Here is a 69,297-nt window from a genome sequence, read left to right as displayed (position 1 = left end):
GAATTGCTAGATCAGTTTCCCAAAGCCGAATTATCATCTTATGTTAATTGTTTATTTCACCGTATTAATCATGAATTCTGTAGTTTATTTAGCCAATTTTATTGTTGCCTTTATTTTCAGTATGAGTAGCTAAATAGCTTGTGCTAGGATGTAGGGGAATTGTAGATTAGGCGGCGTAGAATAGTAGACTGAAATCGCGTGTCAGTCGATCGACTGCCATACCTGGTCGATCGACTGACCACGTGACGTATTACCTTCGTTTTAATTGATTTAAATTCTATATTTGACGAATCGAGTGCACACGACTAGTTGAATGTTTAGGATGTGACTGACCCATTAGATCGAGAGATAGGGACAGTTGTTAGATCACCAATTAAAATGACTAAACTATGCTGAGATCGAAAGATAGGTAAAGTTTAGATTGTTAGTCACTTCTCAGGACGAGAGTCAGTATTAGTGATATTAGGGACTTATAGCGAGATCGAAAGATGCTATCTGTTAAGAGTGGACCGAGAGAACCTCTTGTTTTCCCGCCTCATGTGTATGATTTAGTCCTACTTAGTATGCTGCTGCCGAAACTATAGTGAACCGACCGTCCTAGTGCCTCTTTTATATCTATTTTCATCCGTTTATTTAGTTTACTTTGTTTTATTGGCTTTAGCTATAGACCAATTCAAATCAACCCCCACGCACCGTTACCTTAGGATTAAATTTAGACAACTAATAATTGCTCACGCCTCTCTGTGGTTCGACCCTGTTACCACTAGCTTATGTTAGTTTTAATAGGTATTATAAATATTATTTTTGGTACTCACAAGTTGCCGGAGAGGCAATAGTTTAAAATTATTAGTTGTTTTATTTTTAGCCTTTTTTTTTGTAGTTTAAGGGACATCCGTTCCTTAAACTATTCTCATATTCTTCTTGTAGTTTCATCTTAGGCGCAGGTCACAGGGTGGTGAATTACTACCGATCAATCCTGAGATTGAAAAGACCTTGCGTGAGTTGAGGCGATCATCTAGGATATTGACGACAGAGGAAGAGCTGAGTACTCTGTCTAGTTACTACGAGAACGCTCTATTTGAGGAGGACCCGCCTTCATCTCCTGTTTCTAATTCATCAGCCGAGACCGTCATTTCTCCAGATTTCCTAGAGATGGCTGAAGAAGCGACTATTGCCAGTCACTCTGAACCGACAGCTGAGAATCTCTACAAGGGATTCGCGTTACCAGGGGAGGCAAGAAAATTTGAGCCAAAGCCTTCCTATATTAACTTGGTTGAGAGAAACCAATTCGGGGGAGCTGCAAATGAAGATGCAGCCAAGCACATGGAAATATTCATCGATTATTGCTGTTCCATGTCCCCGCCCGCCGTGACCCCGACTGTGTGAAGGAGACCATGTTTATATTCTCTCTTCGTGATGCTGCGAGGGAGTGGTATAGAGACCTGGATCGAGCTGCTCACGGGATCACCGACTGGAATTCTTTGGCCCTGGCATTTTACAAGAAATACTTCTCTGCCTCGAAGACTAATACCATTAGAGCTCAGATCACGAGCTTTAAACAAGGTCCGGATGAGAACTTTCATGAAGCATGGGTCCGTTTGAAGAAGTTGGTGCGAACCATTCCACACCATGGGTTCGAGAAGTGGAGTCTATGCAATCAGTTCTATAATGGGTCAGATGACGATCGAGGGCCATCTTGGATGCTGCAGCAAGTGGCCGATTTGCAGAGAATATGGGAGAGACTAAGGAGTGGAAGATCATTGATGACTTAGCCACCCATAAAGCTGAGTATGGGAATTCCAGAGGGAATCAAAGGAGGAGTGCTGAATCTCCTTCAGTGGCTGCATTAGAAGCTCTCACGGCGAGATTTGACAAGTACGAGTTGGGAGGAGCTTCAAAAGGAGGGACCTATCATGTAAATGCTGTGTCAGACGGTCCTTTCGTCTGCAAAAGATGTGGAGATGAGGGACATGTTTCAGAAAATTGTCCTAGTCCCTTTGAGTCTTGTGCTGCCTTTCAACATTATAGGCAGACAAACACCTACTATGAGCCAAATGTCCATCCAAACTTGAGGTGGAGTAGCCAAAATGTCTTGAATCCGACTCAACCTCCACAGCAGCAGCAGAGCTATGTGCCCCCTCATAAGCAACAACAATATCAAAAGCCTCCATATGTTCCTCAACAGCAACAACAATCCCAAAATTCTGACTTTGCTGAATTGAAGAATATGTTTCAAAAGGAGTCCCAAGCTAGAGAGGCCGGGATGAAACTGCTAGAGAGCCAAATTGCTCAACTGGCTAGCAAGACTACAACCCGAGCTCCGGGACACCTACCGACTCAGACGGACCAAAAAGAGACTCTTAATGCTATAACTTTGAGGAGTGGGTCTACCCTCGAGGGGCCCGCTATGGTCGAGGACGATGCTGAAAAAGATGGGGCAAAACCGAGTCAAAAGAAAGTGAACGAACAGTGGAAAGAAAAAGGCGTCTACCAGGTATATCGGTCGATCGATCGACATACCCACCGATCGATCGGCGAAGTGCGACAAACGGTAGCTTTCGGTATCGTCGAAGTCGATCGATCGATCGACGCCAACCTCGTCGATCGATCGAACCGAACTGCCGATAGTGAACCTTTTCGCCCTCCGATGCCTAAGAACTTGAGGGATCACTTGTTTCGGGTGCACGATCCAAAAATATTGGGGCAAGACCCGGATGCTAATGGGTCAGTCTCGGTTCCGAAGTATGACCCGATGTCGATCAATGGCTCATTTTTGAGACGGTCTGAAGAGGGGCCAAGCTTCAACAAAGAGAAGGTTGTGGACTTTCAGCCTAAGTCCACGGATGCCGGCATGCGAGATTTAGAGGAGAGGGCTAAGTTACTTCTTACAGCCCCTTATCCAGAGAGATTTGTGCCGAAGAAGGAACAGGTATCTTTTAATAAGTTTGAAAAAGTTATTCGTAGCTTAAATGTACAGGTTCCTTTCCTTGAGTTAGTTAATCAAGTGCCTGCTTACACTAAATTCATGAAACAACTTTTGTCCAAAAAGAAGTCACTTGAAACTGTGCATACTGTCGCACTCACTGAGGAGTCATGCTCTTATTTGACCCATACTGCACCACATAAATTAGCTGACCCAGGTAGCTTTTCCGTTCCTTGCAATATTGGTACCTTCTCAATTGAGAAGGCATTATGTGACCTAGGAGCTAGCATTAGCGTTATGCCTTTGAGTCTAGCTAGGAAGTTGAAATTGACTAGGTTTGCAGTCACCAATATGACAGTACAGATGGCTGATCGTTCTGCGGTCCAGCCAATAGAAGTCTTAGAGGACATTCCTGTCCAAATAGGGAAGTTTTTCTTCCCTGTTGACTTCGTTGTGCTTGATATGCCTGAAGATGCACACATACCTATTATACTAGGTAGACCATTTCTGCACACTGCTGGTGCAGTTATTGACGTTAGTTCTGGGACCTTGACCTTCAAGGTAGGAAAGCACTCTATTGTCTTTGCCCAGACTGCTAAGAAGAAAGACCCCATGTGGCCCGTGACTTGTAATACGGTTTCTGAAAAGAAATCATATTTTATACTTCCTGATATGCCTATTTCTGTTCCTACTCCTGTTGCAACACCTCCGCCCTAGACTGGGAGCAAAGTGGAGGAAGATTCGTCTGTTTTACATATTGCAGGAGCTGGTTTGGGGAAGGAAGAGCCGCATGTTGCTCCAGCTGTGAAGGAGCCAATCGTTTCAAGAGGCGGGTTAGGCTGTCTTAGCTATGGCACTGATGAGGAGCTTGAAGATGAGTCAGTCAAAGCGACGGAGTCCAACTTGGATTCTGACGAGATGGAGGAGGTCATTGAGTGGGGAGATGATGAGAGTGTTGATCCGTTGATCTCTACGGATGTTGAAAATAAGAAGGGTGCGGCTGAGAAGATGAGCAGCGTTGAGGCTACCTCTTGTAGCCAGAAGCCGACGAAGTGGGCCATTCCGTGGCCGTTCTTGATCAACTATTAGTTTATCACTTGCAAACCAAACATTTTATTGCTTTTTGAGACTATTTACCGTTTTTTGTGTGCGCGAAACTTCGCATTTAATTATTTTGCTTAGGATTTTTAAGCACTTTAGACTTTACTTTGGGTTTTGCACAATTTTGGGCGCGTATTATTGTGCACTTGCAGGTTTTTAGACCTCATTAGCTCAAGTTATTGAGCAAATACGAAGAAATCAGAAGTTACAAGATATTTTTTCGTCGATCGATCGTCTCAGTATAGTCGATCGATCGGCTGCACAGCCCAGGAGCTTCGTTCTGTTCACTCTGGTCGATCGACTGGGCTATGTGGTCAATCGACCGCCCTGCACTGCTGTACCTGTTCACGACCTCTCCCCTGCTGTGTTTGGTCGATTTGCGGAATTGAGGGAGTTTTCTACTCCACTTTATCTTCCGTCATATTAATTATTTCTTCTATTTTTCTCAATTATGCACATAATATCGCTTCCACGTTGCTTTCTCGATTTTATGCGTGGTTCTTTTGTCTTTTCAGGTATTTATTGGTAGCACTGTTGGCTACTGAAAACCTCCTAAGCTGACGCTGGTTTGGGGAGGTTTCCTTTTGCTGCGCTTAAAGTCTTGTGAGTTTCCATGTCTTTACTTCATGTCTCATTTATTTATTTTTCGCAAAATCCCATTTCCTTTGTCTATTTCATTACATGATTTTGCACAATGGGGACATTGTACGATTTGGTTTGGGGAAGGGTTTTGCGTTGCATTTGCTTGCATTTACGTTTAATTATTCTGTTGCATTGTTATTTAATTTCTCCATATATACAGAAAATCCAAAAAATGAAAAATTTCAAAAATTTCAAAAAATGCACGTTTATTTTAGCATATAGGTCGAGTCGGAACGGTAGTATTTCAATGATGACATTGCATTTGCATCTGTCTTTTGCCTAAGCCTTGCTAATTGACATGTTATTAGTAGAATCACATATGCATATCCACGAGTTTTCGTTAATTTATCTTGCTGAACTTGAGACTTGACTTAGATTTTTGGCAAGCTACATCATTTTCCTCGAGATTTAGAGCACAGAATCGGTGTCATTCATGACCAGTTTATCTAGGATTGTGAGTAGTTACTCCTTATGAGACATGTTACATAAATGTGCATAAGTATGAACTTAATCTGCTTAATACCTGTATGCATTCGGTTTGTGGTTTGTTGACACATGTGGAAGAGGTTTCCTTTATTCATTTTGCCCATAAACTCCACACTGCCAAAAATAGCCTTTTTGTCCCGTTAACCACATCCTACATTTAGCCTGCCTTTGTCAAGCTAGTAGTTTATGTTCTCGGGATTGTTACTACGTTTTTGGTGGCATATGCTCATTTTGAGATGATGATCGGGAAGATGAAAAGGAATGAAGAAGTTGAAAAAAAAAATGGAAGAGAAAAAAAAAAGAAGAAAAAATGATTCGAAAAAGAAAGAAAAAGAGAGTGTTGTACTGTTTGAACGGTCGATCGACTGGTATCAATGGTCGATCGACTGGAGTCCGAATGAAAGGAAAAGAATCAATTCGCATATTCAAAGTCTTTATTTTATGGCGATTTTTGCTCCCATGTTGCATTTATATCTAATGGGGAGTTGATTGATTTAATTTTATGGAGAATGCGAGATTAGTGCTTCCAATTAGCACCGGGTTTTATTGTTGATATTGAGCAAGGAGTTGGATGTTGCCATATGGTTCCGTTTTGGTACTAGCTTGATCACCTGTACCTCCACATTTCCATAAATGTTTTGCCTCTTCTTACCCATACCTCACATATCCATATTACCTCGGCATGTGTCATGGTCATTTGTTGGTTGGAATGCATATGTACGGTCATAGAGATTACTTTCATACTATATTGCAGGCATGTTCTTATAGGTCGTAGTTAGGTGAGTGTCACTAACAAAATGAATTCTTTCTATCTTACATATTTTCACCTTGTTCATATTTGAGTGATTTGAGCGACCGTGAGTCCGTGAGAGTTCGAATTGATAAGTCTCTGTAGTTGACGGTTCAGCAGTTCTTAACGACCTTATAACTCGTTTGCATGATTCATATTACTTATTGATTGTTAGTTGTTGCATTAAAATGGTATAGGCTTTACAGTTTGTAATTCGCTCTGAGTTTGAACTCGTTCCATTAGGTTTTAGGACCGAGTCTTGTTCTTGCTTGGGAACAAGCAAGGGTTTGGTTTGGGGAAGTTTGATGCGTATCATTTATATGATGTTTTACACCCCTTTTTACACGCATTTCAGAGCTCATTTACGTAGTTTATTCTACTATTTTCCCTATTTCCGTCTACTTTCGTGTTTTTGTACATTATTGCAGAAATGTGAAGAATCCGGCGGAAATCAAGCTAAATCCTTCCCCGCGTATCCTGCATTGCATTTGACGTGAAGTATTTATTCAAGGAACGAGCTTGGTGCGCATCCACGAAGTTTTAGAAACGGAATATCAGTTAAAGCAGTCGATCGACCACCTCCTTCAGTCGATCGACCAACCCACGACATCTAGAGACTACTGTTCAGCATAGGTCAGTTGATCGACCGATCACCATAGTCGATCGACCGCACCGCAAATCAGACGTGAATAAGAAGATCGAGGAACTTGAAGCCCATGATACCTTGTTTCTTTTAGGGGGGTAGGAGATGATCGCAAAGAGTTTTTGCATCTTTTTATGTTATTTTTGGTATAGTTAGTAGTGAGTTGTGTCGGGTTGAGTTTGGGTTGGTAGCATGTGTCGGAGTTTTGTGTTAAGTTTTGTTTTGGTTGTAGTGTCGGGAGTGGGGTAGTATGTTTTTATTTTGTTGTGGTTTGAACTTCGGGGATGAAGTTCTTTTTAAGGAGGGAAGACTGTAATACTACGGTTTTATGAGTCTCTGGGTACTCTATCGAGTGGGTCTTACTCTGTCGAGTAAGGGTGTTTTGGTTTTAGAAACAGTGTTCTGCCTGTAGGGTACTCGATCGAGTAGCCTAGGTACTCGATCGAGTAAGTGGCACTCGATCGAGTACGTTAGTTACTCGATCGAGTAGGTCGGTTAACGGGTATTATTTTGACGGGTTTTGTTAATAACACGGATTAGTATATAATTCATACCGTCATGTTTATTAAACACTTTTACAAACCTAATAATCTTAAAAAGGAGATTGTGACTACGTTATTCGCATCATACGTGTTATTGGCAAATCCCGGAGCTTGAGAGTCGGATTTCATCATTCTTTGTGTCCTTGTGATCCTTGCGTCGAGGGTAAGATCTACGTACCAATTTTATAGAATTTAATGAACTTTGTTTAAACCCTAATTTGGGGGATTGGGGGGTTTGATGGTTAATTGTGATTGTTAGTAATTATATGATTATGTGTTAGGAGGAGGATTCGTAGAGGAGAGGTTTTGATACAGCTGTTGATACCGTCTGCTTGTGTTGCACTCCAGGTAGGGTTTTCCCTACTCAGTATTAGTCACATAATGTGGTTGTTGTTGTTTGTGATTGTTGTAAAGTATCATATTCGTATTGTGACGGTTGTTGGATTTGGTTGTTGTTGATTGTTGTGATTGTATCTGTCTGTGTTCTTCGGGGTGCGTCCCTGGATGAGTGGAGTCACTTGCGGGAGTGGCTCCACGCCCATGATTCGCCTTCTGTGGAACCCGCCACAGAAGGGATGTGCACATTAATGGATTTGGGTTTATCGCTCGACGGAGATGAGCGGGGCTTAGGTGGGAACGACTGCGGTTCCCCACTGACGGCGAGGAGTGATGCGTATCATTTATATGATGTTTTACACCCCTATTTACACGCATTTCATTGCTCATTTACGTAGTTTATTCTACTAGTTTCCCTATTTCCGTCTACTTTCGTGTTTTTGTACATTATTGCAGAAATGTGAAGAATCCAGCGGAAATCAAGCTAAATCCGTCCCCGAGTATCCTGCATTGCATTTGACGTGAAGTATTTACTCAAGGAACGAGCTTGGTGCGCATCCACAAAGTTTTAGAAACGGACTATCAGTTAAACAGTCGATCGACCACCTCCTTCAGTCGATCGACCAACCCACGACATCCAGAGACTACTGTTCAGCATAGGTCAGTCGATCGACCGCACCGCAAATTAGACGTGAATAAGAAGATCGATGAACTTGAAGCCCATGATACATTAGGTTTTGGAATAAGAACTACGTTGTATTCTATATAACGTAAGCTAGGTTTTCAGAATAATCATCTGGTTTTTAATCAAGTTTCACATTCAGTTTTCAATTCGGTTTTCATTAGTTTTAGTTTATGAGGGTTCAAAGATTGTTTCGGAATTGAATACAATTCACTTTGACATTCGGCTTTGTTCTTTTCCTTCGCAATTCACACCGTACTCTCCTGTTTTTATTCAGTTATCTTGCTTTCATTCATAGTTATAGAATTGCTAGATCAGTTTCCCAAAGCCGAATTATCATCTTATGTTAATTGTTTATTTCACCGTATTAATCATGAATTCTGTAGTTTATTTAGCCAATTTTATTGTTGCCTTTATTTTCAGTATGAGTAGCTAAATAGCTTGTGCTAGGATGTAGGGGAATTGTAGATTAGGCGGCGTAGAATAGTAGACTGAAATCGCGTGTCAGTCGATCGACTGCCATACCTGGTCGATCGACCCGACCACGTGACGTATTACCTTCGTTTTAATTGATTTAAATTCTATATTTGACGAATCGAGTGCACACGACTAGTTGAATGTTTAGGATGTGACTGACCCATTAGATCGAGAGATAGGGACAGTTGTTAGATCACCAATTAAAATGACTAAACTATGCTGAGATCGAAAGATAGGTAAAGTTTAGATTGTTAGTCACTTCTCAGGACGAGAGTCAGTATTAGTGATATTAGGGACTTATAGCGAGATCGAAAGATGCTATCTGTTAAGAGTGGACCGAGAGAACCTCTTGTTTTCCCGCCTCATGTGTATGATTTAGACCTACTTAGTATGCTGCTGCCGAAACTATAGTGAACCGACCGTCCTAGTGCCTCTTTTATATCTATTTTCATCCGTTTATTTAGTTTACTTTGTTTTATTGGCTTTAGCTATAGACCAATTCAAATCAACCCCCACGCACCGTTACCTTAGGATTAAATTTAGACAACTAATAATTGCTCACGCCTCTCTGTGGTTCGACCCTGTTACCACTAGCTTATGTTAGTTTTAATAGGTATTATAAATATTATTTTTGGTACTCACAACGACGGGTATCAAGGAGTAACCTGTTGCGATGGGTACTCTGGCAGGGCTACACACTTTAGTGTGTAGTCAGTATTGAGGAGTTGGTGATGGAGTTCGGGCTGTTGTGTGTGACGATTGAGCTGTGTTGTTTTCTGTCTTATTGTGATTATATAATTGTATGATTAGTACTGACCCCGTCTTTGTTTTGAAAAACTGTGATGATCCATTCGGGGATGGTGAGCAGTTGTTGAGCAGGTATGATTAGAGGCATATGGGCTAGCTGGGAACTGATAAGGAAGCTTTGCTTAGATTGCAAGCTAACTTGCAAGATACTCGGCCGAGTATTTCACCATACTCGGCTGAGTGCTTCTTTGGCGGAGGGTCTTGTTTATTTTGAGCCATAGGCTATATGCTTATGTTTCCTTGCTTTTATCAGCTCAAAATGCTGCCAAAGAAGTCAGCAGCATACATCCAAGCCACTGAGATGACTGTGGATGAGGTCGCCCGTATGATTGAGCAACAAGATGCGCTCATGGAGGCTCTCAAGAACATGGGTAAGGAAAGTGAGAAACCGGTGGACGCATCCCATCTAAGCACCATCATTTCTCGCTTCAACCCCTCGACTTATGAGGGCACTGGTGAGCCAAAAATGCTCGATAAATGGCACCGCGAAATGGAGAGTCTTCTTGAGGTTGTGAAGTGTCCGACTGGGGTGTGGTGGCAGAATATGAAAGAGGATGCCAAAGCATACTACAAGGACTAGAGATACGATGCTATACCGTGGGCAGGTCTCACGAGCGCCACGAGGGAGCATTTTTTGTCGGAGCACATCCGTCACAAGCTGCGGGCTGAGTTTGATTCTTTCACCATGACGGATGATATGACTGTTATGGAGTACTATCACCAGTTCCTAGAGTTGTCACGTTATGCAGAGGATATGCAGCTGGGTCAGCGAGGTCTAGCTCTTCGTTTCGAAAAGGGGTTGTCATCTAAGATCATGGATATAATACCAGCTGGGGTACTTACCGATCTGAAAGAGGTATATGCACTAGCTGGGCATGCTGAGAGGTTGGTGGACTTGGCAAAGGAGGCTAAGAAAAGAAACACTGAAAAGAGAAAGGTAGAGAGTGAGAGTGACAACCAGTCGGGTCACAAGAAGAGCAACCATGGTCAGTCTAGGGCTTTTTCTGGAGGGTCTGGTTATGCAGGGGGATCTCGAGTGTGGGGAAGAGGTGGTGGTCATGGTACTAGTGATAACTCCAACCTTACCTGCTTCAATTGTGGCGGAGTGGGTCACAAGAGACATAATTGTACCAGTGCCAGAGTGGGAGAAGGCTTTCCGGGGACTTATCAGGGGAACGTTTCTCAGGCTCCGAGCCAGAGTTTTGCTAGCAATGGGCCATCTGGGTCATGGGGCAATCGTGGAGGGCAAAACAAAAACAATGGCTGATTCAACCACAATAATGGAGGGTTCTATCAGCGCCCGAATAACAGTGTGACTCGGTAAGATTCGGCGGGGGCCAATACTTCGACTACCTCGATCCATGGTGGAGGTCATAAAAGCAGTGGGAAGCTCTTCATGATGGGCAAGTAGGAGGCAGAGAATGATGCTCACGTAGTTACTGGTACCTTTCTTGTTCATAATGCACCGTCTTTTGTTTTGTTTGACTCAGGGGGAACCCATTCTTTTGTGTCTAGGGTTCATGCCTTAGCTATGGGTTGAGAGAGTATGAACTTGTAAAAGATAGTGTGTTTATACCTTCGGGGGAGTCGGTGTCTTGTTCTAAGTTGTATAGAGATGTGTCCATGTTGGTAAGGAAGGTAGACTTACCGGTCAACTTGTTAGAGTTTCCTATGGATGGGTTTGAGGTCATCGTTGGGATGGACTGGTTGGGCAGGTATGATGATAAGATTGATTGAAGACAAAAGAAAGTGTCTTTAAAGGGTCCCAAGGGTGTCAGGGTATCATATAAGGGGTTTGTAGTGAGACCGAAGTGTAAGTTTATCGCAGTGATGACTTTAAAGTCATGTCTAAGGAAGAAGTGTCCCTTGATTCTTTGCCAAGTGAGGGATATGCGTGTGGAGGAGCCATCGGCGTATGATATACTTGTGGTTGGGGAGTTTAGTGATGTTTTTCCAGATGAGCTACCGGGGTTACCACCTAAGAGAGATATCGACTTCAATGTTGAGCTCAAATCGGGGACATGTCCTATATCTAAAGCACCGTACCGTATGGAGTCTAAAGAGTTATAAGAGTTGAAGAAGCAGCTGGATGACCTGTTAGAAAAAGGGTATATCCGGCCTAGTATGTCACCGTGGGGAGCACCGGTGTTGTTTGTGAAAAATAAAGATGGGAGCATGAGGCTATGCATCGACTATAGGGAGCTGAATCATGTCAGGGTGAAGAACAGGTATGTAGTGATGCCTTTTGGGTCGGGCTACCATGAGTTGAGGATAGCAGATGAGGAAATTCCTAAGATAGCCTTTCGGTCACGTTATGGTCACTATGAGTACGTAGTGATGCCTTTTGGGTTGATAAAAGCATAAGCAGTTTTCAGGGATCTTATGAACCGGATTTTCAGCCCGTTCTTGGACAGGTTTATGGTCGTCTTCATTGATGACATCTTGGTCTACTCTAAGACCAAGGAGGAGCAGGAGGAACATCTGAGGTTAGTTTAGTAGACTTTGCGAGATAACCAGTTATGTGCCAAGTTATCTAAGTGCGAGTTTTGGTTAGAGAAGGTGGCTTTTTCGGGTCACGTGATATCTAAAAAGGGTGTGTCGGTGGATCCTAGCAAGATTGAGGCAGTGACCAAGTGGGAATCACCAAAGAATGTTGCTGAGATTCGGAGTTTCTTGGGTTTAGCTGGCTACTACAGGAGGTTCGTGAAAGACTTTTCGAAGACTGCAAGGCCTATGACAGCGTTGATAAGAAAAGAGACTAGATTTCGTTGGGATGAGAGTTGTGAGACGGCGTTCCAAACCTTAAAGGAGCGTTTGACCACAGCTTCTATCCTAGCTCTACCTGGGGGAAGTGAGAACTTTGAAGTATACACCGATGCCTCAAAGAATGGTTTGGGTTGTGTTTTGATGCAGAATGGGAAGGTTATAGCTTATGCGTCGAGTCATCTGAAGCCGTATGAGGAGAACTATCCTACTCACGATTTGGAGCTGGGTGTAGTTGTTTTTGCTCTTAAGATTTGGAGGCACTATCTTTATGGGGCAATCTTTAAGGTGTTTTCAGATAATAAGAGTCTGAAGTATATCTACACACAGAAAGAGCTGAAGATGCGACAAAGGCGATGGATGGAGTTGATTGGGGACTATGACATGGAGATCATCTATCACGAGGGTAAGGCCAATGTTGTGGCAGATGCTTTGAGTAGGAAGAGTGTTCATTCGTTATGCACAGCTATGTGCTTGCTGAAGCTGAGGTATGAGATGTCCAAGATGGGGATTCATATGATTCGGAAAAAGGATGCCATCGGGGACTTGATGATCGAACCAGGCTTGTATGATGATATAAAGAGGAAACAAGAGCTTGATCCAAAGATTTAAGAATGGAAGTCTAGGGTAGAGAGTGGCACGGTTTCGAGGTTTTCTATCCACACAGATGAGAGCGTTCGTTTTGATGGGAGATGGTGTGTTCCTGGTGATGCGGACTTGAAAAGGGTGATGATGACGGAGGCTCATTGCACTCCTTATTCAGTTCACCCAGGGGGTGACAAGCTTTATAAGGACCTAAAGAAAAGGTTTTGGTGGCCTAGTACGAAGAAGGATGTGGCCGAGTTCGTGGCTAAGTGTCTAACTTGCCAGAGAGTAAAGGGTGAGCAACAAAGACCACAAGGTAAGATACAGTCACTTGAGGTTCAGGAGTGAAAGTGGGAGTCGATCTCTATAAACTTCATCGTGGTGTTACCAAGGACTCAGCAAGGTAACAATATGATTTGGGCGATCGTCGATCGTTTAACAAAGTCAGCTCACTGCATTCCGATGAAGGATACTTGGACCAAGATACAGCTAGCTTTGGGTTATAGAAAACATGTGGTTCGGTTACATGGTGTGCCAAAAGATATAGTGTCGGATCGAGATGCGAGGTTCATATCACGGTTTTGGCAAGAGTTGCATGATTTGATGGGAACGACCTTAAAGATGAGTACAGCATTTCATCTTGCGATAGATGGTCAGACTGAGAGGACTATCAAGACTTTGGAGGATATGTTGAGGGCTTGTGCCATGGAGTTTGGTGGGAGTTGGGAAGATAGGTTGGACTTGATTGAGTTTTCATACAACAACAACTATCACACCAGCATTGGAATGGCATCGTTTGAGGCTTTGTATGGCAGGAAGTGCAGGAGTTCAGTTTGTTGGGACAACAGTGCAGAGATAGTGGTTTTAGGACCACAAATGGTGCAAGATATAATTGAGCAAGTTCGTCTAATTCGTCAAAAGATGAAAGCAGCTCAAGATCGCCAAAAGAGTGATGCAGATTTGCACCGTAGGGACATCGAGTTCGCAATAGGTGACAAGGTCCTTTTGAAAGTGTCGCCTGTGTGAGGGGTGATGAGGTTTGGTAAGAAAGAGAAGCTGAGTCAGAAGTTTATCGGCCCGTATGAGATCTTAGACCATATAGGTGAATTAGCCTACCGGCTAGCTTTACCACCATCGTTGGATCGCGTCCACAACGTATTTCATGTTTCGCAACTCCGGAAGTATGTGAGTGACCCATCACATGTGCTTGAGGTTGAGAACATAGTGCTTAATGAGTCTCTAACTTATGCGGAGGTTCCTAAGGAGATCATAGAACGAAAAGTGCGCAAGGCAAGGAACGGTGAGACCGTCTTACTAAAGGTACTTTGGTCTAATCACAATGTGGAAGAGGCCACATGGGAACCAGAGGAGTCAATGAGAGAGCGTTTTCCTCACCTGTTTGATCATGTATGTTTGGTTACAAGAACGTAACCGTTGTCTTATAAGGGGGGTAGAAGATGGTCGCATGCTTGTTTATGGGTTCGTTTGAGTTAGCATAGTTTGTTTTTTTGTCATCTTTTCAGTTTGAGTTGGGTGTTTTGTCTTATATAGTAGGAGTTGTTTGGTACTTAGAGTAGTTGTTGTGTTGTTGTTGAGGAGTTGTGTTGTGGTTGTTAGTTTTGTTTTGAGTATAGTGTGAACTTCGGGGACGAAGTTCTTTTTAAGGAGGGAAGACTGTAATACTACGGTTTTCTAAGTCTGTTACTCAGCCTAATATGGCTTACTCGATCGAGTAATGCGTCATGTATTTCTGGTCAGGCTACTATCCAGGAATACTCGGCCGAGTATGGGAATACTCGACCGAGTAGGGGTTTGGCCCATCCAGGGGGGGATGTCCCTGGATAAACAATCTGGTATTTTGGTTCCTCTTGTCACGGAAGGTATCCCTGATGAGTTAAACTTTTTGTTGCCTTTGCCCTAGGGGGTGAGGGTTTGGTAATGATAGAAAGTTTGCCTTTCTGGCTTGCTTTTTATTTATGGATTGTCTGATTTTGTTGTTTCTTAACCTGGCAAGTTTTACTTCAATCTGTTAACCTCTTGAAAATACTTTTGCGCATGTTAACCTGTCATATGTTTTATTAAATCTTTAATCATATGCAGTTTTTCTGTTATGATTAAAGTGGGTGGGATCCGGCTTGACTGAAGGGCTTATGTCCCCTGCCTGGTTGGAGGGCTTGGTATTCGGCCTGTCGGGAGGACATTTGGACGGTCATCAGGGTCTCTCACCTTCTTACACGTCACAGTGCATCGTCTAGCCGTTGTAGAGGTGTGCAGTAAATACCTGAGTTGGGCAGTTATTTCATGCCTGTATTTACCGTATCTGGTGTGGGTTACCAACCTTCGTTTGGGCACGACATGGTGCAGAAAATTTTGAAAGGTACTTCAAAAAGTACAGCTATAACAGGGTAGCCCTCAATCCTGAAGATTTTATTCATGCAACAACAATTCATGTATAATTTTTTCAGGATTCAAGTATTATATTAAAGTATGTATAAGCAAGGCTGAACATATAAATTTTTCATACAGGGTACACATAGAATTTCCATGTTGATCATATAAGGCAGGCAATTTCATCAGGCAAAGTGAGCAAAAATCAAATAGTTATAAGTTTAAATTTTAATTTTACCTTGTCAGGACAGGGTATAACTGTTTTCATTCCAAGAATCATATATGAAATAGTTTCAAATGAGTTACGTTCCAGGACCTTGGGATCATTTCTCCTTCTAAGGTTTGTAGCCTGTATGCTCCCTGTCTGACGATTGAGTCTATTAAATATGGACCTTCCCATGCAGGGGCTAACTTGCCTGCTGATTTTTCTTTTTTGTTTGGGAATACTTTTCGTAGAACAAGGTCTCATTCCCTGAAAACTCTGATTTTGACATTCTTGTTATAACTTTTAGCTACTGTTTATTGATATAAGGCCATCCTGATTTTAGCAGAGTCTCTAAGTTCTTCTGCCAGGTCTAAGTTGTCATGCATCAGGTCGGCATATGCCTCGATGTTGTTCAGGCTATATCTTGAGGTTGGCACGTGCACTTCTACAACGATGACTGCTTCACAACCATATACCAAGGAATAAGGTGTTTGGCCTGTTGATGTCTTTGGAGTTGTCCAGTCTGCCTAGAGTACTAGTGAAAGTTCTTCAGCCCATCTGCCTCGTTTACTCTTCAGCTTCTTTTTTAGGCAGTTGATCACTACCTTGTTGCTTGATTCAGCCTGACCGTTTACTTTTGGATAGCCAGGGGTTGAAGTCGCCAAGTTGATATTCCATTCGTCAAAGAAAGCCTTGGTTCTTTTCCCAACGAACTGAGTGCCATTATCGCAGACTATCTCTGAAGGGACTCCATACCTGCATATGATATTTGTCCTGATGAAGGATATTACTTCCTTCTCAGTAACCTGCCTGAAAGAATCCGCTTCAATCCATTTGGAGAAGTAGTCAGTCATGGCTAACATGAACATTTTTTGGCTTTGTGCTATCGGGAGTTTTCCTACTATATCCATGCCCCACTTCATAAATGGCCAGGGTACAGAAATTGAATGTAGTAGTTCTGATGGTTGATGAATAATTGGGGCGTGTATTTGACAGGCTTCGCATTTTGCACAATAGTCTAGACAGTCAGCCCTTAGGGTTGGCCAATAGTAGCCAGTCTTGAGTACCTTGCTTGCCAGGCTTCTTCCACCTTTATGGTTGCCGCAATATCCTTCATGAATTTCTTGAAGTACTTGCTTGGCTTTATGCGGTTCAAGACACCTTAGGTACGGTCCAACCTGAGACCTTTTAAACAAGGTGTTATTGATGATGGAATAAGAGGAGGCCTTAATTTTAAATGCTCTGACTTCGTGCTTGCCTTGAGGTAGTATGCCTCGCAGGAACCAGTCATAGTAGGGTTTAGTCCAGGAGTCACTGTCAGTGTTGACAGGATTAACTTGTTCAGGTTTGCTAATAGTAGGTTCAAGTATATGAACGATAGGTATCTTATCAAAAATAGCAGGGGTAAAATTCGAACCAAGGCTGGCCAAAACATCAGCCTAGGTATTCAAGTCTTTTGGTATTTGCTCAATGTCAAATGAAACGAATTTATCGCAAAGTTTTTTTAACATATTCTAAATATAAAATCATTTTTTTATCCTTTGCTGTATAAATTCTCTTTATTTGATTTTCAATTAGAAGTGAATCTGTTTTACTTTTAAGTTTTGAACACCGAGGTCTAGACATACCTTGAGTCTTGCTATGAGGGCTTCATATTCAGTCTCATTATTAGTAGCTTTGAGTTCACAACTCACAGCCTGGGCTATAGTGTTCCCTTGTGGAGATTTTAGCACTAATCCTAACCCTGTGCCCCTTAGGTTAGATGCCCCATCAGTGAACAGGGTCCACTGTTGGTTGGAGGTTTTATTTTCTAACTGGTTAACTTCCTTGGCCAGGTCTGATTCTAGGTTAGGGCTGAAATCAGACACAAAATCTGCTAAGGCCTGCGATTTGATTGCTGTCCTGGGTTCAAAGGTAATATCATAGGTGCTAAGCTGGACTGACCTTTTGACCATCCTGCCTGACAGTTCAGGCTTGCGTAGGACAGTTTTTATGGGTAGGTTAGTCTTAACTATTATGGGGTGAGACTCAAAATAAGGACGCAACTTGGCACATGACATGATCAAAGATAAAACATACTTTTCAAGTAAGCCATACCTCATTTCTGCATCTAGCAAGCTTTTACTTACATAATGGACAGGGTGTTGCTGGCCTTCTATTTCCATTACCAAGACTGCACTTATCGCGGTTTCAGTGACGGAGAGGTATACTGACAGAGGTTCTCCCTTTTCTGGCTTGGCCAGTAGAGGTGGAGATGAGAGATATAATTTTAAATCTTGGAAGGCTTATTCATGTTCAAGGCTCCATTGGAACTGCTTATTTTTTCTAAGTAGGTTGTAAAACGTTTTGCACCTTTCAGATGATCTGGATATGAATCTGTTCAGGGCTGCTACTCTTCCTGTCAATTTTTGAATGTCCTTGACAGACTTGGGTGACTGTAACTCTAGTATAGCCTTGATCTGTTTAGGGCTGGCTTCTATGCCTCTTTTGGTCACCATATAGCCCTAAGAACTTCCCTGCAGAAACTCCAAAGTGGCATTTTGCAGGATTGAGCTTCATATTGTACCTTTCTAGGATTTAGAATGCTTGTTCCAGGTGCTTCACATGATCTTGTGCGTTTTTGAACTTCACTACCATGTCGTCAATGTAGACTTCCATGGTGTCACCAATCTGCTCTTTGAACATCATGTTGACCAGGCGCTGGTATGTTGCCCCTGCATTCTTTAGACCGAATGGCATGGCAGTGTAACAATATAAGCCCCGGTCAGTGATGAATACAGTACTTTCTTGGTCAGCAGGGTGCATGTTTATCTGGTTGAATCCACTGGAAGCATCCATGAACGTGAGCATTTCGTGTCCTGTTGTTGCATCTACCATAGCATCAATATGGGGAAGAGGGAATGAATCTTTTGGGCAGGCTTTGTTTAAGTCAGAGTAATCTACACAGACTCTCCATTTGCCATTCTTTTTCTGCACGACCACTACGTTTGCTAGCCATTCAGGATACATTATTTCTTTGATCATACCCATGTCAAGGAGTTTGTCCACTTCTTTATTGATAATGGTGTTTCTTTCGGTGCAAACTTTCGTCTTTTCTGTTGTACAGGATTGAAAGATGTGTCAATATTAAGCTTATGAGTGATAATATCAGCACTAATTCCAGTCATATCAAAGTGAGACCAAGCAAAACAGGAAGATTTTTTTTAAGGAAACTTACTAATTCAGGCCTGACTGAATCAGGGGCATCATAGCCAACTAAAACATACCTGTCAGGGTACTCAGGGTTGAGGATTACCTAATCTGTTTCCATCTTGGGTGGCGCCACATAAGTGCTCCTGACAGGGTGCGATAATTGCTGTGCGATAGACTTACCTGTCTTGGAAGGCTTTAGGGGCTCGGTATAGCATTCTTGGGCTGACTTATGCTCACATTTGATAGTTGCCACTCCCCTATCTGTTGGTATCTTGATGCACTAATGATAGGTTGAGGGGACAGCCTTGACATTGTGAATCCAAGGTTTGCCTAGGATGACGTTGTAACACGGCAGGTAGTCCAGGACTCCAAACCTTTCGTAGGATGCGACGCCTTCAGTATAAGTAGGAAAATAGATCTGTCCCACGGTGTTCTTTGTCTCGCCACTGAACCCTACCAAGACACTGGACTTCATGGTGATTTGATCCTCTTTGATTTTCATGGCTTTGAGCACGTCTAGCATGATCAGGTTTACTGAGCTGCCTCCATCTACTAAGATCCTTCTTACATTGGCGGTTCCAATTTGCATGGCGATTACCAGGCCATCATGATGAATGTTAGGGACGCCCACCAAATCACAGTTACTGAATGTGATGGGTGGTATGTTGTCAGGTTTGCAGGGTGACTTAGTTTGAGGCGTCGTGGCTATTTTCTTTGCTGCTGAACTCGTCAGGCCACAAATCTCTGATCCACCATTTATAAACTTTACTTCGTAGAGTGGAGGTGGTGGAGGGAGATTGCATTCCTGCTTCTGCTCTTGAATGTTTATGCTGGGGTCTTCAATTCTGCCACTGGCTTTGATCAGGTCTTTGAGTTATCCAGCTTTCAATAGGTAGGCTACTTCCTTTCTGAGGGTAAAGCAATATTTTGTCGTGTGTCCCATATCCATGTGAAATTCGCACCACTTTGTATGGTCCTTCCTTGGATTCAGGTTATCTAACTTCCTGGGCCACCTGACTACTGCCCCCATATTGTCCACTCGCTTGATCAAGCCTGCAATGTCAACACAGAAGTTATGTTCAGAGATAGGTGGATTAATTTTAGCCTTACCTTGCTGTTCTTGTGTCAAGTTGACTTCTGATAGATCAGGCCTGGTATATGGACTACTCATGTAGTTGTTGCTCCTGCCGCCACTTTTCCTGTTTGGCTTATCATAGTCTTTTGTGTTGCACGTTCCTCCAACCTTGTAACTCTTGTCCTCCTCTAGTCTGATATAGGCAAGCGTTTTTACCTAGACTTCTTCGAAGGAGTGACAAGGATACTTGGTTAATTCAACATAAAGATCATTGTTGGGTAGCAATCCCTGCCTGAATGCTTCCATTACTGTGCCGATGTCACACCTGGGTATTGATACTTTTTCCTTGTTGAACCTAGCAAGGAAGCTTCTAAGGCTCTCATCTTTTATCTGGGTAATCCTGTATAGGTCACTTGAGCGTTTTTCTAATTCCCTGCTGCTGGCAAACTGTTGATTGAATGTATTGACCAGATCAACAAAGGACTTGATGCTTCCATTTGGCAGGTTAATGTACCATTGCAGTGCAGGACTAGTCAGGGTGGTTCCAAATCCCTTGCACATGCAAACCTGCCTAAACTCACTGGGAATAGATGCAACCAATATTTTCTGTTTGTAGAAGGCTACATGGTTATGTGGATCTGAGGTTCCATCATAAGTCCTTATAGATGGAATCACAAATTTCTTGGGGAGATCTACTATAGCTATCTCGTCTATGAAGGGTGAATCAGCATAATTCTTTGGGGTAGCTTCTTCCATGCTGGCAGGGACTCCAGGTATTTTTTTTCGAATTTTTCGTTGAGTTTCTTGATCTCCTGGACTATTGCCATCATGACAGCTGCTCCTGTTTTGCCAGGCTTCTTGTTGTCATCTTTGGGAATATCATCATCAACGTTGATCACTTTCTTGGCACCACTTGGACTTCCAAAGTTTGAGAAATCAAAGTGCTTGATAATTGATGAGAATGGAGTTCCTGGCTAAATCTTGGAGCTTGATCCTTTGGACTTTTCCAACTTCTGCTTTAAGGCTGACTCAGATTCTTTCAATTGTTGGATTTCAACCTCGAATTGAGCCACTTTTGTAATGCAGCATCCAATTGCTCCTCTATGGTTGGGGTGGCCATTTATAGTTTCTTTTTGGATTTTCTTTGTGAGAAAGGGGAAAAAAAAGATATTTAATGAGCTAGATGCCCCACGGTGGGCGCCAATTGTTTTATCTAGATTTTGCGCAGGGCTGAATCAGGTCAGGGTAGAGAGTTAGGAGGGTTAACTAGCTCGTTTATCTTGTGTATGGCTGTAGGGTGGGCTTAATAAAACATAAAGAAAAAGGAAATAAAGAGAACAGATAAGACAATAATTTTTTTTTTTTTTTTTTTTTTTTTTTTTAAAAATATGAGAGAGAAAGAAGAGAGAGAAAAAGCTCTAAAAGTCTAACAAATCTAATTAATACCCTACTGTTTCATCCATGACGGCGGCTAAAAATAATCGATTTTCTCCATTGATCCACGCTTCAAAACACAAAGAAAACTCTGGAAAATCTCATCAATTGGCTAGCACGTCTAATAATGGCGGAAATGGAAGTAAAGGTGACAACTTTAGGGGTCCGGATGGTGAAAATGCACCAAAACAGAGATCTTTAAGGGAGATGAATGGGATTCCGGTTCTGAATCTTGCTGAGGATAGTGTTACAGAAGAGGAAGGATGGACTATACGTCAAAACGGCAAGAATATTCCGGTTATGGAGACAATACTGGAGGAAGAAGAGGAGCTGCCTACTCTGCAATTTACTCATGATGATATCAAAACAGAGGTAGCATTCTGGTCTAATTCAGTATTCTGTTATATCCTGGGAGCTAACCCTCCATGGGGCATAGTTGAGAGTTTTATACATAGAGTTTGGGAGGATTTTGGTGTTGATCGTGTGTCTTTCCTAGATAATGGTTGTTTTATCGTTAGGTTTAACACCGTAAAAGGACGAGATGCTCTGTTGAAGGCTGGTTATTTCTTATTTGATAACAAACCAGTGGTAATCAAACCCTGGACTGAGAATATGTTGTTAGAAAGGGAGAAAATTGATGTGGTTCCAGTCTGGGTGAAATTATCTGGTATCCCCCTTAAGTTTTGGGGTGCGTGTTTACCAAAAATTGCTGGTCTTGTTGGGAAGTATGTAGATATGGATGATGCTACTGCAGATAAGGTTAGGCTCAGTTTTGCAAGAGTCATGGTAGAACTGCACATGGACCAAGAACTGAAAAAGAAAGTGTCATTTTTGGATGAAAATGGAAAAGTTGTTGATGTGGGGGTGGATTATGAATGGCGGCCTGTATCTTGTGGAAGTTGTAATGGGATTGGTCAAAGTACAACGCAATGCAGGAAACCTTTGCCCAAAAAGACTAAAGTAAATGGCCATCCTAAGCAGAAGCCTCGGCTGATATGGCAACCAGTTCAGAAGAAGCAAACAGATAAACAAACTGCATCACCTACTATATTTACCCCTGAAATGTTCCCACCACTGAATGCTGGCAAGACTCCTGTACTTACACCAGCAAAGCAGATTATAAGAATGAACAGACAGGGTAGTATGGTGGGAATTCGTCTGTCAGGTAGATTTACTCAGAATTCTTTTGCTGATGTTGTAATGAGCACTGCTGCACCTGGAGGGAGTGTAGTTCAAAGTGGGAAGGACCCTCCAGATACTCCTTCCAATGCATAGCATTGGTTTCTGGAATGTTAGAGGTCTAAATGACCTCAATAAGCAGAAGGTGGTCAAATGGTTCATGCATAATCAAGGGGTAGGATTGTTTGGTTTGCTGGAAACTAAAATTAAGCCAGCTAACATTTTGAAGAAAGACACCTCCCTTTGTGAGGGTTGAAGTGTGACCACCAACTGTAGTTGGCATAAAGGAGGACGAATTTGGATATTTTGGAACCCTAATTGTTTTAGTATTGATTTTTTGGATTATAATGCTCAGTATATACATATGAAGGTAATCTCAAGGATGAACAATGTTCAGTTCTATCTGACTGTCATTTATGCATTCAATGGAATCAATGAGAGGATTGAACTGTGGAACTTTCTGAAGAATTTTGCCAGTAATTGTAAGGAACCTTGGTTGTGGATGGGTGACTTCAACACTGTTCTGTCGCCTGTTGAGAGACTAGGGGGCAACACGACTGAGGCAGAAATGCAACAATTTCAGGACTGTGTTTCTTTATGTTGTATGGAGGATGTTACTGCCACTGGAGCTCTATTTACTTGGTCTAACAAACAAGCTGCTTCTGATAGAGTGTATAGCAGACTGGATAGGATAATGGGAAATCTGGAGTGGATGGATATGTTTGCAGACTATGTTGCACATTTTCATCCTGAAGGGTTATTTGACCATTGTCCGTGCACTTTGGTTAATAGACAGGCAGAAATAGTTGGTAGGAAAAGCTTCAAGTATTTTAATATGTGGGGTAAAGCTGAGATCTTTCAAGCAACTATTACCAATATTTGGAGAAGCACCTATCAAGGAACTAAAATGTTCAAGGTGATTAAGAAGTTGAAAGCTTTAAAATTAGGGCTTAAGCACATTAACAATACCTGCTTCTCTGACATTGAAAACAACACCAAAATTGCTGGTATCGCATTGGAAAGAATTCAGCAGGAGCTGAGTACTAACCCTGGTAATGTGGATTTGATTCAGAAGGAAATGGAGCTATCTCATGACCTCAGAGAGCTCACTGAGGCAAGAGATAGCTTTCTCAGTCAAAAAGCTAAATTGCAATGGTCTATAGATGGGGATTTAAATACTTCTTATTTCCACCATGCTATCAAGAAGAGAATCATGTTGAACAAAGTATTCCAGATAGTGGATAAGAATGGGATTTTGTGTAAGGAAGGAACTCAAATTCAGAATGCTTTTTTAGAATATTACATGGATTTGTTGGGCTCACAAAATACCACCATTCCAGTTCAGAATCATGTTGTGAGGAAAGGAAAGTGTTGTACAATGGATCATTGGAATATTCTTCTGAGCACAGTTACAAAAGAGGAGGTGAAAGATAGCATTTTCAGTATACCATCAGGAAAATCACCTGGTCCTGATGGATATACTAGTCAGTTTTATAGAGATGCATGGGAGATTGTGGGAGATGAAGTCTGTGATGCTGTTATTGATGTCTTTGAGTCTGGGCAGTTACTGAATCAGATTAATGCTACTAGCATTACATTAATCCCCAAAGTAGAGAGGCCTTCATCTGTCACTCAATTTCGTCCAATTTCATGTTGCAATGTCTTGTACAAGGCAGTTTCCAAAATCATGTGTACAAGACTAGCTCGTATTTTGCCTGATATCATCAGTAAGAATCAAGGGGCCTTCATTAAGGGGAGGAGCATTCTTGAAAATATCCTCATCAGTCAGGATTTGATCAGGCTCTATAGTAGGGAAATGGTATCTCCTAGGTGCATGTTCAAATTGGACCTGCAAAAAGCATATGACTCCATTGAGTGGCAGTTTGTGGATCAAATGCTTAGTGCCCTGAACTTCCCTATCAAGTTTCAGAAGTTGGTTATGTTGTGTGTAACAACTCCTTCCTATTCTCTCAACCTAAATGGTGCTCAATTTGGCTTCTTTAAAGGAAAGAGGGGCCTTAGACAGGGAGACCCTATCTCTCCTTTGATTTTTTGCATCTGTATGGAGTATTTATCTAGGGTTATGGAGTATGCTGCTGATAATTGGTTTTTCAGATATCACCCTCTGTGTAAAAGTCTGAAGCTAACCCATTTACTGTTTGCTGATGATGTTTTGATGTTCTGTAAGGGAGATATAAAATCTATTATGCTGATTTTGAGAGTCTTGTCTACTTTCTCTGCTTCCTCTGGCCTGAAGGTGAATGCAACAAAGTCTGAAGTGATTTTCAATGGCATGAGGGATAATATTAAGCATGATATCCTTGAAGTTTCTGGTTCAAAGAAGGACAAATGCCTTTTAAGTATCTGGGGATTCCAATCCAACCAGGTAGGCTGTCAAAAAGTCGACGTAATTTATTACTGGAAAAGATCGTTAACAGAATTAGGGGGATTGGTGCCAGAAAATTGAGCTATGCCGGAAGAATTGTACTTATAAATTCAGTTTTGAACACTCTACACAATTACTGGGCATCAGTCTTTCTCATACCTAAAGGGGTTATTAAAAGGATTGAGGCCATTTGTAGGAATTATTTTTGGAGTGGGGAGTCTGAATATACTAGAGTCCCTCTAGTGGCCTGGGAGAAGGTGTGTTGCAGCAAGAAGGAAGGTGGCCTGAATGTCAAGCAGGCAGAGGTGTGGAATACTGCTATTATTGGTAAACTGGTGTCTTGGATTCACTCCAAGGCTGATAGACTCTGGGTGCTATGGATTGACCATGTATATCTCAAAGGAACTGATTGGCACACTTATGTTGCACCCTCAGATGTTAACTGGAATTGGAAGAACATCTGTAGGGTGAAGGATACTTTGAATGGTGGTTTTGTGAATGGCCAGTGGATGATCACATCGGCTATTCATTGGTTCTCACACCAATGGCTAAGGGGCACACACCCCCCTGTACCTTGGTATGGTTGTGTTTGGGGAAAGTGGAATGTGCCTAAACACTCACTCAATGGCTGGATGATCAAACATGAGGCACTCAATGTAAGAAGCAAGCTGTTCAGTATAGGAGTTTGTGACACTGATCAGTGTATACTTTGTGAACAGGCTGTGGAGACTCATCTTCATTTGTTTACAAACTGTGAGTATAGTAAGTTTATCATCTCTGGTTTGGAAAATTGGTTGCAGTTGAGTTTCAATACTGCAAACAGAAGCTGTACGAGGTTGCAGAAGAAGGTACTCAGAATGGTATTGTTAGCTGCTTGGTATACTATCTGGCAGCAAAGGAATACCTGCAGGCTTCAGTTCCATCTTTTAAAGCCTGATATAGTGATTAAGGATGTTAAGAGTATGTTACATGGTCGTATCAAGCATAAGTTAGATAAGTTTGTAACTAGGAGAGATAGAATTTGGCTTCTAAATATAGGCATTGATGTTGTTTGATTGTATTTAGAAGGCCATTAGAAGACTTTAAGTTTGAAGTATGTGTATTGTTTATCCTTTTATCAATAAAAGTGGACTCACATTTTACCAAAAAAAAAAGACAATAATTTTTGTACGTGGAAAACCCTTGAATGGGAAAAAACCACGGGCACCAAGCCAGGAGAGGTTTCACTATAATATTTTGGAGAATTATTGTATCTCAAGCTAAGCAAAGTATTTTGTTCTAAGTGTTGTAATAGTAAAGCTTATAATCTTGTCTCGTATGGTAGAATGTATGAGAATGTCCCTTCAAATGGTCTTCGGTCTTGCTTATAGAGTAATCTCCACATATCCGCGTGATCTTCCTCTTTAATGGCATAATATTCTCTCTTAATGACGCCATTAATTACCGTCTTCAATGTGCTTAATTGCCCGGATGATTGCTCCATAATAATGACCAAGTATTCTCCTTAATTGCTGATTTAATTACCAAATTTATATGATAATTATTCCATATAATGCTCGTTGACTTGGTCAAATAATATCTTTATATTTGACCGTTATCCTCTCCTGCTTGGTGCCAAGCTTGAGCTATCCTGAAGCTTCTGTCCTGAATGTCAGGCAGGGCATGATTGTACCCTGAACATATTGCGGGAATATCAGGCCTAACAGTTAGTAACATCGCATGAATTATAGTTTGATTATTGTTCTTATTCTAATTAATTGATTTAGGCTTGAATTGATAATTAGTTTAGCGAATTAATACTTTCACCGACCGGGTTAGAATAAATATAGGCTGCGATAATCAGATAGTTAAAGTTTAATTATAGCGATTGCATCTTAAACTGAATCTAAAGGCCATAACTGAATTGACCGATCTTGTGACCTTAGGTAATTCGATTGACCTTACAATTGATTAAAAATACACCCCCGGATAACTGACCAAGTGAACCCACTCCCTAGACTTCTTAATATTATTGTTTACAATCTTTCTTTTATTGCAATTAGTTGTTCGAAAACAAACCAAACCAAAACTTGAAGAAAAACGGTTATTTTAAGACACTTTAAATATTAGCAAACTGAATATTACCGCCTCCCTCTGGATTCGATACTTGTCTTACAACTAGCTATTTGTGTAGATACCCGTATCTGTGGATATTGGAATTTATAGAGAACCCGCCAGCCATCCGATGATGATAGGACATATGTATTCTCAAAGTGACATGCTCGTGATGCGGATATGTCACATGGATGTTAAGCAAGGTTACGTCGACGGTTTTTGTTAATTTAAAGCGTATTTAAATTGACATTTTTTTTTGAAATAAAGGTTTATTTATTTCTTTACATTTGTGCTTTGAAAATTTATGAAATAAAGTTTTTATTTCATTTATTTAATATTTTGGTTAATTTATGGAATAAATGTAATTTATTTCATTCGATTTGAATGTAATTCGAGTCGGGAGTTTTTATTTACGATTTATCGTTATAAATTGTTTTTAAAAGCTTTTAATTGATTTTGGTTTAAAAATCAAGTTTGCTTATTTTGATTTTTTGGTTTAAAAAGGTCAAATGTGATTTTTGTGACGATTTTTATTTATCGTTTTATTTAATTCGAAAGTTCGAGTTTTTTAAAGCGGTTTTTAAACCCGTTTTTGAAGCGTTTTAAGAAGCAATTTTTGACGCGATTTGGGCTGAGTTTTGGCACGAGTCTCAAGGAAGCTTTCAACCCATTTTCTTCCCCCTTAGCCCCGCCTTCGAATCCCACCATAAGCAACCCAAAATCCCTCTTTAAACCTCCCAAAAACCGAGCCCAAGCAGCCCTTCAACCCAATCCCGTGCTCTGTTTTTCGAGCCCAAACCCGAACCAATTCCTCTCCAATTCAACCACCTAGCCACATCCTAGCTTAGCCCACATGCTTAAACTTAACCATGGTCCATAATCCATCCAAGCCAACCCCAAAACAAGATCAAACGAGCTTCAAACAAACCCATCCCGTGCTTAACCCGTACCCTATTTTTGCGAGAGCTTTGGAGCTTTTCCTTGAACTCCAAGCTCTTTCCTTTCCATTCCCATCAAGTAAGAGATTCACTATATCTCTATACTTACCATTCCCAGCCAAAAGATCGAACAAAGATAGAGAAATTGTTGCATAATATCACGTTCCAAAACCGAGTTTTTGCAACTTTCCTATTCTCCAACCGGTTTTAAAACCCTATAACCTAGCTATATAAGCTTCGTTTGCTTCATTCAGAAGGAGGGACACAAAATTGATATATCAGAGATCATAAAGAACATAAGCCATAGCCTCAAGCATTGATAAAAACTCAAGGAAGATCTTCATCTTCTTCCTTGAGCACGAACCCAGAAAACAGAGCACACTCGCACACCCTTTGAAAATTGCCTCGAAACACCCTCAAATCTCCCTTACAATTCACCAAATTTTGCGTACACAATCTAGGTAGTGCCTTTGATTGATTCGTGTCCTCTTACAACAGTATAGGTAACGTTTTGAGCATTAATTAGCTCGATTCTTTACCTTGCTCGTGTTTCTGTCAGCCCTTGTTCATCGTTGTTTTTAATCATTTTAAAGGCAATTTAGGTCTGTTTTTTTTTGCTAAAGTTGTAATCTTTGCTCTTCAAGGATTCCAAAACATCTTTCGTTTTGAAAAATCGTTGAGTATTGAAGCGGTGGTGATCGTTTGAAAATCGCTGCGCAAGTCGGGAAAAACGCGTGAAACATGTTTGTTTATTTCAAGTTTGGATTTTGATTATTGATTTGAAAACCATCGTAGACGTACCAAGAAGCTTGCATCCGAGATACATGTAAGCCGAGTGTGCCAAAAATCACTCCTTTCTTCCCGTAATGCAACTTATTTCGTTTAATTATCGTTTTTATATTTATAGTATTTAATTATATTATTTATGCGATATTTATTTTATTGTCGATGTTGAATAAAGGAGAACGGGGTTAAGTAGTATTGAATATACCGATGGATGGATTTTTAATTATGTGGATTAATTTCTGTTAGGAATTAGACGATTTGTATTGTCATATAAATTGTTCTCACGTGATTATAATTGATTATGCTAGATGTATTCGAATATTTAAATTTGTGCTTAATTTAATGTTAATGTTTAAATATGAAATTATAACATGCTTTTTATGTTTAATTAGTATGTTTTATAATTAAAGTTTGCATCTTTATATTGATTTGCTAATTTATGTTTAATTAAATTAAATAATGAAATTATTTGATTTAATTCACATGTTAGCATAATTTATGAGATGTATGCATGAACATGAAACTTACTTGCTTGAATTAGATTATGCATGTTTGTGTGATTTAATTTAGTTGTTTTTTCACATGTTAGTTTAATTAATTAGGTTTAATTAATTAGAATTGCATGAAATTGCATGAATTAGATTTGTTTGTGTCGATTTATTTGTCAAGCATGTATGTCGTGTGTCACGGTTCTTCTATGCTAAGAATTAGTCTATTTTATGTATGTTTGGCATGATTTACATGATTAGATAAGCATGTTTAGATTTAATTGTTTTAATTAAGAATTAATTGAAACCGTTCGCATGTTTGTTCAATTATCGTCATGTTTGTTTGCATCGTCGATTTGTGTCATGTAGGGTACCCTTAGGCATAGTTTTCTAGGCTGTTTTAGACTAAGAATTAGTCCTCTAATTTGCCTTGTTCATATGCCAATCGTTTGTGAAACAATTGTTTGATTTAGATGCATGTTTGCTCCTTTTCATTTGCATATGATTATGTTATCACATGTCACTTGTTTGCAACCCGACTTGACTTTGAATAGGTGTTTGTTCATGTCTTTTTTGCTTATTGCTTTTCATTGCAATTGTTATTGTGATCTAACCCATGTTTTTTGCAGCGCCGCTAGAGTAAGAATGAATTTCTCTCTCTTATCTTTGTTTGTTTATTTGTGCTAGAATAGCTAAATGGACTCACATGTTTAAATCACTTGACAAAGTTATGTGCATTTAAACCATTAGAATAGCTTGCATATGTTAGAGTTTAAAATGAATGGACGCATGCGACAAATACTAGTTCAGTTAATATTGGCCATTGTTTGACTTAGTAGAGGTCGTTGTTTACAACGGGCGGGGTTGGTGTTTGAATGAGCTTCCCAACATGTACTTTCACACGAATCCATTTTCTCTAAAACGGTTTCCAAATTTCCTTAAATTTGGTTGCGACTCTTTGTGTTTGAAAAACCCCTCGTGGATACATCAGATTCCCACATCCACATTTTGGCGACTCCGCTGGGGACTAGTGTAACTTGAAAAGATAAATAATGGCCAATCAATTGAATTAGTATTTTTTTGCTTTTTTTATCATGTATAAACCCAATTAAGACTTTAAGGATCGGGCCATCTATCCCTTGGGTCGATTTCAAGGTAAAGAGATGACGTCTACTATGCCTGGTTTAAATATCAAGGTGATCTCCATTGAATCTTCGAGTACTTGTTCTACCATAAGCTACGGGCTTATGGGGGGCTTGGCTTATTAGTTGAAGTGGGATCATTGGCATAGACCCAATTTAGAAGACCGACCGAGACTTAGTTGAGTCTAGGATTCATGCATTCATGCTCGTATGCGAATGACTACTTGCTATGTGATTCCCATGTCAAGTGTTTTGTTTTTCTTTTTTCGAAAATGACGTTTTTTTTTAAAAAAAAAGAAAACCCGTTTTGTTTTTCGAAATTTGAGTCGTGTTTAACCCAATTTTTTCGAAAATCTTGCTCCATGTTTTCAAATCCGAACTTTTGAACTTACCTCTTTTAAAAAAAGAGTGTTTCAAGTCAGAATGCTGCCAAATTAGGATTAGAATTTTGACCAAAATAAGCCTTTTATAGCCGGCATGCTGCCCATTTAAAGCTCATTTTTAATTCAATCCTCTTCGATTTTGAAATTCAAATGAACCATGTTCCAAACCTAACCCAAACCTAGAATAGAGTTTGAGTCAGTCAGGTGAGGTCTAGCCTAGTTAGGCTTGTGTTTGTCCTTGTTAGTCATGCCTAGTCTAGTCTAAGGTTCAAATGAATCGTGTTTTATCTAGAACCAACCCAGTTGGGTCACCTAAGCTCACTCTTGGGTCTGAGTCATGCATGTCGACCAAGTGGTCAAAGTCAGAATACAAAAAACGTCTACAAGGCTACACTAGACGTTTTCACGAGCCCATGAACCATGTTTGGTTCAATCACGGGTTGGTCACACTGAGTCGGTGTCAGGTCTAAGTCCATGAGTTAGTTTGAGTCGAGTCATAGTCCTTGTTAGGTCTAAGACCCCCTCCACACGTGAGACCCTTTGCAAATGAGCCACTTAGTTCATTTTCCGGGTCTAAGCTTGTCTTTGAGTCATGTTTGAGTCAACGGTCAAGTCTGTGAGTCGAGTCCTAAACTGTGCAGGTGGTTTTGGTTCAAGTATTGATTAGTTCGGGGTTTTTCTTGTAGAAATGCCACCTCTAACCAGAAAGAAAGCAATGGAAGCTCTAGTGACTAAGATGAATGATACTTTGGAACAAGTGATGTCTTGTTTGACCGTTATTGAAACTAAGCTCGTCGTGGAAGAACCAGTGACTCCTCTACCTACTGAATTCGAGAAAAGGCTTAAGTTGGTTGAAGACCAGATGAAGCTCTCCCGAGGAGAGAGCATCCACTATGAGAATGCTAAGGTCTATGCTCCAGTCCTAGATAAGCTACCTACCAATTTTGTGCTCGCAGACATCCCCAAGTTCAAGGGCACAGAAGACCCAGTTCATCATGTTAAGTCCTACAAGTACCGGCACTAAGGGGAGTACCTTTGATATGCTTACCCAAATCTTTGCCCAATCTTTAGAAGAACACCAGAAGGCGTGGTTCTATAATCTTGAGCTTAAGAACTTCCCTACATTCGAAGATATCACAGTGGAGTTCTGTAAGCATTATGCCGATAATGTTGAAATCCGGACCAACATGAGAACACTAGAGGTTATGGTGCAGAGGAAAAAGGAGAGATTTACTGATTTCCTTGCAAGGTGGCGTGCTGAAAGTGTGAAGTTGGCTAAGAAGCCAGATGAAACCGAAATGGTTGATAGGTTCGTGAAGAATCTTCGACCTGCCTATCAAAATGAGATCAAGTATCAAAACATTGGCTCTTTTAAGGAACTTAGTCGAGTCGGGATAAGAAATGAGGATGATTTCCGGAAAAACGAGACAGAAAAGCCTAAGGGATACCAAGGTGCCTCATCATCTAAGGCAAGGACCCTGGCTACCGCCAATCATATTCAAGCAATTAGTTTCTCGGGAGGAACTCCTAGGAAACCGCAACGCTCTGGCCTAAGAGCATTCACTGATATAGGGTGTACTTATGCATATGCCCTAGAAAGACTTACGGCCCAAGGGAAACTGAGTCCTATTAGTCCTACTCCAGAATCACCGTTGGAACAACGGAAAAGGTCCCACAATTCTGAAGCTTATTATGCCTTCCACCGGGCAAAGTTCATGATACGGAAAACTGTTACCGTCTTAAACATGAAATTCAAGATATGATGAAGAACTGAACACTCTCGATTCAAACTCTTAAGCCTAACAAAATAACCAACCCATTTCGTGATCACGCGAATGGGATTTTTGTTGAAGACAATGTCGATTTAACCTACTTGATTCGGCCAGTATGTCGTCTTAATGGGTTCTTTGTGGGGAAGGAATTCATCGATTGTTCGAAGTACATTCCGAGTTTAAGTAATGAGATTCGAGTCGGGGACTTTGCTATTGACTGTACCCAACATATCCTCCAGAGTGCTACAGAGATTAATGGCATTTGGGATGATAATGAAGATGATGTGTACTTAGTTAAAGGTACGGCTGTCCCACACACTCAGAATGAAATTCTGAAAATGAGAAGAGAAGCTCTCGAGTCCAATCATTTGACTCATTCAGGCCGGCCATTTTGGGTAGAGAAGGCCAGTCACGCCACCATTTCAAAGGATAAGGAGCCCACCTTAGTCGATGTTCTTAGTGATGGGTCAACCTCAGAGGCCTCCCTCATTAAGCAACTACAAAAGACTAAGGCAGATGTCTCTATATGGGAGTTGATCTCGAGTTCTTTCGAGCATAGATAGGCTTTGTTGCAGGCCTTGATGAATATGTCGGTATCCCCAAACATGACTCTAAATGATATGGTTAGCTCAATCGCTCAAAGTCAGCCGCATCTCAGTAACGCCGTGACCTTTTCTGATGAAGATCTACCTCTAATCGGGCCGAAACATTGCTTGGCTATGTACATCGTCGTGACATGTCTTCAAAAACACATTCCCATGACCCTTGTTGATTATGGGTCGGCCGTTAATATACTACCTCTAAGAACCGCGTTTGTTCTGGGCCTTGACAAGAAGGACTTTTCTACAACTACTCAGACGGTTCGAGCTTTTGATGGAACGGTTCATCGGGTATCTGGGCTCATTAATCTGTTAATTCAAACTGGGCTAATCGAAAGAAAAGTGAGTTTCCAAGTCATCGTTGTAGCTTCATCTTTCAATATGTTACTTGGGAGACCTTGGATCCATGCTATAGGGGCCGTGTCCTCCACCCTACACCGAAAGATTAAAATTCCTCTCAAGGGAGGGATCGTCACTATCAATGCCACGCCAATCGTAGTAGTCGGAGGAGATGTGACCTCTGAAGTGAAACTCGATACTACTAATGATACTTGTGGTTTCGAGGTTGTAAGCATGATCAAGTCAAATTTTAGGTTAGAAAGTATGAACCTATACACGGGAAGTCGAATCTGTGAGGTGATCCTCAAAACCGAGAAATACTTCAGTTTCTCTAACGTACCCTCGGAAGGAAAACACGTTCATGGTGAGGCCACCGATACCGCAAGGGGCAACATTCAGGCTTGGATATGAGCCCACTGAAGAAGATCGCTTGAAAAAGAATAAGAAACATGTCGAAGGCCGGGAAATCGAAATGGAACCATATATGTTAACACTTAATGGATACTTTGTGACGGCTGGGGAGGTAGAGCTATGTTTGGACTTTCCCGAGCCCATATACGATTGGAAGAAGAATAAAATGGTCCCCTAAATCGAAATGTTCCAAGATTGTTACTATATCCCCGATGATGTGCTCGCAGTAGCGTCGAAAAGTGATAAACCGGCCCCAGTCGAAGACAAGAAAGCTATGGGTCTACTTTTCGGGGAAGAGAAGAAAAATTTGATACCAAACGAAGATTTGGTAAGCATGATTCTGAGAAGTGAACGATTCGATCCATCTACCCTCATCACCGATGTAGATCCTCAGAGGACTACCTCGAAATGGAGGGAAAATCGTCAAATGGGCCGACAATAGGGGGTTACTCTTCAATTTGACAACTGGAGAAGGAGAAATGTTTGTGCCGGATGCTTTGATTCCGAGTCGAGTCCTATGAGAGTCCTATGATCGAGTCTAAGGAGTCAGGTGTCGAAGCTACCCCCTCCCCAGTCTTTCCTTTCGTTGTACCCTCTCAGTTCTGGTATTCCGGGGCCTGTCTCGGGTACCTCTGTCATTGATGGGTGATATCGTCGGGTCACATCAAATCAAAACACATTTATAATACTCAACAAACTACTAGTTAGTGGTAAGTCGAGGTCGATCCATGGGACGGTGTGCTTTGGGTTCTAAGTCTACCTATCTCAATTTATGCTAGTGTCACAATTGATGGGGTTTGTAGTTGTATTCTAAACTAATGAAAGTAACAAAGTAGAGCAAACAATGAACTAAGAAATGTAAGCAAATGATTAAAAGTGCTAGGATATCATGGGGTCATAGGGGATTCATGGTGTTGATCATACAAACATGTTCACAAAGTTGCAAGCAATTAATGTTGTGGAGAAACCGAGTTGATTTATGTCTTACGGTTCTTAGGAAGAGTTGGGCCCCGGAGCCGAATCGATTAGATTGTACAACACCTACAAATCGACTTACTTTCCTCCTAATAAACTTCTATGCATGGTCTAACAAGACTCGAGTTGGTTTATATCTTACAAGTCAAGTTGAATAGATAAGAGATGGTTGTAAATGCAAGGATTCATAGGCTTAGCATTTCATCAAACATAACATGTGCATAAAGTTGACATCACAACAAGCAAGCAATTTAATTGTGAAAACATATTAGATTAAGCATGAATCAATCCCATGTTGCTTTTCCCTAATTACCCACTAATCCTAGCTAAGAGACTACTCACTCATTATCAAGTTTAACATGCTAACAAGGTTGTCAATCATATTAACAAGGTAAAACATGATGAACAAGTAAGAAAGATTAACAATAATTAAAACAAGGATTAAGAGAATTATACCTATGGAGATTCCAAAATAATAATGCAAAGAATAATAGAAGAACTTGATGATTGATGGAAGGTTGTCAATCTCCCAATAATAACCCAATAGTCTTCAATTACCCAATAATAAACTTGAATAATAAACTTGAACAATAATTATGGAAAGATTAATGTGTAATTTGTGGAAAGATTAAAGAGTAATCTATTCTAATCTACTCCTAATCTAATCTAAGAGGGATTTCTAATATGGGAACCTCCTCCACTTGATTATTACAAATGGGGTATTTATAGTAGGGGTTCATTAGGTTAACTGAGGCTAAATTAGTAATTACACTTTTGAGTTTAGAGCAGGGAAATGCTAGTCTTTTTGATGTGACCATAATTGGCGCATATTTAGCCCCCGAATTACCATTGTTTCCATGCTTTTTAGTGCCTATTTGGGTCATTTCTTATCTTTAGTTCTTTGTTTTGCATATTCTTTGAGATTTTGATCCCTTGGTAGGAAAGGAGTAAGAATCTTGCATTTTCATGGCAAAACGAGGCTAAATTGATTGTATTCAATGACCAAGCATCAAGGAGAGACAAGACTAGAAGGCCTTTGTACATATCATAGTAGAAGAGCAATGTTGAGAAAAGGATCCTTGAGTCCCCGAGGAAATCCCCAAGGAATTTATGAAGAAAAGGGAAGAAAAGAAGAAGAATTGAAGCTGACCAACAATCCGAACGGATTGTACCAAATCCGCCCGTCCGTCCAGCCCAATCCGAGCGTCCCACCTTGGAATCCGCTCGGATTCCCCCAGCACAATCCGAGCGTCCCTCTCTAGAATCCGCTCGGATTCATCAGCCCAGATCCGGCCGTCCCGACTCCAATCCGCACGGATTTCAGTACAGCACGTTTTTCATTCTTCAAGCTACGAAAAGAGAAGCCCTTCTCTCAGAAAATACCGGATTCTCCTTGCTCAACTTAAAAAGTGTAATTACTAGTTTAGCCCTTAGTTAACCCTAATGCATCCTCCCTAATTTTCACTATAAATACCCATTAGGCTAATTAGAGGAGCATGTTCTTCTTATCAATAATTAGTGTAGTTAATATCAATCAAATCTCTCTTCAATATTGTAATCAAGTATTAATCAAGTTTTAATCCAAGTTTTAGTTCTTTAATCTCTCTCTTGTTCTTCCTTTATTTTGGGTAATTGAAGATTATTTGGGTTATTATTGGGAGATTGACAACCTCTCAATCTAGGATTCAAGTACTTCTATTATTCTTGCTTTATTATTGGAATCATTAGTAGGTATAATCTTTTAATCCCTTTTTAATTATTGTTAATTACTTTCATTTATTCATCATGTTTCATTATGTTAGTATGATTGACAACCTTTCTAGCATGATCAATATGATAATGAGTGAGTAGTCTCTTAGCTAGGGTTTAATGGGTGATTAGGGGAAACCAACATGGGAATGATTCATGCTTAAATTAATATGCTTTCATATCTTATTTGCTTGCTTGTTTTGATCTTAATACATGCACATGTTATATTTGATGAAATGCTAAGCCTATGAATCCTTGCATTTACTATCATCTTCTATCCTTTCAACTTGACTTGTAAGACATAACCCAACTCGAGTCTTGTTAGACCATGCATGTGTTGAGTAGGAAAGATTAAGTCGACTTGTAGGTGTTGTACAATCTAATCGATTCGGCTCCGGGACCCAAACTTTCCTAGGATTGTAAGATATAACCCAACTCAATCCATCACAACAATAATTGCTTGCTTATAATTTGAGAACATGTTTGTATGATCATATCCCATGATTCCCCTATGAACCCATGACACCCTAGTGCCTTTAATCAATTGTTTACACCCCTTATTTTATTCATCTTGCTTGTTTATTTTCATTGTTATTTTAGTTTAGTAACCTTCTACATCAACCCAATTTGTGACACCCCTTAGACACTACTAGTTACAATAGAATTCTCATTTCAATACCCGTCCCTTGGGATCCGACCTTTACTTGCCTCTTTACTAATTGTAGAGTTGTTTGTGGAGTATAAATTGTGTTTTGTATCGACCATTGACCAACGACCACATATGCTTAATTGTGAACACGAAATGGCCTCGATCAAAAATGGCGCCGTTGACGGGGACGGTGTTTAATTGATTTAAGATTTCTTTTATTGTTATTAGTTGTGTCTTTTTCACCTTGGGGAAGTAAAACTCCTCAAGGTTTGTTCTAATTGTTTTCGAGTTGTTTGATATTTTGCATGTCTAGAAGGTTACAAAGAGATTTGTTACCTTTTGACCGTGAAATCGAAAGAACCTTGACGAATAATAGGAGACTTGTTAGGAGGAATTTGGGAGGTGTTGGTGAAGTTGTTCAACCCACTAGTGAGTTTGTCAATCCTTTCGCAATAGAAGGAGAAGAAAACCCATTACACAATATCCCACAAAATCCACCTACAATGCCTAAATTCTCGTCACACTCTATACCCACCGAGGAGGATCTACCAAATGGTACTCCTACACCGCAACATCTCACCGGTAATTTTATTGCCAAGTCCGCCTTCATCCAACTAGTTGAGAGGAGCCAATTCAGGGGAATGCCTAGTGAGGACCCTCATTCTCATATGGAAACCTTTTGCGATTATTGTGATGCTATCTCTCAAACGGGCGTGACTCAAGACCAAATAAGATGGGTCTTATTTCCTTTTTCGTTAATCGGCACCGCAAAGCAATGGTTGAAGGGCCTTGATAAGGCCACCCTTGGAATAGATTCTTGGAAGAAGCTAGCTCTAGCTTTCTACAAAAATTCTACCCACCGGAAAAGACTAACATGCTAAGAGCTCAAATTACGGGTTTTAAGCAAAGGGATGAAGAATCTTTGTATGAAGCTTGGGAGCGGTTCAAAGGTATTTGTCGCTCATGTCCTCACCATGGACTTAGCGAATGGTTTTTAGTGCAACAATTTTGGAATGGTTTATATGAAGATTCAAGGAACATTCTCAATATGGGATCAAATGGAATGTTCACCGAAGTTGATGACAATCAAACATGGAACAAGATTGAGGAAATGGCGGTCCATAATTCACAATATAGTAGACCTCGCAAGGCTACTAGAGGAGGAAAGTATGAAGTGGACTCCGTTACTCAATTGGGTGCTCAACTTAGTGCTCACATTGACACAATCAACTTGAAGTTTGAACAAGCTATGGCTAGACTTGAGGAAAACTCAAAAACATCAAAGCATCATGTCAATGCCATGACGGCATCCTCATCAATCCCAAGTGGGATATGTGAGAATTGTGAAACTTTGGGTCATGACTCAAGTGACTGTAGGGGAACAACCGAACAAGTTAATGCTTTCCAAGCTTACAAAAGTGGTACCCCTTATTCAAATTTTTACAATGAAAACACCAAGTTCCATCCAAATCTCTCATACAAAAGCCAAAATGTTCAAAACCCTCAAACAACATACACTCCACCACCCATGAGAAATTAAAATCAAAGACCCTTTTACAATCAAAACCAAGGTTACCAAAATCAAAATCCATACAATCACCAAAATGACCAAGGTTTTGATGTCCAAAAAGCGGTACTCCAAATGCAAAAGAATCAACAAGAATTTTTCACCCAAATGCAAAAAGATAGCCAAGCAAAAGATACCACCATCAACAACATTCTAGCTCACACCAAGATGTTGGAAACACAATTGACTCAACTAGCATCTTCAAGCTCACAAAGACAAAAGGGGCAATTACCACCTCAAAGTAATCCCCCTAGACATGAAACGGTTAGTGCCATTCACTTGAGAAGTGGTACAAGATATGAGGCACCGAAGGAGCAAGTTGAGAATGAAGTTGTGAAAGCTAGTGAAAAGGAAGAAATGGTGCAAAACTCCAAAGAAAGGGAATCATCAAAAGAAGAAAGTTCAAAGAAAAATGAAGACAAAGCCAAAGAGAAGGAGCCCATTGTGATTAGACTTCCTTTTCCAAGTCGTCAAGCCAAGCCCAAATTTGATGATTAACTTGGAAAGTTCATGGAAATTGTGAAGAATTTAGAAGTCTCAATTCCTTTCACGGAATTAATCAATCACGTCTTAGGCCTATGCAAAGTACATGAAAGATATCCTCACAAAGAAGAAGTCGATCCTGAAACTTGAGACTATCGCCTTTACTAAGGTGAGTAGTGCAATACTTCAAGGGAGTTCACCTCCAAAGTTAAAGGATCCGGAAGCTTCTCAATACCGTGTACCATTGGCGACACGACGATCAACAAAGCCTTATGTGATCTAGGGGCTAGTGTGAGTGTCATGCCATACTCGGTAAGTAAAAGGTTGGGAATGGAAGAGCTTAAATTCACCAATATCACTCTTCAAATGGCCGATAGATCGACGAAGACACCATTAGGGATATGGGAAGATGTCCCCGTGCGAATTGGGAAGTTTTTCATCCCGGTGGACTTTGTCATTGTTGATATGGAGGAAGATTCCAACATTCCAATCATCTTAGGAAGACCTTTCCTACACACACGCAGTGCGGTGATTGATGTGAAACATGGAGAGCTCACTCTAGAAGTGGGAGATGAAAGCATAACTTTTAATCTTGACAAGACCATGAGAGCTCCTCGTTTGCATGAGCCATGTTTCATGATTGATCATTATAGCCTAAAAGATGAAAGGAAGAAATCGGAACTCCAATGGAGGAAGAAAATTGAAGATGCTCCATTCAAAGAGCAAGTGAATTGTGACAAGGAGAGCTTGCAAGGCTCATCAAAATCAACCAAGGAAGAAGAAGATGGCCTCATTGGCCAAGAGAAGAAATTGGGAGAGTTGTCTCCATCTAAGCAAGAGATTTTCAATGATCAACTCAATGAAGTTTGTGGTCTTTGGGACGACGAATTTGAAGGGATCTTTAATCCCTACATTGGGCATGCCATCGATCATGATCAACAACAAGGGCCACGGTCTATTGAGGACCTCTACCATAACAATGAACAAGCTTTTGATTACTTCTTCAAGGTGTTGAGCAACATCAACAACACCTTGAACATGCCCCCTTGACATCTCATCAAGAATGAGAGTTTGGTGGAGTCCTCCCTAAACCACCACTTGTAAATATTTCTAACTCCCTAACTTACATTTCAATTCTTGTATTGCATTTTTGTCATTTTTGGATTTTATTTACTTTGATCAAAATAATTGTCATGAAAGAGAGAAGTGAGGGAGGGACTAACGATTTCAATTGATGTGTAGTGCTTTGCCTTAGTGTGGGGATGGCAATTGCCTAGGCTATTCATGCCTTAGTAGTGCCCCCACAATGAAGAACACAAGATTTGAAAGAAAGAAAGAAAGAATGATAAGGGATTGCGTTTGTGCACGGGTGGAGCTGAACACGTGTACAACAGAGAAGAATCCGAGCGGATTCTTGAGAATCCGCCCGTCTGCAGCAAATCCGAGCGTCCTGCTGAGAAGACGCCCATCCTGAGCTGAGCTGAAATTGAAGAATTCTTGACTGTTAAAAAATCCGAGCGGATTTCTGGAAAGACGCCCGTCTCACAGAATCCGTCCATCTTTTATACAAGACGCCCGTCTTGCAGCTGAAGAAAACAAAGAAAAATCTCTGGACTGAAATCCGTCCGTCCTGCACAAAATCCGCCCGTCCCTCAAAAAGAATCCGAGCGGATTCCCCAGAATCCGCCCGTCTCTAGGCGGGATTTTGAAAATTTTGAAGCAGCAGAATCCGCACGGATTGCGCCCAATCCGCACGGATTGTCCCCGTTCGAAATTGTCGAGTTCTTTATAACCCACCCCACCTTCATTCATTCATTCATTCATTCACAAACACTACCCACAACATCAAAACCCTCATCCTCTCCATCACAAAAACAAAAACCCTCAACAAAATCCACCAAAATCAAATCAAACCATCCTTCAAACAACAAATCAATCACTCCATCTTCAATAAAAATCAAAACCAAGAACAAATTCTTCAACCTTTGAGTCGATTTTTGATTTCATAAAGGCAAAGCCTTTCACCTTCAAATCGATTTGGGCATTCTACAAATTGAAGATTTTTGATTCTTTTCTTGGTTAGTTCATCAAATGGCAAGGACAAAGGGTGCAACAAAGGCAACAAAGGCACCAAAGGCAAAGGCTCTCTCTCAAAGGCAAAAAGCTCTCCAAACAAAGAAAGCTTTGGCAATGGTGGTAGCAACACCAAACTTGGAAGTGCAACAACAACAACAACAAACTTCTATGGGAGCATCACCTTCTACTCCGGTAATCGATCAACTCTTGCATTATCCGGAGGTAACTTTTATTTCCGATACCCATAGAAAGACATTTGCCAAGTTTGCTATGAAATCAATTCAACCCACCAAATTCATATGTAAAGATGCTTTGGAGAAATTAGGTGTTCTTGAAAAAACAAAAGCCTTTTTCAATGCCATGGGTTTGAAGAAATTGTTTGAAACAAAGGAAGTAACATACCCCTCCCTTGTCTTAGAATTCTTAAGTTCTTTAAAAGTGACAAAAGTTGAGAATAGGGAAAATCTTGATTTTCGTCTAGCTAACACTAGTAGACGCATTACCTTTCCGGAATTGGGTGAAATTTTGAGTCTTAGCGATGAAGAGAAATATTATAAGCAATATGGGAAGTATGACCCCGAGCCTCTTTGGGAGGCAATCTCCGGGAAGAAATTTGATGATTTTCATGCTTGTCGTGCTCTTTTGGTCCACCATCCGGGCATAAGAGTATGGCACAAAGTTGTGGGAAATACCATAATTGCTAGGAAAGACACCAATCATTTCACAAGACTTGATTTTATTCTCCTTGAATCGGCTTTGAATATTGGAAGAATTCATACCAAGCCTTACAATTCTTTGAGGCTATTGGTTGATAGATGGCTCCATGTTGATAGTGGGAAGAAGGGTACAACCGTTATTGTTAATGGCGGCCTAGTCACGGTCCTAGCCAAGCACTTTGATCCTAATTTCAATAAGGATAGCAAGTACAAGGCAAAGGAAGGTGGCCATCTTATTGATATGTCTATCATGATTAACAAGTTCAAGTGGGTTGCTCACAATCCCCTTGACACCAAGTATGGGTGGCTTACTAGTGAGGCTCGATCATTCACTTTACCCGCGAAGATTTGTCGTCTAAGTGTCCACCGGACCAACTATTTACTTCCCCTATCCGAAGAAGCCGAGTACATCATTCAACAACAAAAGGGTGATCATGAAACTCCCTCCTCTTCCATTGTTATACCGCCTTACCCCTTTGTGTATGAAGAGTTCAAACCGCAAGGAGTTGAAATTGGGAAAGACTATGTCACTCTTCTTATGCAAGCCATGCACAAGCAAGCTTATGAAGATCGGAAGAATGCATATTTGGCTCAATATCCTCCCCTCCTACATCTAGCTAGGCAAGGACTCCTTGATCCATCTTGTCCTTTGCCTAGTTGGGCGGATAAAGAAGCCTTATTTCCGGGTGCATCTAGGGACGTGGTGGAAGACAATGAGGTTGTTGGAAATGGTGAAGAAATTGATGATAATATTGAGGAAGAAGGAAGTGGAGATGAAGAAAGAGATGGTGAAGATGATGAGCAAGATGATGGAGAAAGAGATGAAGAAAGTGCCAAGGAAAGTGGCAATGTGACCACTTCTCATGAGGGAAGTGATGATGATGATAGCATGATGGAAGACTAGCCTTGGAGACTCCTACACTCCCATGGTTTGTCTATATCTCTTTGTATTTTATTTCATTTTGATCATTGTTGGTTTAGTCCTAGCAACATCAAAGGACTCACACCTCGGTACCATTGAGGTGTTCTTTATTGTTCCCATTTTTGAAAATCCAAAATGACAATCTAGTTTCATGCATAGCATAGTGTGTGCATGAACTATACCCATCCTTGACATTAGCAATAGTGTCTTATTTGGTTTGGGGAAGTTAATGCATACACAACGGGAGGTAATCTAAATTATCCTCTCCGTCATAACAAAAACCATGCATCATGTAGTATAACTTAGTGTAGAATTGCATTTAGTATAGAAATCATGCATCATCTTTGCATAATTTCCATCATTTTGGCCATTGAGGACAATGCCCATATTAGTGTGGGGATGGGAATTCTAACACTTAACTTTTATTCAAAAACCCATAAAAATTGAAAAATTTCAAAAAACAAAAAAATTGAAAAAATTGAAAAACCAAAAACAAGTTCATTTCCTTTGTATATATTGTCTTGTATATATTGTGTTTGTTTCATCCTTGTTCACTTTGATTGACTACGCCACATCCGAGACATGAGGATATTGAAGACCGCATGGTATGATCTTTCCAATCTCCTTTTTCCTCTTTATGTTAATGACTATGTGGCTTTATTTTGATTGATGCGGTAAAACAATGTGAACTTAGGACTTGCATTTAGTTTATATGCCATATTAGTTGGTAGAATCATTTGCATTAGGATGTGTATATGCTAGTTGCATCATGGCATGTAGTTTGCATGTTAGAAAAATTTTGCGAAACCGTCTACTTGGGAAGCTTGACTAGTGTATATAGGCCCTAGTAGATGCTTTTTCTTCTCAAGACTTTGCTTGTTAGAATGCTTGTAAAACACCCTAGGATGTGTCATGCTAGTATCCTTTGACCCATGGTTTAAGGCCTAGTCAAGAGTACCTTGTGGTGTGATAACTCCTTGGCTACCGTTTATTCTAAGGTGACCCTTGAAACCATGCATACTTCCATCATTCATCCATGTTCTACCATACATTTTTGTCATCAAAGGGAATGGCACAAAAAGAAATCAATTTGAGTTCAAAGAAATGAAAAGTGAAAGAAAGTTTGCAAAAATGCATCAAATGAAAAGAGGAGCAAAAATAGAACTCCTAAGCTTCAAAAACAAGGCACCCTCGTTACTAATTGGGGTGACTTTGAAAATGTTCAAAAAGAAATGCAAAAAAGTTGTCAAGTATTGAAATGCCAAAAATCAAAAAGAAATAGCAAAAAGAAAGTGTTCTCAAATGTTATATGCCACAAGAAATTGGGGGGAAAACAAAAACAAAAGCAAACTCCCAAAGTGAAACTCAAAATATCTATTGATCCCCTTATCCATCATATCCATTTTTGTGCATGGTAGAGAGGGGACGACCCTTCTTCTTGTCTAGGCAAGAGGGGGAATTCCGCGATCCTTCAGTGTTTCTAACACCATAGGGAGTCTACTCTTGACAAAAGCATCTAACGATTGAGGACCCTTGAATTGCTTCCCTTGTAGATAATTTCCGCCACTTAGATGAGGAAAGTGGCTATTCTTTTTGTAGATGCATCCATTATGTGAATTTGTGTGCTTAATGTTTGGATGTGTCGCCATTTTGGCAAGACCCACCTTGCCTTGCAAGAAGACATCCTACCTCATGGTTGTCTTTTTGTGAGTTGAAGGGGCGGAGTGAGACCCGCTAATTGTCTCATATCGGCTATTATTATTAGGTTAGGTTAGTATTGGTCCTAGTCTTTGTCACCTCTTTACTCGGGACGAGCAAAGGTTCGGTTTGGGGATATTTGATGTGACCATAATTGGCGCATATTTAGCCCCCGAATTACCATTGTTTCCATGCTTTTTAGTGCCTATTTGGGTCATTTCTTATCTTTAGTTCTTTGTTTTGCATATTCTTTGAGATTTTGATCCCTTGGTAGGAAAGGAGTAAGAATCTTGCATTTTCATGGCAAAACGAGGCTAAATTGATTGTATTCAATGACCAAGCATCAAGGAGAGACAACACTAGAAGGCCTTTGTACATATCATAGTAGAAGAGCAATGTTGAGAAAAGGATCCTTGAGTCCCCGAGGAAATCCCCAAGGAATTTATGAAGAAAAGGGAAGAAAAGAAGAAGAATTGAAGCTGACCAACAATCCGAACGGATTGTACCAAATCCGCCCGTCCGTCCAGCCCCAATCCGAGCGTCCCACCTGAATCCGCTCGGATTCCCCAAAGACAATCCGAGCGTCCCTCTCTAGAATCCGCTCGGATTCCTCACCAGATCCGGCCGTCCCGACTCCAATCCGCACGGATTTCAGTACAGCACGTTTTTCATTCTTCAAGCTACGAAAAGAGAAGCCCTTCTCTCAGAAAATACCGGATTCTCCTTGCTCAACTTAAAAAGTGTAATTACTAGTTTAGCCCTTAGTTAACCCTAATGCATCCTCCCTAATTTTCACTATAAATACCCCATTAGGCTAATTAGAGGAGCATGTTCTTCTTATCAATAATTAGTGTAGTTAATATCAATCAAATCTCTCTTCAATATTGTAATCAAGTATTAATCAAGTTTTAATCCAAGTTTTAGTTCTTTAATCTCTCTCTTGTTCTTCCTTTATTTTGGGTAATTGAAGATTATTTGGGTTATTATTGGGAGATTGACAACCTCTCAATCTAGGATTCAAGTACTTCTATTATTCTTGCTTTATTATTGGAATCATTAGTAGGTATAATCTTTTAATCCCTTTTTAATTATTGTTAATTACTTTCATTTATTCATCATGTTTCATTATGTTAGTATGATTGACAACCTTTCTAGCATGATCAATATGATAATGAGTGAGTAGTCTCTTAGCTAGGGTTTAATGGGTGATTAGGGGAAACCAACATGGGGAATGATTCATGCTTAAATTAATATGCTTTCATATCTTATTTGCTTGCTTGTTTTGATCTTAATACATGCACATGTTATATTTGATGAAATGCTAAGCCTATGAATCCTTGCATTTACTATCATCTTCTATCCTTTCAACTTGACTTGTAAGACATAACCCAACTCGAGTCTTGTTAGACCATGCATGTGTTGAGTAGGAAAGATTAAGTCGACTTGTAGGTGTTGTACAATCTAATCGATTCGGCTCCGGGACCCAAACTTTCCTAGGATTGTAAGATATAACCCAACTCAATCCATCACAACAATAATTGCTTGCTTATAATTTGAGAACATGTTTGTATGATCATATCCCATGATTCCCCTATGAACCCATGACACCCTAGTGCCTTTAATCAATTGTTTACACCCCTTATTTTATTCATCTTGCTTGTTTATTTTCATTGTTATTTTAGTTTAGTAACCTTCTACATCAACCCAATTTGTGACACCCCTTAGACACTACTAGTTACAATAGAATTCTCATTTCAATACCCGTCCCTTGGGATCCGACCTTTACTTGCCTCTTTACTAATTGTAGAGTTGTTTGTGGAGTATAAATTGTGTTTTGTATCGACCATTGACCAACGACCACATATGCTTAATTGTGAACACGAAATGGCCTCGATCACTTTTTGGAAGGATGGGCATCTTTCATGGAGAAAGAAGAAACGAAATTTGTTGTGAGGGAATCCGGGCGTCCAAGGAGGAAGACGGGCGGATTGTTGAGGTGGTGCACGGGCGTTTTCGTGGGAATCCGCTCGGATTCTTTGGAGGAATCCGGGCGTCTTTATTGCTGGGACGCACGGGTTGTCACCGCAGGACGGGCGTCTTATGGGTAAGCCGCTCGTCTTCTATGACAAAATCCTATTTCTTCACCTCCTTTTTATTCTTGTGGGATTGGTCTTTAGTTATCGCTTCCTCTTCATACTAGTCCATCAAATATCGTCAAATAGCTTCCAAATACGCACGAAAGACGGGAATTTCCGCCTTATTATCTTCTTTCCTACAAAACATATGAAATGCGATAAAAAAGCAAATAGGAAGGTTTTGACGGATAGAATGGCCATAGAATGTTATAATAGTATGCAAAATAGGCTCAATTAGGGGACTAAATATGCTCAAATAATGATCACATCAAATATCCCCAAACCGAACCTTTACTCGTCCCGAGTAATGAGGTGATTAAAACTAGACCTTTATTTAAATTATCCTACTAATATAACCGATATGAGACAATTAGCGGGTCTCACTCCGCCCCTTCAACTCACAACAAGACAACCATGAGGTAGTGTGGACAGCGGGGGCCCACGGGGACGCTTGGGAGGAAGAGAACAAGCGTTTGCATTTTTCTTGAAGTCGCCACCAATTTTTATGGGAAATTGGAACCGTTCGAATACCTCGTGCCATGTCAAGACACAAAGTAGAGACATGAACACCAAGCAATCGTTACCCTTAGCATTCTATGTCTAGAATGACTCTCGTAGATGCCAATGAACACGGATGTTCACAGAGATCTGGAGTAAGGGGTGAGGGTACGTATTAGGAAGCTCTTTTGATTGAACACCTAATCCCGCCCGCCTTGATAGCGGCCTCTACTAATGATTAGGAACATCATTTATACTTGATATATCGTCGATTATATGCATGCAATGCAACATCCAAGTTTTAATCCTAGCATGTGAGAATTAGCTAAGTCGGTTAACACGTAATTTAACATACAATTAATGTCGAAGTAGGATTTAGGGTTAATTACATGTGAAAACATACAAATGATACAAGAAATATGATAAATAAAATAAAATAAAATTACAATAATGAAAATTACATCGGGTTTGGCTATTTATGTCGAAAATACCTTTAAAACGGATAATTTGAGAAAAAGAATAAAGGAGTGAATTAACGAACAAATCAGTAGGCGAATAATACGGATAATAGTTAATTATACGTAAGCTAATTAAACTAGGTCAAGCAACAACGGAGTTGAGAGACAGAACTCAACCTGAACAAAGCGCGAGATTGCGCCCTTTGAAAGAGGCGCAACGATTCTTTGCGTCTGCTCCAAGGGTGAGTTCTGGGCAGAAGCTCGAATCGCAAATCGTTAATATTAATTTGTTAATTTAAGGATTGATTAATATATTTACTCGGATGGAAGTGATTTAATGCATTAATTACATATGAACGAGTCATAAAAGCAATAAAACATGGATGAGACGGATTAATACGAATTATATACATGAACGAATGATTAATTAGTGACATGGGTGAATGAAATAAATTAAACATAATGAATTAATGACAAATTAATGACGAATATGACAAAAGACAGATGAAAATATATCAAAGGTCGAATTCCAGAAACCCGATATGAACAAATCGAATTTCTATAACCCGGATTGAATTTAATGACGAAAACCCGCAAATATTGGATTATAAGGGATTTAAGTCGGATTTAAGTGACAAATTATGTGCTAACGAATGATAAATAATATACATGTGAAATTAGTGATGATTATATCGAAGAATTAACAGGAACAAACGAAACAAATTAAAAGAACGAACTAACAGAGGACGAAGGAAGAAGAAAGGAAGCAGGAACTGCGACAGCCTCACGGAGAGGCGCAGCAGGAACTGCGCTCCTTCGAAGAGGCGCAGCAGTTGCTGCGTCCTTTCTCAACTGTTTGTCTTCTGGAAATCCGTAAAAAGAGGTTTTAAACAAGGTTTTAGAAATCGGTTTTAATTGGTATTTTCGGCATGAACCTTACATTATGATGATACAAAAGGTAAATAACAAGAAATAAAAGAGAGATTTACACCCTCAGACTTACATGTTTGACGGAACGAGATGAACTAAGTTATCGATTAGCGATGCTCGACTCGAACTATAATGCAAATATGAAAGTGCCCTCGTAAGAGGAAAACGATTAGATTAATTAAGTTGATTGATGTGAAGTTGGTCAAATTGGTCGGTCATGCAAACGAGGCTGGTACTCAGAAGGATCCGAGCTTACGTGGTCGAATGTTCAAGCACGTAGACGCCAAAAAGTAAAAACAAAGGTCTAGAATGCAAAGGGAGAAGAGAAGGGCGGACACTCGCGTGAGAAATATGAGGAGCGAAGGCTTCTATTTATACTAATCACGGAATTGATTTAGGAAAGGAGAGAAAGATCCGGAAATAACCGACTTAGGTTAAACGCGGAAACTTGGACAAAAAGAAAACCTTGAGGAAAAGGCGCAGCAGAGCTGCGTCCCTTGGAAAAGGCGCAACACTTGCTGCGTCCTTTCCTCAGCGGGTTCCTCCTGCGTAAGAAAGCGCGTTTGACAGCCTGTCGTATTTTAGGCATAACTTTCTCTAAAAGACTCGGATTAAGGTGATTTCGGTGGCATTGGAAAGCTAAGAAAGAGATCCAGAACTTTCTGTGAAATAGGCCTGTCCCAAAAAAGTCGTTATCACCTCGTAAAACGGGCCCAAAAGGTCGGGTTATCATTTTAGCTAAATGAAATGCACATTTTGTAATGTAAACTTTTAGTTTAGCCTAATGAAGTGACATGAGACTCAAAATGAGACATAATCTCAACATTTTATGACATCCTAACCTTAGGTAGACAAGCACATCGCTTTGACTCGGGATTTGACGGTTTTAGGAAATGAAGACGGTTTTTGACCCGGACTCCAAATGTACTCTAATTACTGCCAAAACGACCGTAATGACACCTAAATGACGACCATGAGGTAGACACAAGTATTTGAGCGATCACTTGACGATAAACTTATGAACTGTCACAAATCGTTCCGCGTACCAAACATGCGGCCCAATTATCACCGGGTGGTTTGCGGGAGGTGCAGAAACGAGGTATCTACAGAGCCTCCACTTTGACTGAGGCTTGGACAAGGCGAAAGTCAAAGTATAGCCATCAGGTCAATCGAAGATTACAACCTGACGACTATGGCGACGCGAGGCGGTGCAAGGGGTCTGAACCAAGGACCTGTCGTCGGGAACATTTTAGAGTCGGTCGACTATCGGGGAGGGTCGTTTAAAGTCCATTAGACTACGTAAGGAAGCTCGCCAGCCATAAGAAGAGACCATACCTGAGACTTCTTTCTCGAGATGCTTCTGGAGGTGCATAGGAGCTAAGGTTAAGCGTAGGAGCTAAGGGTAAGCGTAGGAGCTAAGGGTAAGACCTAAAAGATATGTAAAGGATTGTGCTAGGGTGTGGGGCCCTAAAGGAAAGCATCGGCGGGAAGGAGGCCAAATATAAGTTCAAACTAAGGGGGTAACCGAAGGATTGAGTGTAGGAACTCTAAGAAAACGTGATCCTAAAGGATTATGATCCTAAAGGGAAAAGGTGATCCTAAAGGAATGTGATCCTAAAGGGTATAAGTATAGGAACTCTAGGGAGTTTGGGAACTTAATAGAAGCTAGGTGTGCGAACCTGGGTATATGAACCTAAAAGGGCGGCTGGTATGGGAATTTAAAGGCTTGTGAACCTAAAGGAATTGGGATCCTAAGGTTAAGTTTAGGAACTACTGGGTTACTAATTCTTGTTTTAAACGCGTGTGCTTAAGCTTTCTGAGGTATGAGAACTCCAAAAGGATTTATGGGTTTATGAACCTAAGGTCATTGGCGTGGGAGCTTAAAGGTTTATGAACTTAAGGACGCCATTTTGGGATCTAAGAATCTAGGGGTCACAGGGATTCTGAAGAAATTTCTTAACACTTCCGAAGGCTAACTCTGAAGGCTATCTCTCACTAAAGGAAAGGCTGAAGGACAACTCTCTCTAAAGGACTGAAAGGGGACTTAACTGAAAAGGAGTTATCTGAAGGTTACTGAAAGGATTATCCTGAAGTGTCTGAAGAAATAAAGGAATATCTAAAGGGAGGAAGGCTCAAGGAAGGATTATCCCAAAGGGTATCTAAAGGGTTGTCTGAAAGATATGAAGGTAAGTTTCTGAAAGATCTGAAGGGTTTATCCTGAAAAAGGGTTACCTGAAAGATACGAAGGTTTATCCTGAAAAGGGTTACCTAAAGATATGAAGGATCACCTGGGGGTATCTGCCTGTCTCTGTCCTCAAGCAAACTCTCACTGGGGAATAAAACGATGATTTTGGGGAATCTGCATGTTTCTGTCCTCAAGCAAACTCTCGTTGGGTGATTACTCTAGGGAATCTGCATGTTTCTGTCCTCAAGCAAACTCTCGTTGGGGAATAAATCTTAGGAACTGATCTCCATATCTCGAAAGGGAATGTCTTTCCGTGTACTCTCGTTAGGGGAACATAATAGAGGTGTGTCGAAATGCCTGTCAATGAATATTTGCTCGTTGTGGCAAGCGAGGTCTTGATAAAGTACTGCTTCTGATACTTACATGCATGGTTAGTAGCCACACAAGAATGCAATCTAATATATGCACGTAAACAATTATCACATGGACCTCGAATGAGGAAACACATAGGCTTTCAAAAGTCGTTTCTTTTTAAAAGTTGTTTAAAACTTGTTCAAAGAAATTTGTCGTTTATAATGCAATATGCATATTCAATGGGCTTTAGACACGTGACTGACGCGACGTAGACCTTATGCGGACATGAAAATATAGACTTAGCTTGGACTGACGCGACACAGGGATGACTCTGACAGACTTTGTTTAAGTATGCGCAACCCCTAGCCAAATGTGGGTGATAACGCGTATCAGTTCCAAAGGTAGAAGAATTGCAAGAATGATGAAGGCATATAAAGGTAAGGCATGAGCCATAAATCATATGTCTACTGGGACAACTTTCACCATCGTTTGCTGTAAAAGAGACCCCTCTTGAGGCACGATAAATCGGAGAATCGATCTAAGACCCTTGTCATTGTCCAGACTGAGCACTAGCTAGATTTAGAGGGATAAAGGAAGGGTGGCATCTTGGAAGAGAAGCCCCCAGGATGAGAAGATGACTCTGGAACTTTGGTAAAAAGGGGCTGGGCGACAATAAGGAGCCCCCAGTATAGAGGTGTTGGTTGTGGAAGGGATGTTAATTGAGGTTAGAAAGTTGAAATAGAGGTTGAAAGTTGATGGTTGGGATTGAAAGTTGGAAGTGGGGATGGTTGTGTCCTTGAGGACTGCCTACGTATTCACGTGAAGTGAAATCAAACCAGATCGTAGTTCCGAGGTTTGGTTAATTTTGTTTGGGTGTTGTGGTTGTATCCTTCTTGTGTAAGAAAGGACTGCCTACGTATCCACCTGAAAAGGTGAAATCAAACCATGCTCGTAGTTCAAGTGTGTGCCTAAGCTATGTTGTTAGGGCCTTAAAGTGCATGGGTCACAAGGGTATTATTCCTTTGGTGACTTGAAGAACTGATTTGAGATAACTCCCTCTGATCATAGATCAAAGAGGTATAATTAATTTTGTAAAAATTTTCTTGTCGTATGAGCACACCTAAAAGTGGACCCTAAGGATGATATGGGGTATGTCCCGTTCTAGGCAGCAAAGTATTTGAAGACTCCGTGTCTGGGTCAAGGTGAAACTGGATTGGATATTTGGAATATGGAGCTTGGTAATAAGAGGCTTTGATGAAACAAATCTCTGGAGCTTGATTTTGTGGAGTTAAGGCTTGATGGGATTATGGCTTGTAATGTGGCTTGAAAATGGAGTCTCTTGGCTCGATGTAGCCTGAGCACATAAAGGTAGGTTGAAATGACGTGGGATCAAGTTTCCATGTCTTGGCCCTAAAGGATGGGTATATTTGACAAGCTTGAGAGGATTCTCAAAATTCCTAACTATCTCCCTGGTAACGGTCTCGAGAAGGACTTGGGATGTGTGATGTATGAAGGCTAAATGAGGGCGCTAGCTAACCATCTTGATTGATGTCTTGATTATATACCGTAACTTGATTCTATATAGACTTCAGGAGTATTCCGTTTAGTATTGTTCTTGATTCAGACTCAGATTCTTGGTCTGGAATATATCTCGGATTTTGCTCAGATTCTTGATTCAGGTTTTTTTGAGGATGACTTTAACTTTGGATATTGACTTGAGTTGTGTTATGGAAAAAGTATCCTTTATTACTTATGACGGGGCATAGTAGCATTGATGAAAAAAGTGGACAAGAAGCTTGGCAACGTGGCACCCGATGGTTGGAGGATGAAAGAAAGAAGGAATTAATGAAGTGGCATTGATAAGGACCGTAGATCAAATGAGCAAACAAGCACAAGTGGGCCGATATCCAAACCCACGTGCCAAAGAAAGGGAAGATTTGGGGGAACTTTGACCCATTCACTAACCGTTACCTATTTCTACGGTAACAACCCTTGATTCCAGCAGCAGCAGCAGGGAATGAGTTCACAAAATCTAACCTAGCACCAACAACTATAAAAGGAGATCATCTCACGTTCAAAGGGGCATTCGAACTTCGGAAAAAAAACGCAATATCTCTGAAAATTCCCGTCTACACTGGGCAACAATTCATTAGCAAAACAATCATTGTATTTCCTTACTTGTGCATTCCACGTCGATTATATTGCATTATTGGCGGGATTCCAACTCCCCCCGCGGTTGTTCCCACACCGGGTTTTCCGTGTCACCAAAAATCTCTCGTGTCATCCTTTTTGCCTATCTTTTCCTTCTTTATTTCGTTGCATATTCAATCCTTAAATTCATCATAACCCAATATTATCGGCCGTAGATTAATCACTATCACTCACCAATTAAATTAATAACTCGGTAAATTTTTACCAAAACAGTTTGGCGCCCACCGTGGGGCATAGTGATCATTTTCTATAGCCAATACCCGCAAGATCAAACCAGCCGTGACCATGTCTGGAACCAGCCAGAACCCTTCTAGCGACGAGCATGCCACCCTGTCTTCTTCTGAGCGGAGTTACTTCGCATCTGCGGAGACCCGATCGATTCATCCCCAAAGATCCAGCCAGACGATCCTCACAAGATGTTGACCGACGAGCCATGCCCCACCTCGAAACCACCGCATTCCAAAGGCAACAGTGCTCCCACTCCCCAAATCCAAGGAAAGCAGCCCAGCAGAGAGGAGGCGAAGCAAGATCCAAGCCCGACCCAGAAAGCTCGAGCGCGAAGCTCTCCGGCGCAGGATCTCCAAGACTCGATCCGATGCCGGTGATGATTCGAGGGATGGACACTCACGTCGGGCCGTTGAGGATCGAGGAAGGATAACCGAACCTGGTGGCTCAAATCGTGACAAAGAAACCGATCAAACCAAAGATCGGCACCGAGGCTCCGGCCGAACCAAAGAGTGGAGGATCAGGGTCGACCAATCCCGTCGAACTAGTTACCAAGTCGGATCTTGCAGGGGTAGCACCCAATAACCAATCGAGCCAAGAGAATTGGGATGTCTGTCATTCGATAATCCACCCAATCTGCAGTAGACAACAGGTAACGCTTTGTTTAGCACCCCTTCTGGATCTGACCTTCCACCCTTTTCAGGTACCCCCGCACACCAGACACCAGGATGGCAATCTGGACCTGTCCCCAATGCAGCAATTCCATCCTGCAACCAGTTCACCAGTGGCGCCTGGATCGGAGGATTGCAGCAGACACCAGGATGGCAGCCTGGATCCATAATCAGTACGACACCAGTAACCAGTCACCCAGCACCAGGCCAACTTTCTGGAGCACCCTGGCTAGGAGGTACACCTGCTGGTTCCTTCCCGCCTGTTTCTAACCCTCTTGCAGGAGCAGGTAACTCACCGGAGCAAGAATACTAGGAGAGTCGAGGGAGCTAATGTATAGGATACCAGGCATAGCCCATCCGCTGGAGAAAGCAGCCAAAGATAGCTACGCAGACTCACCTTTCGTGGATGATATAGCTCTAATCGGTGTTCCTAAAGGATGTGTGCCGCCAGCTATGACACTCTACGACGGAACCACAGATCCACTTGACCATATCAACCACTACAAGCAGAAAATGATGGTGATAACCACAACTGGATCTCTAAAGGAAGCTTGCATGTGCAAAGGTTTCGGATCAACACTGTTAGGAGCAGCCCTGCAGTGGTTCGTCGGCTTACCAAACAAGAGCATATCCAGCTTCACCGACCTAGTCAATGCCTTCAACCAGCAGTTCGCCAGCAGCAGAAAGCCAGAGAAGCAGACCAACGGCCTCTACCAGCTAGTGCAAGGGTTTGAGGAATCTACTCGTGATTACTTGAACCGGTTCAACAAAGAGAAGGTGTCAATTCCGAGGTGTGATATAGCAACCGCTATACAAGCCTTCCGCCGAGGGCTGCACCAGGATTCACAGCTATACAAGGAACTAACCATGCATCCATGCACTACCTTTGAGGAGGTGCAATCGAAGGCGATTGTTGTCATGAGGCTGGAAGAAGACTCTGCACCTGTAAGAGGCACCTATGATTCAGACCCAGTATCCAGAAAGGCTCCAGTAGAGAAGAAGAGCGAAAGATCCAAACCCTACAGCAGGAGCGTGAATAAAGTTTCTGGAAATTCAGAAGGAAAGTCCGAAGCAGATCTGCCTCCGAAAGTAAGTGAGTATGGTTTCACTACCAATCTTGCAGGACTATTCAAAGCCTTGAAGGAGCTGGGACGCAGTGTCATATGGCCAAAACTTCCAGAAGGAAACCCCAAAGAGAGAGACACGGACAAAAAGTGTGAGTTCCACGCAGAACACTCACAACACCGATGAATGCCACTCCCTCCGAAAGGAAGTCAAATTTCACTATGACCAAGGAAACCTGGATCATCTCCTACCCAAACACAACCGAGTAAATTCGGCGGATCGGGTTACGCCTCCCCTCCTCCTCATTGCTCTAGAACCGTGAATGTCATTACGGTGGATCGGAGCTGTGTGGGCGACCTACTCAAAGCAGCTAAGAGGCATGCAACCAGGACTAAGGGAGACAGACCGAGAGCTCTGCTGCGGGGTTAACCACCGAGAATCTGTCACAATACCTTCGACGAAACAGACGCAGATCTACTCCCGAACAAAGACCACGATGCTCTAATCATCACGCTTCCCATAGGAAATTGCAAGGTGAAAAAGATCCTGGTGGATACCGGAAGCTCCGTCAACTTAATCATGATGGAAACACTCAAAGGAATGGGATTCACCGAGAAAGATCTAGCAAAGAAGGCAATTCTCTTGGTTGGTTTCAGAGGCGAAACAAAGCACTCCCTAGGAGAAATCATCATCCCAACCTACGCCGAGGGTGTAAACAAACAGGTAAGGTATCTGGTTATTGATGGGCCCTCTACTTACAATGTAATCCTTGGCAGGCCCTGGATCCACGAGATGAAAGCAATTCCCTCAACGTACCACCAATGGCTGAAGTTTCCAACACCTTGGGGGGTGCAAGAAATACGTGGGGACCAGGAAGAAGCTAAGGATTGCTACAAGGTGGCTCTGAACCGACAACAGGTTCGCCCGCATAGCAATTACAGAGCCAGCGCATCCAGGACGAGTACATTGAGCCTCAGCAGGCAGAACTAGACGAAGTCATCCTGGACTCGCTGCACCCAGAACAAACTATTCTCATTGGATCTGAGTGTAGAGGTAAGATTCGTGAAGAACTCGTTCGGTTGTTGAGAACTAACATAGATTGCTTTGCTTGGTCACATGATGATATGATAGGGATAGACCCAAGTGTGATAACTCACAAGCTAAGTGTGGATCCAAGCTATAAACCCATGCAGTGAGAAAAAGAAGAAAATTTGCTTCAGAAAGAAACCAGGTCATAAATCAAGAAGTAGATAACCTGCTTGCTGCAGGAAAGATTCGTGAAGTAAAGTACCCAGAATGGTTGTCTAATGTGGTAGTGGTCCCAAAGAAGAATGACAAGTGGAGGGTCTGCGTCGATTTCACGGATTTAAACAAAGCTTGCCCAAAGGATCCATTCCCTCTACCACACATAGACGCCATGGTAGATGCTACTATGGGCCACGAGACGCTGACATTCCTGGATGCCTGGAGCGGATATAACCGGATAAAGATGCACCCCGGTGACCGAGAAAAAGACAAATGCGTTCGATCCGAGAGAGGTATCTATTGTTATAATGTCATGCCTTTTGGACTAAAAAAATGCAGGATCTACCTATCGAGAGGTGGTAAACATGATGTTTAAAGAACAAATAGGCCAAACTATGGAAGTATATATAGACGATATGGTCGTCAAATCGAAGCAGAGCTTCACAAAGACCACCAAAGACTGGCAAAACTTCTAATACCCTCGAAATACCAAATGAAGTCGAATCCTACGAAGTGCACCTTCGGAGTTTCCAGTGGAAAGTTCCTAGGGTACATGGTGACCCGAGGGGGGATAGAGGCCAAGACCGAGCAAATAAGAGCAATTCTGCACTGGAATCACCGCAAAACCAAAAGACGTCCAAATACCGATGGAAGAGTGGCAGCCTTAAACAGATTCATATCCATATCCTCGGACGGATGCGAGGCTATTCTATGATATACTCAGGAAAAGCCAAAGATTTGAGTGGACGGACGACCACGAGAAAGCATTTCAGAGTCAAGCGTTATCTCAAGACTCCCACCTCTCCCGTCGAAACCAGAGCCGGGAGAACCACTTTTCCCGTATCTCGATCCACGAATGGCGATCGGTGCGGTGCTAGTACGAGAGCAGGAAGGATCACAACATCCGGTATACTACATCGCAAGTCTCCGCTCCCAGAGACCAGTACACATCACTAGAAAAACTTGTCCTTGCACTAGTTCTTCGCATCCTATAAACTGCGTCCCTACTTCGAGTCTCATACTATTTCTGTGATAACTAATTACCCTCTTAAAACTATCATGAGAAAACCAGAATTGTCGGGAAGAATGGCTAAATGGTTCGTGCATTTGAGCGGTACGATTTGAAGTTTGAACCCCGTGCGGTCATAAAGTCTCGTGCTCCGCGGACTTTGTGTCCGACTTCTGTCCAGCACTCCAGACCCAGGCCGAACAGGATATCCTGAATCTGGAAGAAGACAAAGGAGAGCAAGTATGGGAGCTACATGTGGATGGAGCCTCCAATGCCAAAGGAGCAGGAGTAAGGCTGGTCCTCAAATCACCCCAGGGAGACCTCATAGTCCAAGCATGTACGGTGTGAATTCAAAGCCACAAACAACGAAGCGGAATATGAGGCACTAATCCTGGGTCCGGTCGCTCGATCTCGAAAATCAAGCACCTTCAGTGTCCTGCAGGTGATTCTAAGCTTATAGTTAACCATGTCAATGACTGCTATGAGGCCAGGGATCCTAGGATGATGGCATATCTAGACGTAGCAAAGGAGCTGAATATAAGATTTGTCACATTCAACATCAAGCAAATCCCCAGGGAGCAGAATGCACAAGCAGACGCACTAGCCACCCTGAGGGCAACCTTCAAAACAGGAACTATCTCCACGATACCAATTGTCCACGTCTTTGGAGCCAAAGAACACTAAAATCTCAAACAGAAGAAAAAAAGTGTGCAGACAAAGAAGCGGTGAAGAAAATACTCCGGACCGGAGGAAACCCTACCTAGACCGGTTGCGAAATGACGTCCTACCAGCAGATAAAAAGGAGGTAAGGAGCTTTAAAATGAGAGCATCCGATTCATACTAATTGATGATGTTCTTTTCAGAAATCCCTAGCGGACCCTACCTCGGATGCCTGGATCGGGAAGAGTCTCAGTCGTTTTTGCATGCTCTCCACAATGGAGAATGTGGAAACCATGCGGGGGCGAGCCTGCTAACAAGGCACCGAGGCGGGGATACTTCTGGCCCACAATGCGCAAAGATGCCATGGAATTCGCAAAAAGATGCGACGCTTGCCAGAGGCACGCCCATGTTAGCCACCAGCCAGCAGAGCCTCTGCACCAGGTTATCTCACCATGGCCCTTCATGAAGTGGGGGATGGATATCGTGGGACCACTACCCAGAGGACCAGGAAACAAAGTCTACATGCTCGCCATGACGGATTACTTTTCCAAATGGATAGAAGCGAGAATCATTCTCCCAGGTTACGAAAACCCGGTGATATCTTTCATTAAACGCAATATCATATGCAGGTTTGGCATTCTATCAGAAATTATATGTGATAATGGGTCCCAATTCATTGGAAATAAGACGGAAGCTTTTTGTGCTAGGTGGAATATCTCGTTGCAGAAATCTACTCCTAGGAACCCCCAGTCCAACGGACAAGTCAATCCAAAGAATAAGATTATCATTGAAAACTTGAAAAAGAAACTAGAGGAGATTGGGGGCAAATGGGCGGAAGAGCTACCTCTGGTTCTCTCAATGACAGAACCACACCAAAGGTTGCAACGGGCAAACCCCTTTAGCCTGGTGTTTGGAGCGAAGCATCATCCCATCTCAAGTCGGTTCCCAACCCACGATATGGATGCATCACGAAGATCGGAACCGGTGGAAATGGCAAGCGGCACTGGACACGATAGATGAACTCGAAATCGCGCGGATCGTAATGGCTTCCTACCGGCTGATCGTGGCTAAAAGCTACAACAAGAACGTAAAAGTAAGAACTCTGCAGGTAGGAGATCTGGTCCGAGGAAAGTCTTCCGAGAATACCAAGAACCGGCAAAGAAGGTGGAAATTCGCCTACAACTGGGAGGGACCATACCAAGTAGAAAGCACAGTTGGAAGTGGAGCCTACCGACTCATGACTATGGAGGGGCAAATGGTTCCCAGATCCTGGAATATCACCCACTTGAAAAAATATTTTACTTAAGTCACCATGGTGGTCAACAACTGGGTACTCACCTACCGTGATACAAAATTCCGACCCGGGTTCTAGATATTGCCTTACATATTTTCTGGCTCTGAATATTTTTCTGTTTCTGAGTATCTTTATATCTCCAAATATTTTTCCGGCCCTAAAGATATTTCCTGCTTCTAAAATATTTTTCTATTTTTAAATATTTTTCTGGGTCTGGATATCTCCTGATTCTGAATATTTCCTGGCTCCAAAACGTTATTTTTTGAATTCAACATTTCTGGTTCTAATAGCCTTGCTCGTATTTTAATTCTAACAAGTTTTAAATTGTAAAACCACCTTGAATAATTTAATTTTTTCAAATAAGCCAAGGAAATAAGATGCAAACTAATCTGGCAGAGCCTGTATTCATTACAGAAGGCGTGTGTCCGTGGCTAAGCACATACAACCGGGACAACCAGCCTCCCGCGATGCATTAGCACCCACGCAAGCCTGGCTCCTCTGGACGAGTGGGCATACTAGACCCCTTAGCCAGCAATCTAACAGCGATGGCCAAACAAACGACGTGCATGCACAAATCAAAGCACCAGAAACGGTACGACACAAAGAGATAACCAGTAGAAAATACTTAAGCCGCAAAAGCAAAGTATGTCTGGCATCAGAACCAGACCAAAATACATAAACTGTTCAAAATAAAGACGTTATGCCCCGTAGGGCCAAAAACTAACTAAACCTAGCAAAGTCTTTCAGGTGCAAAGGAAAACTAATCTATGTCAATATGCTCCACAGCTTCAGAAGCAGCTGCCTGAGTATCAGGAGCAGGAGAATTCACCTCTTCCTCAGCATCCTGACCCTCAACGGAAGCAGCACCAGGTTCCACCAAGCCAACCAGCACGTCCAGATTCAGACCATCAGGGAAAGCAGCATCAAGCCTCCCCTCTTCAGCTCCTAAGTCCCAGGCCAAATGCTCTCCCTTCTGGAACATCTTTATACATTTGATCTTCGTTTCCAGAGCAGCATAGAACAAAGCATCCACCAGAGTCCCATTCAACTCCCGAACATCAGAAGCCTTCTCTTCCTGAATCTGGGCAACACGAGCCTCCGCATCAGAAGCACGTTTCTCCACCTCTGAGATACGCCTCTCAGCTTCTGAGGCACGCCTTTCAGCATCAGCAGCCTTCTTTTTAGCATCAGCAGCCTTCTTTTCAGCATCGGCAGCTTTCTTCTCAGCAACAGAAACCCGCTCTTCAGCAGCAGAAAGATTGCTCTGCAAACTCTGCTTCTAAGCAGCCTCCTCCAGCAGCAAACTTTGGGATCTATCCAGATCAGCCTGAATCTTAAGCCTATCCTCATTGGCTTCTTTCGCCAGCTTCTGAAATTTGGCATTTTCCGCTTCCAGAAGAGGAACTTTCCTCCTCAGATACAAGGACATCTGGAAGGACTGCCAAACCAAAACGAAATGTCAAAAGAGAAAAGGGGGATTCTTCTGAGACAATCAAACATATGTTACCTCGAAAGACTGCTCCGCTGCACGATCTGCTAAATAGCGCAAAGCCCTTGTCCCCATTACAGACTCAGGGGCAGGGAACAACAACTGATCCATCAGGCCCAGATTGCGTTCAGATTTGGCCTTGCCAAAATCATCTGGAAATGAAAAGACTATATCCTTGGAGGCAGGAGCAGGTTTGGAACCAGAGGCAGCCCTAGAAGCAGGGATAGTTTCAGGTATTGGGGTCGTACCAGAAGCAGACGTGGCTGAGACAGAAACAGGAGTAGGTTTGGGAACAGGAGGATCCCCAGAAGTAGATAACCCATGCCCAGGTAGCGGAGGCCTCACAGCTAGAGGCGTTGCTTCAGTGGGAGACTGCTCCTTAGCCCAGTTCGCAGCAGCAGACCTCCTCTTGGGACGGGGTCCAGAACTAGGGGCGGGGGTAGACTTCCTTTTCTTAGCAGGCTTGGGGGCAATCGCGACCTGATCTTTCACTCTCTCAGCCAAAACATCTTCCAGTGAAATTCTGGACTTTGCGGAACCTGGAAGCAACAAAGATCAAGTCAGAACCAGACACATCATATACCTAGAAACAGAACACAGTTAGAGAAAAGAAGAACAACGCACCAGTCGACATTGATTCTTTCTCCTCAGCAGCTGATTTCTTCACCACAGCAGCAGAATCCTGGACCAGATCAGGGAAGGTCCTATTCTCAGGAGGTGGACCAAATAATTTGGAAAGAGACGCAGTTTTGTCAGAAGACAAAGGCAAGGGACACAAATCTGCACAAAAAACCAAGTAAGGAAGTATAAGCATCAAGAAAAATACATAAGAGTAAGGACATGCAAGTACCATCTGTTGACCGCCAGGCACTGACGATGTAGTCAGTGGGAGCAGGAAGAGTGTCAATTTTCACGAAAATAAAGCGGGAAAACCACTTGCTATCATCCGGCTTCACGGGGAAGATAATGCAATTCTTCTCCCCGTCTCGAACCCGAATGGTCACTTGACCCCGACTGAGGGATCTGACCGAAAACAAGTGTGCAAGGTCCGAAAGACCAATCTCATAGCCAAATCGGCTATTCATAGCCACAATAGCAAGTAAAGTCCGCCAAGTATACGGAGCCACTCGGCAGATGGCCAAGCGATTCAAATTCAGGAACTCTTGAATCAAAGGAGGAAAGGGAAACCTCAGACCCAGGCGGAAAGCATATTCATAGAGACATATCCACCCCGCCCTTACAAAATCGGCTTTTTGACCCGGGGTTGGAATGTGAAGTACCACATCATCGGAGAAACCAAACGTCTCCTTGATGCAAGCAAGATCCCCCGGAGTAAAATCGGAGTCACAGGAATGTTTGGCGGAAAGCACACCGCCAGAAGGGAAAACGTCAGATGACGCCAAAGGATACAAGGTCGAGGTCGAGGAAGCAGATTTTTGTGACATGATGTGCAAAGAAATGAAAAGAAAATGAGTAGGAGACAAGTACCGAGGAAAGGCGGCGGAAAGGAGGGTTTATGGGAAAGAGAGATGAAAGTGATTGATGGTGATGGAGAAGTGAGAAAATAGGGAGTTTGGGGAATACCGAGGAATATAAAGGAAAGAGAGGAAGAGTTAGTGGGAGAGTGGGATAGTAATTGTGGCGGTTGAGGAGTTATTAAGAGGAGAAGTTTTAGAAACCGAGATAACTGCTAAAACTTCGTCAGTTCTCCGCATCGCAGCTGAAATTCCCGCCTAAAAATATTTGAGACGGAAATTTGGGGGCAATTGTTATGGATAAAAATATCCTTTATTACTTATGACGGGGCATAGTAGCATTGATGAAAAAAGTGGACAAGAAGCTTGGCAACGTGGCACCCGATGGTTGGAGGATGAAAGAAAGAAGGAATTAATGAAGTGGCATTGATAAGGACCGTAGATCAAATGAGCAAAAAAGCACAAGTGGGCCGATATCCAAACCCACGTGCCAAAGAAAGGGAAGATTTGGGGGAACTTTGACCCATTCACTAACCGTTACCTATTTCTACGGTAACAACCCTTGATTCCAGCAGCAGCAGCAAGGAATGAGTTCACAAAATCTAACCTAGCACCAACAACTATAAAAGGAGATCATCTCACGTTCAAAGGGGCATTCGAACTTCGGAGAAAAAACGCAATATCTCTGAAAATTCCCGTCTACACTGGGCAACAATTCATTAGCAAAACAATCATTGTATTTCCTTACTTGTGCATTCCACGTCGATTATAGTGCATTATTGGCGGGATTCCGACTCCCCCCGCGGTTGTTCCCACACCGGGTTTTCCGCGTCACCAAAAATCTCTCGTGTCATCCTTTTTGCCTATCTTTTCCTTCTTTATTTCGTTGCATATTCAATCCTTAAATTCATCATAACCCAATATTATCGGCCGTAGATTAATCACTATCACTCACCAATTAAATTAATAACTCGGTAAATTTTTACCAAAACAACTTGCTTGAACCTCTTCTTTTGACTCTTTTGTCTTGGGCTATAGGCATAACTACGGCTTTGGATATTGATCTCAGTTTCTCTTGATTGAGCCTTTGTCTTTAATCATGGCTCGTATCGTCTTGGATGGACTTGGGTCAGACTAGCACCTTTAGTGTGAAACGGGTTGGTCTTTAGTAAAGAGGTTGTTTATTGTGGGGAATGGGCTTGCCTTCCGTCATGGATGGTTAACAAGGGAGACGGTCTGGATTCGTCCTAGAATCTCTTATTGTGGGGAATATGCTCGTCCTAAACTAGGGTTATATTGTGGTTTGTATTGCCAGACATGGAATAGGTAAGAAAAGAACACGGAGTTTCAGGTCCTCTACAACTTGGAATGGAACATCATTTAAGTGTACTCACATCGAGTGACATGTTGTTGTTCGTTTTAAAATGTCAAATCAATTCTTGTTGTCACAGGAAATGGGGAAAGGAAGAGATATGATAGAATATGTGGATGAAAAATTGTACTTTTATTGAAATGAATAATGAATGTATTTAACATAGACTTGAGAAGACATGTGACTCGTGGGACAGCCCCCAGATTGTCACTAGGAATGAAAATGGACAAGAAGAAAGATACTAGAACAAATATGAGATAGAAAGCCTAAGACTCGGACTCGGACCCGGACTTTGACGCGATCTTAGACCTAGACTCGTAGTCATCGGCCCATGCTTGAACATTTTCTTTTCCAGCAACTGGCTTCGACATCCGGCTTTGAGCATTCACCCATTTGAGCACCCCGTCCTCATCATTGGGAATATTGGAAGGATAACAGTCAAGAAGAGTTTCTTGATAAGTGGTATATCCATGAGGATTTCCTAAGCTACCTTGTGGGTTAAAGGTTGAGAGGGACAACCTCCCGCTTTCGATCATATCCTGAATGACGTTTTTTAATTTGTAACATTTCTCTGTATCATGCCCTTTGCCTCTATGGTATTTGCAGTAGGCATTCTCATCCCAAAACTTGGATTTCTTCTCTGGGTTAGGCGTAGGTCCTATAGGCTTCAACATTCGTCGCTCCATAAGTCTCTGAAGGGCATCGGTGTATGTAATACCAATGTTGGTAAATTCCTAGAGGTGTGCCCTTATTTTCTAAGCCTTTGTAAATGACCCCGAAGGCTCCATGAGGTTGCCTTTGTTGATTTTGATTCTTGGATGAGAAGAACTAGGAATAGATTGTCCATTTGTTGCTTTCTGCTTAAGACTGTCAAGCTGAGGGTTTGTCTGGACACTTTTAGTCTTGAGAGGTCGGGCATCAAGCTTCTTACTCATTTCAGCAAACTGTTTCTCCATGTTGGAAAGTCGGAAGTTTAGATTATCAATGGCTCCTTCTATTTTGAAGAATTTATTGTTGAAGGTAATGGAAAGCATGAGCATTCCATTTTGGATATCTTCATCTTCGAGGACATTAATTTCTTTATCATCATGATGATTGAGGAGATGAGAACAATCTAGAGATGGTTCTTCACCATGCTTAATGATATTAGACCCAAGAGGGTCGATTTTCTTGGAATTTCCGACAGAAGGTGGCTTAGGAAGCTTGCCCACTTCGATCATATCTTGGATGGTGTGTTTCAAGAGAAAACACTCTTCAATATCATGGCCTCTACCTTGGTGATATAAGCAGTATTTGTTGCCCTTCCAGAGGTTCACCTGTTTCTCTAAAGGTGGATCCGGAGTTGGCCCTATTGGATGTTGCTTGCCTTGGGCAGAGAGTCTCTTCAAAGCATCGGCATAAGACATGCCTAAATTGGTAAGCACCCTTTGATGCCTCCCAGGTTTCCTTTCAGCTATTTTCGGCTTTCTAGGATGATGGTTATTACAAGAGGTAAGCTTTGGATGACCTAGACTAGAGGTTTCCCTAGTTGGCATGTTCTTTTCCACCATTCCATTTTCAAGGGTGAGGACGCGAATGCTCAAATTTTCCACTGTAGCTTGAACTCCTAGGACCATGGCATAAACATCTTGGAGAGACACGGTGATGGTGGCTTGATCTGCTTCGTGACTTTGCTGATTGACAGAACTTGTTGGATTCCTACTCGACAGAAATGACTCGCATTACAACTCGATTCAACATGGGGTCACGCATACCAAGGCAACAAACAAAGGAAGGGACAAGATGACAAATCTAGACTTGACTTGTGAATTCGTGAAACGTCGTGAGCGACTTCTCGTGTTTGAATTCACGATGCTTGACTTTAAATTTAGACTCGAGTGTTGACTTTGACAGAGTGACCCTCATATGATTGACTTTGTTGACGGAATTGATGACACATGTTAATTTTAATTTGTGTTGTTTAAGACAGACTTGACTCGAGGTTCGGGTATGTGTGTCCCGAACGTGTCACTAGGGGAATTCAAGAAACAGATATGGGAATGACTCGATGTGTGAGTCGAGGTGTGGAAATGTTTAGCTCCTAATTGAATTGGGGTAGGGGGTCCAAAATGACGGCGTGAAGCCTTAGGACTTGACTTGAAATTTGAAAAGACCCAAAATGTAAAGGAAGACGGGTTTATGACTCGACAGAGTTCCGACTAGAACATAGTCGGTTTGAACTTTGACTCTAACTTAGCCCAATTGAATTTACATATTCACATTTACATGGATTGAAAATCCTTTGATTTAAAAAATGTTTTTGGTTTTTTTGTTTTTGTTTTTTTTTGTTTTTTTTTCGGACTTTGTTTTTTTTTTTGAATTTTTTTGTTTTTACACGGATTTTGAAATGGGTTTGAAGCCCGAAGTTTGACTCAACGTTTGGACAGAGTTTCGGCTTATTTTGCGCTATTTTGTAAATGTTTACATTTTGAAAAGGATTTTTGATTTTACAAAATTTCGTCATGGTTTCGTTTACAAAATGGTGATCACGTATGGTACAAACAATATACAAGCATTATAACAGGATGCTAAGTGCATTTAGAAGGGTTTTGGTTTAAATGGTGGGTTGCCATACCGAACAATCAAACCCGAAGTCTGTGGAGAGGCTCGTACCAAACAAGAGTAAGGCCGATTCCTAGTCCATTTCCTCAAGTAGTGAAAGTCCATGATACAAACAAGAGTAAGCACCATGGTATGGATGACGTCATTTGCTATCCATCCTTAGGCCCAAATAAGAATTAGGACCGTTTAGACGAGACGATTGGTCGAATGGGTTGGGTTGGGCCTAGGAAGGCCGAATAAACGATCTAGGAAGACCGAGTTATGAAAACCGACAATTGTCTTGTACAAACTATTCCCTAACCTTGTTCAAGTTTCACCCTTGCCTACACGTAAGTATATTATCCCCAGTGAGTCGCCAAATCGTGGACGAGACACGGGGGCCACGGGGCGCTTGGGAGGAAGAGAACAAGCGTTTGCATTTTTCTTGGAGTCGCCACCAATTTTTATGGGAAATTGGAACCGTTCGAATACCTCGTGCCATGTCAAGACACAAAGTAGAGACATGAACACCAAGCAATCGTTACCCTTAGCATTCTATGTCTAGAATGACTCTCGTGGATGCCAATGAACACGGATGTTCACAGAGATCTGGAGTAAGGGGTGAGGGTACGTATTAGGAAGCTTTTGATTGAACACCTAATCCCGCCCGCCTCGATAGCAGCCTCTACTAATGATTAGGGACATCATTTATACTTGATATATCGTCTATTATATGCATGCAATGCAACATCCAAGTTTTAATCCTAGCATGTGAGAATTAGCTAAGTCGGTTAACAAGTAATTGAACATACAATTAATGTCGAAGTAGGATTTAGGGTTAATTACATGTGAAAACATACAAATGATACAAGAAATATGATAAATACAATAAAATAAAATTACAATAATGAAAATTACATCGGGTTTGGCGATTTATGTCGAAAATACCTTTAAAACGGATAATTTGAGAAAAAGAATAAAGGAATGAATTAACGAACAAATCAGTAGGCGAATAATACGGATAATAGTTAATTATACGTAAGCTAATTAAACTAGGTCAAGCAACAACGGAGTTCGAAACGAAACTCAACCGGAACAGCACAAGAGATCGCGCCCTTTGGAAGAGGCGCAACGATTCTTCGTGTCTGTTCCAAGGGTGAGTTCTGGGCTGTTTTAATCGCAAATTGTTAATATTAATTGGTTAATTTAAGGATTGATTAATATATTTACTCGGATGGAAGTGATTTAATACATTAATTACATATGAACGAGTCATAAAAGCAATAAAACATGGATGAGACGGATTAATACGAATTATTTACATGAACGAATGATTAATTAGTGACATGGGTGAATGAAATAAATTAAACATAATGAATTAATGACAAATTAATGACGAATATGACAAAAGACAGATGAAAATATATCAAAGGTCGAATTCCAGAAATCCGATATGAACAAATCGAATTTCTATAACCCCGATTGAATTTAATGACGAAAACCCGCAAATATTGGATTATAAGGGATTTAAGTCGGATTTAAGTGACAAATTATGTGCTAACGAATGATAAATAATATACATGTGAAATTAGTGATGATTATATCAAGAATTAACAGAACAAACGAAACAAATTAAAAGAACGAACTAACAGAGGACGAAGGAAGAAGAAAGGAAGCGAGAATCGCGACCTCACGAAGAGGCGCAGCAGAATCTGCGCTCCTTCGAAGAGGCGCAGCAGTTGCTTTGCGTCCTTTCTCGACTGTTTGTCTTCTGGAAATCCGTAAAAAAAGGTTTTAAACAAGGTTTTAGAAATCGGTTTTAATTGGTATTTTCGACATGAACCTTACATTATGATGATACAAAAGGTAAATAACATGAAATAAAAGAGAGATTTACACCCTCAGACTTACATGTTTGACGGAACGAGATGAACTAAGTTATCGATTAGCGATGCTCGACTCGAACTATAATGCAAATATGAAAGTGCCCTCGTAAGAGGAAAACGATTAGATTAATTAAGTTGATTGATGTGGAGTTGGTCAAAGTGGTCGGTCATGCAAACGAGGCTGGTACTCAGAAGGATCCGAGCTTACGTGGTCGAATGTTCAAGCACGTAGACGCCAAAAAGTAAGAACAAAGGTCTAGAATGCAAAGGGAGAAGAGAAGGGCTGACACTCACGTGAGAAATATGAGGAGCGAAGGCTCCTATTTATACTAATCACGGAATTAAGGTTTAGGAAATGAGAGAAAGATCCGGAAATCACCGACTTAGGTTAAACGCGGAAACTTGGACAAAAAGAAAACCTTGAGGAAAAGGCGCAGCAGAGCTGCGTCCCTTGGAAGAGGCGCAGCACTTGCTGCGTCCTTTCCTCAGCGGGTTCTTCCTGCGTAAGAAACCGCGTTTGACAGCCTGTCGTATTTTAGGCATAACTTTCTCTACAAGACTCGGATTAAGGTGATTTCGGTGGCGTTGGAAAGAGAAGAAAGAGATCCAGAACTTTCTGTGAAATAGGCCTGACCCAAAAAAGTCGTTATCACCTCGTAAAACGGGCCCAAAAGGTCGGGTTATCATTTTAGCTAAATGAAATGCACATTTTGTAATGTAAACTTTTAGTTTAGCCTAATGAAGTGACATGAGACTCAAAATGAGACATAATCTCAACATTTTATGACATCCTAACCTTAGGTAGACAAGCACATCGCTTTAACTCGGGATTTGACGGTTTTAGGAAATGAAGACGGTTTTTGACCCGGACTCCAAATGTACTCTAATTACTGCCAAAACGACCGTAATGACACCTAGATGACGACCATGAGGTAGACACAAGTATTTGAGCGATCACTTTACGATAAACTTACGAACTGTCACAAATCGTTCCGCGTACCAAACATGCGGCCCAATCATCACCGGGTGGTTTGCGGGAGGTGCAGAAACGAAGTATCTACAGGTAGGATGCCTTCTTGCATGGCAAGGTGGGGCTTGCCAAAATGGCGACACATCCAAGCATTAAGCACGC

General features: G+C 41.6%; 3 protein-coding genes and 2 non-coding genes across 5 annotated transcripts; all 5 read right to left on the bottom strand.

Moving 5' to 3' along the window:
• Positions 1 to 1,529: 1,529 nt before the first annotated feature.
• Positions 1,530 to 1,636, bottom strand: LOC141603779 (small nucleolar RNA R71). The gene has a single exon (XR_012525631.1). It is a non-coding gene; the product is annotated as a small nucleolar RNA R71 (small nucleolar RNA).
• A 14,048-nt stretch (positions 1,637 to 15,684) lies between these two features.
• Positions 15,685 to 17,472, bottom strand: LOC141602261 (uncharacterized). The gene is made up of 3 exons (XM_074422564.1): positions 16,999 to 17,472; positions 15,976 to 16,809; positions 15,685 to 15,897 (listed from the first exon to the last, which is right to left on the bottom strand). The coding sequence occupies exons 1-3, from the start codon at positions 17,470 to 17,472 to the stop codon at positions 15,685 to 15,687; spliced, it is 1,521 nt and encodes a 506-aa protein (XP_074278665.1).
• A 1,370-nt stretch (positions 17,473 to 18,842) lies between these two features.
• Positions 18,843 to 20,393, bottom strand: LOC141602259 (uncharacterized). The gene is made up of 4 exons (XM_074422563.1): positions 19,885 to 20,393; positions 19,673 to 19,830; positions 19,525 to 19,615; positions 18,843 to 19,413 (listed from the first exon to the last, which is right to left on the bottom strand). The coding sequence occupies exons 1-4, from the start codon at positions 20,391 to 20,393 to the stop codon at positions 18,843 to 18,845; spliced, it is 1,329 nt and encodes a 442-aa protein (XP_074278664.1).
• Positions 20,394 to 37,835: 17,442 nt separating this feature from the next.
• Positions 37,836 to 37,942, bottom strand: LOC141602835 (small nucleolar RNA R71). The gene has a single exon (XR_012524743.1). It is a non-coding gene; the product is annotated as a small nucleolar RNA R71 (small nucleolar RNA).
• A 22,176-nt stretch (positions 37,943 to 60,118) lies between these two features.
• LOC141602258 (uncharacterized) lies at positions 60,119 to 62,297 on the bottom strand. Its single transcript, XM_074422562.1, has 4 exons — positions 61,703 to 62,297; positions 61,477 to 61,632; positions 60,871 to 61,391; positions 60,119 to 60,801 (listed from the first exon to the last, which is right to left on the bottom strand). Exons 1-4 carry the CDS (start codon positions 62,295 to 62,297, stop codon positions 60,643 to 60,645), a joined length of 1,431 nt encoding a protein of 476 aa, XP_074278663.1. The 3' UTR covers positions 60,119 to 60,642.
• Between the last annotated feature and the right edge of the window lie 7,000 nt (positions 62,298 to 69,297).

The sequence above is a fragment of the Silene latifolia genome, chromosome 9 (assembly GCF_048544455.1).
Source record: "Silene latifolia isolate original U9 population chromosome 9, ASM4854445v1, whole genome shotgun sequence".
Classification (NCBI taxonomy): domain Eukaryota; kingdom Viridiplantae; phylum Streptophyta; class Magnoliopsida; order Caryophyllales; family Caryophyllaceae; genus Silene; species Silene latifolia.
This window is presented reverse-complemented; position numbering and strand designations above follow the sequence as displayed.

Coding starts and splice junctions, on each gene's coding strand:
- LOC141602261 (XM_074422564.1), bottom strand. CDS start 17,472: ATGAGGTATGGCTTACTTGAAAAGTATGTTTTATCTTTGATCATGTCA. Junction 16,810..16,998: donor CCCTCATAGCAAGACTCAAG/GTATGTCTAGAC, acceptor TTGAATACCTAG/GCTGATGTTTTGGCCAGCCT. Junction 15,898..15,975: donor AGGCTGAATCAAGCAACAAG/GTAGTGATCAAC, acceptor CTAGTACTCTAG/GCAGACTGGACAACTCCAAA.
- LOC141602258 (XM_074422562.1), bottom strand. CDS start 62,297: ATGTCACAAAAATCTGCTTCCTCGACCTCGACCTTGTATCCTTTGGCG. Junction 61,633..61,702: donor TGCCTGGCGGTCAACAGATG/GTACTTGCATGT, acceptor TTTTTTGTGCAG/ATTTGTGTCCCTTGCCTTTG. Junction 61,392..61,476: donor GAAAGAATCAATGTCGACTG/GTGCGTTGTTCT, acceptor TGTTGCTTCCAG/GTTCCGCAAAGTCCAGAATT.
- LOC141602259 (XM_074422563.1), bottom strand. CDS start 20,393: ATGGAAGAAGCTACCCCAAAGAATTATGCTGATTCACCCTTCATAGAC. Junction 19,616..19,672: donor CTTGACACAAGAACAGCAAG/GTAAGGCTAAAA, acceptor TTGACATTGCAG/GCTTGATCAAGCGAGTGGAC. Junction 19,414..19,524: donor AGGAAGGACCATACAAAGTG/GTGCGAATTTCA, acceptor GATCAAAGCCAG/TGGCAGAATTGAAGACCCCA.